The 63,867-nt window shown below is 43.8% G+C and overlaps 1 protein-coding gene across 8 annotated transcripts; it reads right to left on the minus strand.

Moving 5' to 3' along the window:
- Positions 1-9,855: 9,855 nt before the first annotated feature.
- CTNND1 (catenin delta 1) lies at positions 9,856-55,374 on the minus strand. 8 transcript variants are annotated; one of them, XM_075545676.1, is made up of 21 exons: positions 55,138-55,374; positions 35,539-35,584; positions 32,712-32,821; positions 31,107-31,396; positions 28,780-28,851; positions 27,649-27,801; positions 26,722-27,257; positions 23,147-23,610; positions 21,461-21,644; positions 20,635-20,752; positions 19,806-19,959; positions 19,426-19,443; positions 18,971-19,039; positions 17,961-18,088; positions 17,716-17,866; positions 16,262-16,454; positions 15,783-15,897; positions 14,729-14,816; positions 13,086-13,148; positions 12,762-12,865; positions 9,856-12,002 (listed from the first exon to the last, which is right to left on the minus strand). In XM_075545676.1, the coding sequence occupies exons 4-21, from the start codon at positions 31,299-31,301 to the stop codon at positions 11,991-11,993; spliced, it is 2,817 nt and encodes a 938-aa protein (XP_075401791.1). In that variant the 5' UTR covers positions 31,302-31,396; positions 32,712-32,821; positions 35,539-35,584; positions 55,138-55,374; the 3' UTR covers positions 9,856-11,990. The 8 variants fall into 8 exon arrangements, with proteins under 8 accessions (XP_075401791.1, XP_075401792.1, XP_075401795.1 ...); XM_075545677.1 differs by lacking the exon at positions 55,138-55,374 and adding an exon at positions 54,853-55,126; XM_075545680.1 differs by lacking the exon at positions 35,539-35,584 and having other exon boundaries at positions 9,856-11,999.
- Between the last annotated feature and the right edge of the window lie 8,493 nt (positions 55,375-63,867).

A 63,867-nucleotide genomic window follows, 5' to 3' on the forward strand; every position in this document is an offset into this window, starting at 1 on the left:
ATCAGCCAGCCTGCATATTTAATCATTAACTTTGCTTTTGTGGAAATTGCCTTATACCTTTTCTCACCCTCTAACCCTTTCCGGTACATTTCTACTTTGCTATATATTATGTCCCACTTGACAAAAATGAGATAAACCTTCAATGGCACAAAGAATGATGGTAAAGACAGGATAGGGCCCCACATTTCTGTCTGTTATATACAAGGTCATTATGAGTTGCAATCCACAGGACAATGTCCCAGTGCTGTCACTGAGATAGGAATTTAGCTTGTCCTAGTACCAGCCCCCTTCACCCATTTCTTGCCTTCTTTCCCCTCTACTTGTAAGTTATAAGCTCTAAGTCCATCCTTTAGTAGTTATTCTGTTATGCATATTACGGATCAAAAAACTTTGCAGTTAATCAGTAACTTGACTCTCCTCTTGACTATTGTCTAGTATTCTCGGCTGTACTTCCCTCCTACAAATCAGATCTTGTTTTATAGTTTTTTTTTTAACTTTAACCAACCCTATTTACCAATATCTTGGTTCAGTGTGCCTTCTGGCATCTTTGCTTTTCACCTGAGACCATGTGCCCTCGGACTCAAAGACATCCTGCAAAATACCATTTGTTGCTGTCGTCTGAAAATGCTTTCAGTTGGCCATTTCTTTCTTCTTTTTTTAAAAAAATCTTTTTATTGGGGGCTCGTACAACTCTTATCACAATCCATGTGTCAAGTGCATTTGTACATGTTGCCATCATCATTTTCAAAATATTTTCTTTCTACTTGAGCTCTTGGTATCAGCTCATTTCCCCCCTCCCCTTCCTCCCTCATGAACCTTTGATAATTTTTTTTTTCATGTCTTACACTGTCCGATGTCTCCTTTCATCCACTTTTCTGTTGTCCATCCCCCTGGGAAGGGGTTATATGTAGATCCTTGTGATCGGTTCCTTTCTCCCCCATACCTTTCCCTTACCTTCCTGGTTTTGCTACTCTCATTCTTGGTCCTGAGGAGTTTATCTGTCCTAGATTCCATGTTTCAAGCTCTTATCTGTACCCATGTACATGCTATGGTCTAGCTGGATTTGTAAGGTAGAATTGGGGTCATGATAGTGGGGGGGAGAGCAAGCATTAAAGAACTAGAGGAAAGTTGTATATTTCATAGGTGCTATACTGCACCCTGACTAGCTCCCTTGTGACCCTTCTGTAGGGGGATGTCCAATTGTCTACAGATGGGCTTTGGGTCTCCACTCCACATTCCCCTCATTCACATTAATATTTTTTGTTCTGGGCCTATGATGCCTGATAGACCTCATGATCACACAAGGCTGGTGAACCAATACCCTTGAGGAATCATTACTCCCATTACTGTTTCTGAAAGGTTATCTATCTTGGCTTTCATGCATCAAACACTCTTAATTATACAAATGAACATAAGCAAATCTAACATGATTAATGAGGTAAAACAAATAAAAACAATAACCACCAAGGGAGGAAATATTAAAGAACTAGAGGATTGTTATGTTTCATCAATGCTATACCACTTTCTAGATTTATCATTGCTTCTGTGTGGCCCTTCTATGAGGGACTGTCCAGTTTATCTTACAGGTGGGTTTTGGGTCTCCACTTTGTCCACGCTCCTTTGCATCAATTTATTTGATTTTGAACTTCTGATACCTCTTCCCTTCAACATCTCATGATCACACAGGCTGGTTGGTGTGCTTCTTCCATGTGGGCTGTTGCTTCCCTGTTAGATGGTCACTTGTTTAACTTCAAGACTTTTACACCCCAGTAGCTATACCTTTTAATAGCTGGGCACCATCAGCTTTCTTCACCACATCTGCTTATCCACCCATTTTGTCTTCAGCAATCATGTCGGGAAGGTGAGAACCACACAGTGCCACATTATCAGAACAAACCGTTTTTGTACTGAGGTAAGATTTAAGTAGAGGCCCAAAGTCCATCTGGTTCCTTGTATACCTCTTTGTATATTTACTTATCTATATTTATACCTATATCTATTTTTACTGTCTTCTTTCCTCCTGCCCCACTATCATGTTTATCCCTCTTTCACCTCTCAGTAATTCCTCTTGGATACATTTCAATTGATCAAACACAACCAGGAACTCTACACCCTCCTCAGCATCAATTTCAGAACCCTTGAAATTGCCCTGTCCCTATCTTTATTGGCTCACCGCTCACCTCCCCAACGCCCACCTCTTCCCATTCCCCACCCCTTCTAGACCACTGGTCCCTTTGCTGTCTCCCTGAAAGTGCTTGTCCTATCTTTATAAATTCCAAAAGAAAAATAAAGACCAAATAGTTCGAAGTCTTGTTATCCTAACCCAGAGTAGATGGGAATATCTCTGTTAAATAGTGAGCAGGACCTGTTATAATCTATCCGTCCGATCCCCTTTTCTTTCAGAATTCCATCCCGGACTCACTTACCTGACAGCATTTAGACTCTTTCATCCTTCTGCATCCGTGACTGAGAGACAAGCCTCCTGCAAGTCCCCCTTGCTCTTCCTGCAGCCAGAGATGGAGCGGTCTAGTGCCCACCCCCACCACTCCCCAGATCCCTTTTTTTCTGGTATCTCCTAGGGCTCCAAATAATGGACATTAGACCTTCTCACTCTACATCTCAACTTTCATGGTTTTCATCCTTTGTGTACTTGAAATCTACAAATTCACTAGTTCTGTCAACCGGTCAAATGTATTTAATCCATCAAGTTTTTCATTTCAAATGTTTTTATTCAAATAGGCCACCCACACCCTACCCCAAATCTGCTATTATTATTCAATCCTTATTTTCAAATTTTATTTCAATGTTTTAAATATATACATACTAGCCTGTAATAACAGTTTGTTCATTTTCACTCACAGTACATTATTTCTTTGCACATTTTCTCCTTTTTAATCCCCGGTGGCTCATTTGCCTTGGAAATTTACCAATAGGATTTTTGAATTCAGGGAAGACTTATATCTTCTCCCAAAACTCAACCAGAGATATGACAACTGAGTGCCAATTTAAATTGCCCACTTTTAAGATGTTAGGATCACACAGGTAAATTTGGGACAGAAATGCCCTAGGGAAAACTTTTTTTGTTTGTGAAAGAGCTTTATATAAAGAGGAATTGAACATTAAGAAAACATTCCAGCCCCGTCCACATCAAGTCCATAGGTTTGATAGTAGCCCGTATGTCTGATACCAATTTATAATGTCCTTTTCAGACTCAGGAAACACTGAATGTAGGAAAATCACAGGCCAGTGGGTGGGAAGTCTTGTGGGTCCAGTGGCGTAAACATCAGTGTGCTGGCTGGGTCTTCATGTGGCAACTCCAGCTCAGGGCACTAGCGCAGCTCCATGCATCTTGTCAGCTGCAATGTCTCCCAGGGAGTCAGCCTGCATCCTGCCTCCAGCGAGCTATTTATCTCCTTTGGACCTCTAAATGAGGTCATCAAGCGGCGACTTGATTGACAGACTCAACTCCTCGCCTTCACTCTTAACCCTATAACCCTGAGGGCGACGAAACGTTTAATTAAAACGTAGTATCTGGTACCGAAATTATAAAGCTTTTGGCGCCGACGAAGATGTCAAGGAAATCGGCGCACTTTACTAGTACAAATGCGTACCGCTAGTCACGACTTTTAGCGGCAAAATGCTTGAATAGGGGCACCCGTTTTGACCGATTGTGCGTTTGAGGTCAAGTGGTCGTTGGCGTTCAGTGCATTTTACGATAATTTTCAATCTAGTGACGTTTTAGTGTTGATATTTTTCGTATATGTTCATAAAATAGTTTTTATGTCAAAGGTGTACTACTCATAAAAAAACATATTCATTATATATTTCTGCTTTTTCTAAACGTAACGAATTCATTACGTTCGTCTTTTGAATCAACGGTGACAAGAATTACCACAGCATGGATTGTGATTTGTTTTATAGAAAACGGCAAACTTATTACCTAGGTGGAAGCGGTACAGACTCAGACAAGGGCTATGGATGACATTGGTAAGTAAAATGTGTTTATTAAAAATAATAATAGTACATTTAAAATGAAATGTGTATTTAAATTTTTTATTTTACAATATAAAATGTTAACTATATTGCTATTCAAACTATTTTGATAACAATACTTTTCCCACGATAGGAAGTGAATATATGCCCAATTATCCTGATTTGGATGAATTAGAAGACCTCGTAGTTAGTAATGATAATACTAATGAAGATGCGTTAGAAACCTCAGTTATTGAATAGTCAATTCCAATAACTACAAGTTCAAAGCCATCTACATCAAGAAATCGAAGACTTCCTCTTTGGCGGCACATTTCTGGAGACGGTACAGCTAGACCTGTGCCTGAATGGTTAGGACAAAAGAGACTCTTCTGGGGTAGTAAAACATCCTATTGAATATTTTAAACATTTTTTTCTCGAAGGATATCATTACTCATATTGTCGACCAATCAAATCGTTACATGATTCAGCAAAATCCCAATAAACCTCTTGCACTGAGCAGCCAGGAACTTGAGCAATTTTGGTGTACACTGTTCACTATGCCAATGGCGAATCTCTAAAATTCATGCTTATATTGGAAGAGCAAACTAAACTGTCCTATTGTATCGGAAGTGATAAGTAGAGATAGATGGGAAGATATTAAGTCCAAGATTCACTTCAATGATAATTCACAAATTCCCAAAGTCTGTAAGAGTTCAAAATGAGCATCGCCGAAGCTCTTCTTGAAGGAAAAAGTAATAGACCAACAAAAAGGGACAGACCTTGTGCTAGCTTTACTGACGTTGAGTTTGCTAACAGAAAGAGAAGAGGTCCTGCCACCAAAAGTATCCTTGGAAGAAATACCTGTTCGGTCTTCACCATTACCCTGAGGTCACAGAGAAAGATGCAAAAATGTAAATTGCAAGAGTGCACCAGTATTTTTCTGGAGCAAATGAAAAGTTCATCTTTGTATTACAATAGAAAAAACATGTTTTGTTCAATTTCACACTAAAATTATAAACAAATAAATTTTTATTATATTTTATGTTATGTTTGTTTTATTTAATAAAATAAGATGAAAAATAATATAGAAATGAAGGTGCACTTTTTATTCTTGTATTTTTTTTTTTTGTATTCTTGTATTTTAAATCCATGGACAAACATGTTGATTTGGTTACTTTTTTTAATTGCAAATTTTATATTTTTAATATATTTTGGTTATATATATTAATAACTATGAAAGAGTAACAAAAAAATTTCCTGAAATTAAAAATTCAGGCGTTATAGGGTTATTCCTCTCAAATTGACAGCAGATTATATAACTACCACAGTATTAATAATACTGGTTTATGTAACAGTTGTCCCTCCGAGACAGGATTTATAACGTCTTCTTTAGTGCCCCTTTGCTGAGGCGTGGATGAGCTGATTCTGACTCATAGCGACGCCATGTTGAACAGAATGAAACATCACCTGGTCCCGCACCGCTCTCACAATTGCTCTTTTGCTTGAGCTCATTGCTGCAGCCACTGTGTAAATCCATCTTGGTGAGGATCTTCCTTTTTTTTTTTTTACCACTAGAGCCAACTTGATTGCACTCTCGTTACATTTCCTTCCGTCTTCCACTAGTGGAGGGAAAGCCAATTTCCAACTCATGGGGGTCCTTTGTGTTAGAAATGTGATTTTGTTGTTGCGGTTGTTACATCAGCAGCCCTTTCTCCAGCTATACCTGAAAGCCTTGATTTGTCATCCTCTTGCTCAGCAGTGGAGCATATTAACTGTTTGCACCACCCAAGAATTAACTTGCACCAAGATTGAGACAACTCAATTTCTTTCTTTCCTAAATTCCTTGTACAGGGCAAATACTTCTTATTCATCCTTCAACCGAGAGCACATGTCGTTCTTTGTGAATTATTGCTTAATTTGGGTTTCATCTGCTAAAGAGTCCCTTCCTGGGTACCCACTGAAGTAAGTCTTTAGAAAACAGGAAGAAAGGCTGGCGTTGACAGTCATTTTCAAGGATCCCAGCTGCTCTTTCTTTTGGAGATCTGGGGATCCCTTCTTTCTGGGCATGCTCAGCAATGTGTATTACTCATTTTGCATACATATTTTATTCATCATCTTAGTTGTCTGGTTTCTTACTTAGACCTTCTTTTCTAAATTGCTTCCTCCTTCAGTAACATAAACTCGCTCGCCCCTTAATTCCCTATAATCTCGAGAATTGGGATTAGGTTTTTTTGTCAGCAACAAAAAAATCCTCAATTCAATAATGTAATCCTACACGGGTACAGTACTGATGGTTTAGCTCCGATTTCCTCTCCCAGGCACTTACACCTTTCAGAACACCCACCGTCTCTTAGACCCCTGGGCAGTTTGGCATTGTCTGGGCTCCACACATTATTCGAAAACCTGCAGCAGCCTTCTGCACTGGCAAGCTCTTGGTGAGACAACTTAGAGGAACTGTTGTTTCCTGGACCATATAAAGAACTTTGTACGCAGGCCGTGGCTGCTTGTTGCCCTGTCTCTTGGATCTAGGTCTTTGAGCCCTGGTCACGAAACCTGCACTCTGACCCAGACTGTGCTGTGCACCTGGAGATTTCTTGGAATCACTTCCTCCTGCTTTTTTTTTTAACAAGTTAACATTTTTTCAACTCTCCTGCTGTCACTATGCTCGTTTGAGAAGTTGTAGTTGACTTCTCTAGAATGTCATCTGGAAGCAGTTTTCTTTCCTGATTGCCCAACAGCGCCTGCACCCTGGCTCACACAGCGCAGGTCCCTGTAGGTTCTTAAAAGAGCATAATGGTCAAAGTAGACCTTTTAACTAAAAAAGTTTAGCACAGTAAGCTAAACTATGATGCCGTCTTAAGACTTCAGGAGGTTTTTGGTTTAAGGATTAATGATGAGCTCAGAGGCATAATTTCAAGGATTCATCTACCCTCTTTGGCTCCAGAAAATCTGAAGTCCATGCGAATTTGAAATGCTGGTCTGCATGTCCCCCCTTTTTGATCCAGATCCTGCTGTGGAATTTAGGTCCAATAATTAGGCACGTCGTGGAAAAGGAGGCAGTTGTTCGTGAAGGCAGTTCGCAACGCATTTCCCATCCTATTCCTGATCCTCCACTGGTGCTCTGGGTGCCTTGGATGGTACTGACAAGCTTTAGGATCCTAGGCACAATGACCCAGGAGGTAGAAAGGATCTCTACTCCCATAAAAACTCCACCTCGGAAATCAAGATGGGGAGTTTGACCCTGTTCTCTGGGGTCACAATGAGTCAAAATCAGCTTGATGGTGGGGAGTTTGAGAAGCAGCCCCAGCAGGTTCTGCCTTTTGAATTTATCCACACCAGAAAGTTGACCCGTCTGAATCATGCACATTGCACCTTTCCCTACCACTTGGATCCTAGTGGCAGAGCAGGTTGGAAAAATGCCCAGTCTAAAATTTGAAGGGGGGCAGGGAGGAACAAGGCTCACCCTGCCTTGTGGGTAGAGAAAAAAGCGACTATGGTAAAGCCAGGAAGCGGATGCCTGACACATCACCACAGACAGCCCCTTTCCCTTCCCGGCACAAAGGCTCTGTGACCAGACCGTCCATTAGCAGCACTAGGGCTGGCTGAGGGACGATGGCAACGCAGCAATCCTGGCTGTGTTTTCAATAAAAGTGGAAGAACACGTTCTTCTCAATAGTGAGGAAAGACCAAAGATGTACATGGGCAAAATAATGGAACACTAACTCAGATTAAAAACAGTAACAAAACACTAGTAACAGGTGTAAAGTACTTGACTCAATCCGTTTATGAACAGCTGGCCCTGGTCATTTCATACGGCACTAGAAAAATGCACAGAGCAAAATTACTTTCATTGGTGTTACTCCGACCTCGCTTTCTCCAACTCTTGCCCGGCCAGGTGTCTCCCCTAAATTCGGAGTTAGTCAGCTGAAGCACAATTTTAAATCATCAGAGGGTAAGGAAGTAAAGGTTCTAAGAAATCTTCTCGAGATATCTAGGTTCTGACCTTTTGTGCTTTCTTGAGGGAGGTTGTTTTAGAATGAAGGCCAGACTCTTTTGTTTGAGCCAGTGTTGCTCCTAGTGAGACAGCCCGACTTCAATGTCAACAACTCCAAATCTCTACGTTCTAGGAGTCCCCTGCGAATTGATTCCTCTCTGAATTCCCCCTCAACAAGGCTATCATACATTATAGCCAGGGGTCCACAAACTTTTTTAACAGGGGCCAGTTTACTGTCCCTCAGACCGGGGGGCCGGACTACAAAGAAAAACTATGAACAAATTCCTATGTACACTACACACATCTTATTTTGAACTGAAAAAACAAGCGGGGCAAACACACCCGGCGGGCCGGATAAATGTCCTCAGCAGGCCGCAGTTTGAAGACGCCTGCATCATACCCACATCCATTGTAAAATTGGTATTACTGCCAGTAGACTTGGAGACCATGTCCTGGGCTCTAGTTTCAACCTCGAAAGCCTAATTGGCTATCTCAGTGTCTGCTGGTACGGTCAGTGACCCATATGCACGCAAGTAATCTGTGTGCTTTCTCCGGATTGCAACACAAACTTGAGCAAAGTCCCAAGTCGTTCCAGTTTATGTAAGAGTGATCCAGAGGCTCCTAAAGCATCAGGGACTCAGTGTGGAGGGCCGTCACAGGGCAGCGTATCACACCTCATTTCTGGTATGGGCAGATCACAGATCTCAGGTACATAAGCTCCTCCATGGATTGCATTCTACGGGAGAGGTTCCATCTGTTTCACGATCTAAACGAACGCCCACAACAATGTATTACATAGAACAAAACTTAAAACACCTCACTGCCACTGTGTCAATTACAACTCAGAGTGACACTGTATTAGACACTCGGCAAACCAGGCAGAAGGGAAAAGCATATAGGTTGTGTGTAATTCCTTGCCAATGGATAATAGATGGTGGCAAAGAACTAAAGGCTATTAAAAGCCATCTTGAGAGAAACCTCTTTGGAAAACGAAGTCTACCAAGTTTTGGCTCGATGCTTACTCTTTCTGGTCTAAATGGTTGTCAGACACAAATCAAATCTTAAAGGGGACCCTACAATGCTAAAATGTACTGGCCTCACGAGTCGAGTGCTTGTCATCCCCAAGTCTTATTCAACAAAATGAGGCAGAACCATCATCAGGAAGAGCTATAGAATTTTAATCTAAAGATTCTGGTACACAGAAAGCACTTTACATAAATTCTCTTGAGTTTTTTTTTAATTATATAATAGGAAATATGGGCCCCAGAAAAGGAAGTTTGTTCCATAGGGCTTATTCCTTGGTCTCTGCAGTAAAAACAATCCCCGGCAATCCAACAAGTACTTGCTACCCGTCCACAGGGTATTTGGTAGGGCACAAGGAAGCTGTAGGCTTGTCCCTCGTCTTCTCATTGAAGGCTATGCATAGCTAGAGGAGCAACCTCATGGCCCAATCTACATTGGCCTTTTAATTCTACATTTTCATATTTATGGCGATGGCAGTTGGGGGATGGTAGCTTCTAATCTCCCACTCAAGGACTAAATATTGCAGTGGGCTTGTATTCAACATTAATTTTGCCAAATGTTGCTCCTTCCTTAGTCATTCTCCAGTGACTAAGCAAAGTCCTAATGCCCTGAATTTCACGTATCCACCTCTAAGATATACTCTCCCCCGCAGTCACATTTCGTTTTCAAGAATCTTAAGAATGTTTCACGTGTCGTTCATTTCCAGGAGAGTTGGGATTGAGCTCACTCTAAACCCATCCTGGCACAGACCCCTTCTTGTTTGCTCCGGAGAGGAAAGGGACATGGATACGTAGGGAAGTAACTAGAGACAAAAAGGACAGCAGAGAGAAGAGCTGAAAGCAAAGAAATGACACAGACCTCCCACATACACACTTTCAAAACTTTATTTATATAAAAATCCATTTGTTTTTAAAAGCATTAACAAGAGAGAGAAAAAGAAAAAAATATGGAGCAGAAGATATGCTCCTTAGTAGTGTTCGGTGGGAAGGTGGGATTTTTGGTTCTCTGGAATTGAATGTTTAGTGTTTCTATAAACAACAAAAAGGGGGGTGGGGGTTAAAAGTCCCCAAAAGCCCATGTCTGTTCTATTGCCCACGCCCCCACCGAGAAAAAGAGCACCAGGGAGAAGAGAAGAGGAGGATGAGAGAAATTAAGAGTGGACTCCGATCTGGATGGGGCAGTTAACCCTGTGCAGTGTGCTCTTGAGGTCACAGAGAGCAAAGGGCTCCGGCTCGCCAGAAGTGGTGGATGAGTGGGACCATATGGGAGGGGGAAAAGGGCAAATAGGAATTGTAATGCAGAGGGAATGGGGAGGGGGCTGTGCACATTTCTCCTACCCCTAGCCTCAATATATAAGGGAAGGGGGAAAGAGAAGGATAGAGATTTCCAGTTGATTGAACTTTTAGATTATGGATGAGAAGGCAAATAAGGAAAAAACCTTTTAAAAAATTAAAAATCAACCCACATAGCAGCTGATTCCTCTAGCCCAATCTGCTAGTACGCACTGCACTGCAGTGGGGAGAGTGTGCTGGGGCACTATAGTGGAGAAGACAACTTGCTCTAATCCCTTCAGAGAGGATGGGAAATGCTGGGCAACCGAGAAAGAAGAGTCCCCCCTCACTCCTCGCACCAGTCTCACTGTAAGGTTCGTCAGCATGGGATTATTATTGCAAAAGCCCAACCTTACAGCAGCTGCACAAAAGCTTGCTGTGGCTGAAGTAAGAGGCTATACCGATCCCCGATAGAGAGGCTCAAGTTCTCTAGGTCACCTCTCTCCTTTCTGCTGTTGAGGGCCAATAATGGGTAGGAGAGCCAACAAAATACAATTCGTAAAATCATGAAAAATGAGACTGCAGAGGCAAAGAAAGGCACATGGAAGGGAAGGAGGAGATGCACCCCAGGCCAAAGGCACAAAGAAGAGGCAAAGCCAGGGGTAATCTCCACCTTATCAGGGGCAAGGGGCAAGAAGTTATGTACATCAAGTCCTTTAGTTGGCCAACCCCAGGGAGGAAGCAGGAGAGGAAACAGGGCTATAAGACTGGGATTGGGAGAAATAGGGCAAGGAGGGGAAGCCAGCTTTGAAGCTTCCTGCCAGTTTCAGACTAATTGCTTCCTGTACATTCCAACTAGCTCCTCCTAGAGGTTCCTCTTCTCTCCAAAGTCATCGTTCTGCTCCCCCTTTCCCAAAACTTCTTGGCACATTCTCCTTCTTCAAAAGCCTCCTGCAAATGGCCAGGCTAGGTCAGCAGACATCACAGGATGGGAGAAGAGGGTTACTCATGGCCTCTGTAAGGGGCAGCCCAGGGTTGGCATGAGGCTTGAAGAAGAGACGGAGTCTGTTGATCTGTTATGGTCCCTGCCTCGGAGAGGAGGATAGAAAGGTTTCTTAATCTCAGTCCTTGGGCCCTCACTTGCTCAAGGGCCTTTGCCAGGTAGAACACGCTGATGTAGCCGGCCTGCTTTGCTTCAAAAATAGCCAAAAAAAAATTGGCTCCCCTTCTCCAAAAAAAATTAAACTCCCTTCTCCACCAGGGAAAAGGGGAAAAAAAAAAAAAAAGAAAAAGAATCCCAATCACCAGTTTATCAGGTTGCTGGACACTACATATATCCGCTGCTTCCAACGACTTCCAGTAAGGGTTTCCACTCTTCCCTTCCTCCCGCCACAAGAGGTCAAGAGTTCCGGGGAGAGCTGGCAAAAAGAGCTAGTCTGCAGCAGGTTCTCCAGAGAGGAGCGATTGAGGCATCCTATGTAAATCACTGCGTTAGGCTCTTTGAGAGAAACTGGTGGGAATTTGGAGTGAGGGGTCAATTACACGGCACTGGAGGAAACTGGGAGCTGACGAAGAGAAGGCAGCCCCTTAGGGCTATGAGGACAGGAGGCAGCCTGGCAGTTGGCACAACAGTCCAGCGAAGAAAGAGAAAAATCATCATCAGTCCATTTCACCACCAAAAAAATAAAAGTACATATATTATAAGCTCAGACGGAGCGGCGATAGTGGCGCTAAATCTTCTGCTGTAGGGAAAAAAGAGAGACTGTGTTAAGAGTTAAGATTATGAGAACTTCAACAACAAAAAATGGGCAGCTGAGCAAATCTGGAGGCAGGAAAAGAGCACGTAATGGAGAATCAGATCACCAGGTGTATATCCCAGCCTCTTAAGAAGTCTTAAGAAGGAACAATCAGAGAAGCAGAACCCGTGAGCCCCAGGTGGCCGAGACTAGCGTCTCCAGCCTGATCAGGTGAGCGTGATTGGCAAGCTGCTGGCATGAAGGGCCTCGTTCCTCAAGGATAATCTTGGGGGTGGCTGGAAGACATACCATGGGGGAGTAAGAAACTTGGACCCCCGCATCATCCATAACCAACTCATCCAATTCTTCGTCCAAAGACTCCTGCCCCTCGCCCTGCTGTGAACACATGCATTGTGTTAGCAGAAGGAAATAGGAGTGTCATGAGTGCGCCAGACCTAGAGGACCTCCCAACGTCTACAAAGAAAGACATTCACAACAAGGCAGCCATGGGGAGAGAGGTCAGTCTGAGAGCCGAGCAGTCTGCAGTAGCCTTATCAGCATCAGTAACAGGAGCACAGCCTTCCTCCCCCATCTGTCTCGTCAGTCATCTCAGGATGAGTCAAAGCCCCTACTTTTCCAGGAAAAAACCCTACCAAAAAACAATGTTGTCTTTCATTATGTCCTTTCCACCCCCAGTTTCACAGAGCATGCAGGCTTCGAAATAGACTTTGTCTTAGAAGTTAACAGTAGACGAAGGGAATTTACCATCAGGGGTGCTCCCTTTAAAGGCTCCATATCCCCTAGGTCCCCGGATCGATCCAGTGTTCTGTTGTGGTCCCCTCTCTCATTCAGCGTGGAATAGTTGTTATCTGCAGGGGAGACGGGGGTGGGGGAGGGGAAGAACCCATAGAAATATAATATCCATTTCTAGTACACAATAAATATCGAAGAGTTAAATGTAAATTAGGCATGCAGTAGTGAAAGTTTGACATTTGATTTAAAAAATCGAAGTTGGGAAAAAAAGGTGGGGGAGGGGAGAAAGATTCTGGTAGGAAGTTAAACAAAATAAGGCAGAAATTAATTTCCTACCCAATAATTTTGCGTTTGATCCCATGTTGCTCATTTGAATTTCTTCCCGATCAGGTTTTTTATCTATATGGAGTCAGAAAAATATGCAGGTCAATATTAACTCCTCAAAATCCTTACCCATTCCAAAAATTATCTTCTAATCCGTCTTACCGCCTTCTTCCTTGCCATTCAGTGTGAGCTTATAAAAAAATTTGTTTAAATCATTTCCTGTTGTGCATCTTTAAAGTTTGGCTTAAGAAAAGATGGCTGAATTTGCCAATCTGCTTCAGCATCCAATTCCTTGTGATTACATTGTTGTCGTTAAAGTGTATGAGGAAAATATGGCCTCACACATAAATACTAAAAAAGGAGAAGGGATTTTAATAGCCTCTTTAGATAACCCTGGCTCAGAACTATGCAGCTCTTCCCAATGTGGACACACACTTCATTATAGAATGAAAATCACACCTGCTATGTTATTGTAGAAAAACCTCAGAGTATCAGAAAGTCATCCAGTTCCAGTGTCAGGTTAAGAGGTTTCCCAAAATGATCATTTTAAGTTGAAAGCTCAATTTTATCATAAACAACCAATGTTGTTCACTAGTTTCCTCAGAGAGACGAGGTGTTTTTGAGAAAATGTTTGCCCAATAGCCCATGTCTGAATTACCCTAGTTCATTTGTCTGCCAGTCATTTTTAAAGTAAAGATGGTATTCCATTAAAAAATGGCTAGTCCAACCAGCAACTCAAACAATGGCCTGAGTGTGTCCCTAAAAGGCAGCTTATTTGTAGGCAGCATAAACATTTCATGAGCACTTCCTAATTTGTCAGAATATTTTTTAAAAATACGCATTAAAGGTTGGAGAATTAAGATGAGCAATTTTTACAGTTTCATCAAATACTTTCTTCTTTTTAAGGAATTTGGCTTCTTTCATTTTAAAAACTGAGGGTGCAGAAATGAAGACGACTACAATGACTAGCTTAGTTTGGTGTCTTGGCCTACATGTATGCCTTCAACACTTCTGCACCACCGGGTAACCTTCCACAGACTTGGCGTCCTCAGACCATACTGTCTTACAACCACTGATCTAGGCAAAAGCCACATGTATTAAAAGAATACAGAATAATATACACTTAACTGAAAGACACTTTACAAAAATAGGATTCTTATTTTTTCGGATGGGTGGAGTAGGGGTGGTGATGGTGTCTTCAATGTTTCCAAAAGGCTACAACCCAAGAGAACTACTTACAACTATATTTTTCTGAGTATTTGTATTGTCTAATGTTTAAACAGTAAACCATTTACTGTACTAACTGGTATACTTAAGGGGGGGAGGGTGTGGCCAAGACTATGATTTACTTTGAGTCATTTTAAGTTCACCAGCAAGACAGGATTAATAACCTACACTGTGTAGATGACACAGACAATCTTACTTGCTAAAAGCGAACAGAACTTAAAGCACTTGCAGATGAAGAGCAAAGACTACCTGACCGTTTCCTATGCGAGCGAGCACTCGGGCCTGCCAGTGTCTATGTCACAGCTCCCTGGATCAAGTCCTATCAAGTATGCCCCTCCCAAGAAAGACTCCCTCACCCAGAAAAAACATCCCATTTTGAGAGGGGCATGGGCAGCCCTAAGAAACAGTGTGCTCTCAGGACACCGTACCTGATTTTTGGTTCCGGTCAATGAGGGGAAGAGTGCTGTCGTCATAGGAATGGCTGCTCTGGCTCCGAGAAGCACTGTTGAGATTCACCTGGAGGAAAACGCAGCGGCTGAATCCATCCTCATCTTAGTCCCTAATGGGCACAAGCTTCAGGTTCTTCTTCCCAATTTAACTTTTACCGAAAGGCAACTCATTAAAGGTTGTGGGCTGATATTAGTGTTCGTGACCAGGTGGTACCAAGGCACCAAACACTTCCGCTGCCAGAAGACAACGTCTCAGAGAGGGATAAGCTCCCTCAAAGGGCTCTGGTACATCTAGGGAAAACTAAAAAGGCGTGCCCACCTTCACCACCCACCTCATCATCTCTACCCTAAGCATTTCGAGATCTGAAATGTATGGACAGCAAAAGAACTGGAAGCGCCACCCTTTTCCAGAAGTTAGCCAAATGACTTCACCAGTACTGAAAGGCATGGGACAGACGTCATCTCAGTGCAGTAAAAAAGCAGAAAAGAAAAACAAGCAAACAAGACATATTGCCCTGGGATCAGGAATATGAAAAGGCAAAAGATTTAGTCTTTCAGCTTTTAACACAGGGAATCCAAAATATATAAACCCCCAGGACCAAGAAGGGGAGCAGCAAAACTAGCAGGGGAAAAGCAGGGGAGGAAGTCAGGGGGAACTGATCACAATAATCGACATATGCCCCACCACCCCAGGGGTATGGACAGCAGAAACTCAAACGAAAGGAGACAGCCGTCGGTGTAAGACATGGGAAAAAAGAAAAAAAAAGAAGATGAAGAATTGATAAATTATCAAGGGGGGCATGGGGGAGGGAAGGGGGAGGGAAGGTGGAGGAAGGAGGGGGAAAAGGGAGGGAGGGGAAAAAATGAGGTGCTGATACCAAGGGCTCACGTAGAAAGAAAATGTTCTGAAAAAGATGATGACATCATACGTAGAGATGTGTCTGACATAACGTATGTATGTATGGATTGTAATAAGAGCTGTAAGAGCTCCCAATAAAATAAACAAAATTTTTAAAAAGATTTCGTCTTTTACCTGGAAGTCTGTTTTCTTCCACCCTTCCTTTTCCAGTGGTTTCCGTAGTTCTTTATATGCCCAGATGGTCTGCAGCACGAGGGCTGCTGCTCTAACCTCTTTTTCTGAGCGGGTCCTTTCGAGAGAGTAAAGCCAGATGGAATTTTTATATAAAACCAAGAGAGAAGTTCAGTATTGCACACCCTAACATAGCTCAACACAAAGATATAAATGTCAGAATGGGTCAGATCAAGTTCTCTCCAAATGCGGTCTTTTGTCTAAAACAGTGGCACAAAAACTGTTAGATGAAAGATAATTCATTACTGATTTGTAGATCACCACGACGACAGAAGATAGAGCAATACTTGTTGCTTTACATATACGTACATAAAGGGGGGGGGGACGAAGACTTGGAAAGCAAAAGGAACCCTTTCATACTCTTATTCTACCCCTCTCTCTCACATAATTCTTCCAGCTGTAATGTTAAGTTGTGAGCTCACCCTGATTTGTTGATCAACACCAGCTTCTCAATACCCTGTGTCTCCCGTAGCTTCTTGGCAGCTTCCAAGTTCTCAACAATCACTTCATTGATGGTGTTCAAAATAGAGACCACGGTATCTTCCGAGAAATTCCGGGAAGCGCTCTGCTGCCCTCCTGGCAGATTGTTTACCAAGTTAGGAATAGCATGTTTACCTAGAGTAGGAAGACGGAGAAAACACGTGCAGGGAGACGCAGCTGAGCCAGATTTTCAGACAGGTTTATGAAATTACACTGACTGTGTGAAAAAGCACATCATCGAGTAGACACCACTCCATTGGAATCAACATCTCATCTGATCTGATCTAAAGGGCCAAAGACCTGGAAAGCCGTGGATTTAGCCTTCTATGGTTTCTCCTCTTTTCTTATTCAGAATGAACTACGCATGTGTATGGTGAGTATCAAATACGCTACACTACGCGTTCAGACCCTCAACTGAAAACTGTGAATTGGTTCATTAGAGCAAAAGAAGGGGCATTGTGTATTAAACACCCACATACACAAAGGTGGGCTCTGCAACTATGTCACCTCTAGGCAAATTAACTTCCCTGCCCCTCAATGTCCCTGTTTTAAAAAAAGGGAGGGGGCTATGTAAGGTCTGAAATGAGAACAGAGTGTGCTTAACAGTGCTTCATAAAGTGCCAAGCCAAACCCACGGCCATCAAGTCAATTACAACTCACAACAATCTGATATCAGGTTGTCAAGACGTATGTCTTCCCAGGAGCACGGTGTCTCATCTTCTTCCGCGAGCCGAGTGGGCTTGACGCTGGCAGTCAGCAGTCTAGCACCTAACCCACAGCACGCCACAGGCACGCTCTTAATCAGCACTAGCAGTTGAACTAGAGCGGTTTTGAGTCGAACTATGGCAACCCCACGTGTCAAAGGAGACAGCTGCTCTCCGTACGGTCCCCAGAGGGTGGCTTTTCTTTTTTTTTAATTTTTTTTCAGTGGGTGGCTTTTCACAAACACACCATGACTTCCTTCTAAGGTGCCTCTGGGTAAATTCAAACCACCAACCTTCCTTCCAGTTAGGGGCTAAAGGTGTGAAGCATTTGTACTAAACAGGGACTACATTTAGTAATCAACTGCTATTATTAATCTATTTTGGAAGAGTCACTCCAAGAACCATTAGCCCACTCCAGTCATTGGTTTCATTAAGTCCCTACCGGCTGCATGGGATGTTAAGCATGTAGTGCAGTGGTTCTCAACCTTCCTCATGCGTGTGACCCCAGTTCCTCATGCGTGTAACTAACCCCCAACCATAATATTTTCGTTGCTACTTAATCACTGTAATTTTGCTACTGTTATGAATCGGGTGACCCCTGTGAGAGGGTTACTCGACACACACCCCCCAGGGTCACGACCCACGAGTTGAGAACCACTGCTGTAGTGGTTAGTAGCCACTCAACTCCTTACCAATTAATTCTTTGTTTCGAGCATCCACAGCCAGATTTCTCAGTGCTCCAGATGCAGCTTTCACTACCCGCTCATGTTCACTGGTCAGTAGATCGGCTATGGCAGAAAGAGCCTTCTCTTGACGCAGAGCAGAGCGGATGTATCGACCATACTAGAAGTAGCACAAGGAAAGAGGTGAAACAGATTACAAATGGCAGCAACCTAAGTTCTCCCACCTCCAAATCCAGTCTCTGAAAGGTACTCACTGTCCAGCGTCCAGCACACAAGTTCTGGATAGCTCCAGCAGAGGCTTCGAGAATGGCAGGAGTCTTGCTCTCCTTCAGGAGTGAGATGTATATCCGAACCACCTCTGGCTGAAACAAGAGCTCATAGCCTACGCAAGAAAGGACAAGAAGGCAGAGGATGCTAATTAGCACTGACAAAGCAGCTTCTGGGTAGTTGCAGAGCAGACTAGTACTCTGGGTGTATGGTCCAACTCGATTAACTCAACTCATTGCCGTCGACTCAATTTCTACTCACAGTGAACTGATAGGACAGAACAGCATGTAATTGCCCCTATCAATTTTCAAGACTGTGAATCTTTATCAGAGCAGAAAGCCTCATCTTCCTCCCACCAAGCGGCTGGTAGATTTGAGTTGCTGACCTTGCAGTTAAACCAACTCATAACCCACCATGCCACCAATATTCTTTCTTTCCATACCATTAGGCTTCCTAAAACTCTCCACTCAACAGCAAACTCGGTCGGCTTCAATGCCTTAAGAATGAGTAATTCATGGTAAAGTAACAAAATAGATATTAAGTCAGTATACAGAACATGATTCTTTCCTCCCTTGCCTCTCCTTCTCTCCCAGTTTGGTTTAGCTTGGCTTGATCATAGGCACTTGGAGGATTCAATTAGCTCATGTGTACCAATCAGTGCTAAAGAGTCCTCATCTCAAATGAATAGATAAGATTTCAGTGGCTTAGGGTACCCTAAATTCCTAGTCTACACTACCATTACGACCTTACCTTTATCGTGTTATCAGGTAACCTGAGAAGTCGCCCGTACAAACTTACAAATGCTAAGTTACTGCAATCATTTCTTGTAAGTCATAATAATATTTCTTAACACTTACACCGCTATTTCACATTACTAAGCGGAGAGAACAAGCAACCGTGAACAAATGGGCCACAATCTGTTCTTAGGCCACCAAACACTGTACCCATGATCGACGCTTAGGAAACCCATGGGGACCAGAAATAAACGAGAACTTACCTCGGGCAGGACTACTTCTTTTAGGGAAGTCCACAGTATCATTTGCTGGATCCTCTGTAGGCTTTTTCCCTTTAGAAATTAAAAAGAAGTAGGGGAGGGACAGAAAGTTCACGAGAAGTAAGATTCTGGCCTGGAATATTCTTCATTCAGAATCTCTGAATCAGAGAGGTATCGAAGGGGCAAAGTCAAGCCAGTGCTCCCAGCTCATCTCCACAGGGGGCTGAGAGCAACAAGGCAGCAGGCTAACCACCGCTGCGGCCACTGTCCTCAGTCTTGACCACAAGGACTGCTGCCCACACATAGCATGCCGTGGGCTCGCTAGCTCAGAAGGGCCTTCCTCTAGGGAACGCTCCTGCATGCATCACAGGGCGGGGTTAGGCAAGGACACACTAGGGAAGGCAAAACCAAAGCATGCAAATTAGAATTAGACAAGCGCCTTAAAAGACACCACTCACCTCTGGAGAACCACTCATCTTCCAGCGCGTCACCAAGGTGGAAAGCAGAGGAGAGATTGAAGGAAGGAAAATGCAGGAGAGAGACGTCAACAGGATCACGGGCAAAGAGGAAAGCACAGAGGGAAGTGGAAGAACATAGGAAACACAAAGGAGGAACGGGGGAAGAAGGCCCCAGATTAGTTGATTCTTGTCTTCCACTGACCCAATCACTGACACTGACACCACACCGCCACCACCTCAAATCAAGCACATGACACAGGGAAGCAGCGGCAGAGCAACCAAAAGACATCCTTGACCAGGCAGACAGCCTGGCAAGTATTTTGCACCTGAAGCTAAGAGTTCCTTGCTTTCCCCTCCCCACATTAAGGAGCACGACTCACCTTTGCCCTTCTTGGCCCCAAAGCAGCTGGCAGCATGTGGCCCAGTATTGTTGGCAATGGTTGGGGGTGCCTCCTGGTAACGCTCAGCCTGCGGGATCTCCCGGTGAACTTGGTATGATAAGTTACGAAGAAGGCAAACACAGTTCTCCACCAGCTAGGGGGCACAAGACAGAAGGCGCACTGAGAGAAGAGAATGTCTCCAGTCAAGCCCTCTCAGTACAGGTTTCCATGACGCATAGTTCAAAATACTGATCCTCAAAAGCCCGGGTCAAAGCTCACTCTCACGATGACTCTTCTTTACCCTGAGGTTTTTCAAAATCCTTGCAGCCTCCCTAAGAATCAACTCTCAACTTTTTGGCTTCTGCCACTGTTTGTTGTGTGACCCAAAGTTGAATAAAGACATCGTGACTTTTTCCAACTTAGAAAAATATACAACCTTATAAACACAGCTCAAATCAGATTCACTGCCGTCCAGTCGGTGCTGACTCGCAGCAGCCCTACAGGACGGGATGCTGCTGCCCTTTTCAGTTCCCGAGACTGCGACTTTAGCGGAGCAGAACGCCTCGTCTTTCTCCCTCAGCGCGGCTGGTGGTTCAAAGTGCTTGCTGACTTAGCCGCCCAGTGTGTACCTGCTTCCCCACCAAGGCTCCTAAGAGCACAGGTAAGCAGCTTTAAAATATATTAAGTGAAAGAACTTCGAAAGAAAATTGCTCTTTTAAGTCCCAACTAGTAGAGGCATCTAACAGTTTTTGAAAATCTGAGTTGACAGGTCTACATTCCAGGTGCCACATGATTGCTACACACGAAATTCACTCAGCCACGAACATACCTTGCTGTCTGAATCCTTCTGCCCAATCTCAGCCTGCACAATGAAAATGAGGGCATCAACTAAACCATCACATTCCCGAAGTTTCCTGCGAGCTTCACTCCTCTCTGAGCTGACATTCCTGAGGGGTAAGAGAGATGCCAAAAAGTAACACAAATTCAGAAATCTTCCTTTAAATTACCCTCAACATCTACAATTTACTTTTCTACTCACTATAGCAAAGCGCAAGTGCACCTACACAGGGCTGGTGCAGGTGACAGAGGGAAGTAAAGAGAGTCCCCCCTCAGGGCATCTATAACCCATGGACGCAGTCGCACAGAGAAGAGTAAATGAAGTATTTCAATAGCAGTGATTAAAGGCAATTAATTCAAGGGGGCTTCAAAAAGCTCCTTTTTTAAAACAATAATCTTTTAATTCCACTGTTGCAGAAAACTTTTTTGAAATCCCCTAGTACGCCCTGTAAAGAAGTATAAATGAAGAGCGGACAAGCACGTAGTATCCCAAAGAGGGAAAGAATGTATTGGAGCATGTCTGTCTTGCACACTGTCTCTGAAAGATTATGGATCAAACTGACCACAGCAAATCAAAAGAAGAGATGGAAACCCGGGGGGGGGGGGGGGGGGTGTTTGCACACAGGTGAGTTTTAGGCATTATAGAGAGGAGGAGGAACGCTTCACCCACCCCCTCAGGGGTCTGGACCTCTTTCACTGCCTTTACTGACGTGAAATGCAAGCAGGAGTGAAGGCTGAATGACAGGCTAGAGAAAAAAAATTTTTTTAATTATTGAATCAAAAATGTATTCTTCATCCTCTCAAAGCCCTCTTGTTACCTAAGGCAGCCAGCTGTGTTGGTGAGCACCGACTCCCACTCGATGTGACGAGGCTTACGATCCTCACTGGGTTCTCGCTCCCAGCCAGAATGTGGAATGATCACTTCATCTGTCAAGGCATGCAGCGCATGGTCCACAATCTCCATTTTGATTGAGTCATGGGATGAGAGATTCCACAGGGTTCCTGGCAAAGATAAGAGGTCGGAGAGTTCACCAGCATGCCAGAGAGCCATGCAAAGAATGCCAGAAAGAACCGCCTTACCCTTATTCTACAGGATTCGAACTTTTGCCACCAGGAGCAAGAAATATATTGGATATCATGGCTCAGTGCAAACATTAATTAAATTTCATAAAACAATATTTACTAAATAAACAATGCTTCCTGACCATTCTATACTACAGTGTTTCACAACCTCAAGTCAGTACAGGTTGGGTTGGCCAGTTATTTTTTTCGTGGCACAGTGGATTCCATGTTGGGCTACCTGCTAGGTCAGCAGTTCGAAACCACCAGCCACTGCTTGGGAGCATGATGAGGGTCTCTACTCCCATAGAGGTTTCCAGCTTCGGAAAACCACAGGGGCAATGCTAACTCGGTCCTATAGGCTTGCTCGGAGTAGGGATCAACTTCATGGCAGCAAGCAATGTGAGTACAGCAGTGTGGGTTAAGAATTGGGTTGTTAACCACAACGTTGGTGACTTCAACTCACCGGCTACTCCTGAGGAGAAAGACGTGGAGATTTGCTCCTGAAAGGACATCGTCTCAGAAACCCTATGGAGCTGTTCTCTCTGTGCCAGCATTACTAGGCATTGGAATCGACTCCATGGCGGCGGACTCTGGTCCTGTGCCATATGCAGCAATACCCTCTAGTCGTTAGAGGCCAGCAGCACTCATGGACAGTCAAATGTCTCCAGACATTGCAAATGTCCCCTGGGGTACAAAACTGCTGCTCCTGACCCTGCGCTCCTTATGGAGAACCACTGGCCAGCACTACTTCCTTTGAGGTTGTTTTTTTTCCTCTTAGAATGTTGGCTGTGATCCACAAATGAGTCATAACATACCATGTGGCAAACCACTGTTCTAAAGTAAGGACAGCAAGCTCAAATGTCTAATGTGTCAGGCAGGTAGATGTCAGAACAAAGGCAATGTTAGGAGGCATCCTCCTATGTGGCAGTCGTTGGTTAGTGATAAGAGGATGTGTCGGGGACCACTGTAAACTGAAGAGCGCAAGTCCCCAGAAGTTCCTATGAGGGTCAGAGTAGAACCGCTCCATAGGGTTTCTGAGAGGACGTCCTGACAGGAGATCACCACGTCTTTTTCCTCAGGAGTAGCCGGTGAGTTGAAATCACCAACCTTGTGGTTAGCAACCAAATCCTTAACCCACACTGCCGTACTCACATTGCTCGTTGCCAGGAAGTTGATCCCTACTCCGGGAAAGCCTATAGGACCGAGTAGAATTGCCCCTGCCCTAGAGGAAAACGGAGAAGCCAGAAAACTTGGATTTTAAACACTCACAACCAATTCTAAAAAATTCTTAAACCTTGTGTGAGCTCGACAAATCTGTCAGATGTGTTTTTCCCAAGGGCCACCGCCGTTCCCAAGCTCTGATTGAAAGTCAAAGAGCAGGAAACCTCTCTGTGGGTCACAGCACCCCCAACCTAGCAGTTTCCCTCCGGTCTGGAACTCACCAGTAATGACTTCAGTAAGGTCCATATCACGAGCCTTTCGGAGCAATCGCACCAGGGCAGGAACACCATCACAGTTTTTTATGGCGATCTTGTTGTCTTGGTCCCGTCCAAAAGAGATATTCTTGAGTGCTCCACAGGCTCCCAGGTGCACTTCTTTTTTGGGATGGTCTAACAACCCCACCAGCACTGGGATGCCCTTGAGCTTCCGCACATCGGTCTTCACCTTGTCATTACGGTAGCACAGGTGCTGCAGGTAGGCAGCTGCATTGGACTTGACAGCATCCAGGCGGAAACCCAACATGGCGATCACCTCCGGCAGCTCTGGCTGCCTCCAACTGGAAGGGGGGGCCCCTCCCTTGCGCAGGCTATCCAGGCTTGCCAAACTTCCGCGTTCATGCTGGGCCAAAGGAGCCCAATAGTACTGGTCTGGTGGCACCTCCTCGCCAATCATGTCTTCATAACTCCTGCAAGATTTGAGAACAAAAATAAAACAGCTGTTCTTGCTTCCCAGTAAGCATTCCCTGCACCCCTGTCTTTGAGGTAGACGTAGCCCCAGCTCCATTACACGGATCTGGTCTCCCTTTCACATGAGGGATGAGGCAGAAATAATGAAGGTCATTATTTTAAAGGCATGTGCATTTAGACTCAAGCCCTCATTCTTTTTCCATGGCAAATATCTGTTAGGAAAGGTACAAGCATTCAGAGGTTAATCAGAAAGAAGAGGCAAAGCCCGACTAGTCATACTTGAATGATACCTGCCAGCTATCGCCTTCTCTGGACGGAGATTCGAATTAATCTTCAGACAGCAGAGTTAACCAAAGTAACCAACTCAAAGTCTCAGAAGGAAGCACACAAAGCCTGAGAACTACAAGCCCTTAGCTAAACAGGAAATGAGGCATCGACACCAGGAAACAGCTGGAGGAGTAAGACCCTTAAGCACACTTGCTATTCAGGCTTCTCTCCACCCTAAATTTGGAAATTGTACACAGGCTGTAAGTGAAAACAGTAATGGGCTTCTTGCTACATCCTCTGCGGGCCCGGCTGTGAGGCCAGCACATTCATCTTTATCGCCCACCCGTCACCACCACTACTCGGTGGGCACAACGTCCATCCTCCAAAGTCCAAAGGCGCTCTTCCTCCAAGTCTGTCCAAATGAAGGGGGCTGACCAGGATCACACTTGCTCAACCCAAGTAACAGAAACACACACAAAGCAACTGAAGGTAAAAGAGTCAAACTGAATGAGCCCCAATAAAATGATTTTTTTAAAAAAGAGTCAAACTGGAGACTAACTCCCTCCTGTTTCAGTACAACCAACCACCACTAGAGGGGAGCCCATCACACTATTATTTATTCATAGCCACTAGGAAGGAAGAAACCCATTATGTGTGAGCTCACCTCACTTGCTCCCCGCTCGCTTGCTCGGGGCTCCCACAGGAGAAAGGGGAATCTATTGTATGGAACTCCCCAAATAAGCCGATTGTTTGCTTCACAAAACCACTCCCACTGCCACCAAAGCCTGCAAGGTTAGCCTGGGCAGCTGCCTCACAGGTAACAAACAGCAGCCACCCAAGTGATCCTGATGATGAAATCACTTTGCAAAAATCACCAAAATGACTTTAAAATATCATCACAACTAAATGAAAAAGTTAAAAAATATATATGAACAGGTTATACTGCCAAAATGTTTTAAGTAGGCTACTAAGCAGGGTAATATTCTATTTTAGAGAAAGAAGAAAGTGGAAGCATATTTATATACATTAAAAAACTGGAAGGATATACAAAAAAAATCTTACAAGTGGTTCTCTGCCAATGGCTGGTACTCTTCCTGGGATTTTCATATACTGTGTTAGATGTGTTTTACTGCTACTATTATATTAATAGCAGTTGCAAAAACAATGATCATAACCAAGATTACGGTCACTCAAGAGAATGTACCTGGTGTTTCCTTCTTTTACAGGCAATGGCTCAGGACATTCTTTCCTTTGTTTTTCAAACAGCGAGGCTGAGCCAGAAAGATTAAATGACTGGCTTAAGGCTACAGAGCTAGTGGGAGAGGCACAATTAGAACCAAGGTCAAGCAGTCCAGTTGCTTTTCCACTACCACCCTGCTTTACTGTTTCAGGCTGACCTTTACTCCTCTCCTAGGCCCGGAACAGGAAGCAACTAATGTTCTTGCTAGACAAGCAGGTTTCCAAGTCCAGGCCTACTCTGGAAGACACCCAAGGCCCCGGCCCCCAAACCCTCTCCTCTCCTTATGCCAAGACCCACAGCTACGCACAACCAAGAATGCCTTGGCCTCCCGCCCCACCCCACCCCACCCTGCACCCCCCCCCCACTCTGGGTTCAACCACTCTCGAGTCATGAGTAAGTCAGACGGACAGACTTGTACTACAGCCAACTCCCTCAGTGGCAGTTGCTATCTCCGCACAGCTCTGGGTTGCACCAGCTGAGGCCTGGTGTCCCTCCAGGAATAAAAGGTGAGTCACCAAAAGACATCTGAAAGGTGAGTGACTCAAGTTAGGTAATGGGGCCTGTGCCCATGCTAGCTCACTGTTAACTAAAGCTGGCTGGTGTCATAGGAAAATCAGCACCAAGGCATGTGCTTTAGGAGGTGATGACCCCATACAGCAAAATGCAACACAGCTGCTTCGGCGCCCTCACCACCAGACAACCATAATTCTCTTTGCCTGGGAACACTGTCTTTCGTTTACTCAAAAGCGGGGGCCAGCGATCTGCAAGCCAAACCCATTTTTTGTTTTTGTACAGCCCCAGAACTAAGGTTTTTTATATTTTTAAAAGTTACAAGCCCAAACAAACAGAACATATGAAAGAAATGATAGCTATATGGTCCGTAAGTCAGAGTTCTTCTCACTCTAAAGCATTCTCTTGGGCAAACCCTCTTCCAGTCCAAACATTAATCATCCACCATTTTTCCTATCCCCAGACACTTCCAGAAGACAAGTAGTAAAGTCAGTGTAGACAGTTGCTTAGTGAGCTTTCAGAGGATCACTGATGCACCACCCTCTAAGGTGCATCTAAGAATGCTACTTGAAGTTCACCTTATAACTAAATGTAATACCCTAAACACACTTTGTAGGGCCAAGGTTGGTTTTTAGCGTTGGAATTTAAACCACGTGGACTTTCATAGACTCCTTACTATCTATTCTGACCCCGAACACTGTAGCTCTCAGCTATGTTCTTAAGAGCAAATCAGAAGCTAGAGAAACCCCAGAACAACTTAAGTGTGTATTCCATAATACCGATCAGAAGGCTCACTTACTGTCCCCTATCACCAAAAGGGTGAGAAGCCAGAAATAAGCAAAAACCCTTGGCATGGACACAGGTCATATACCAATCACCATCACACCTGATATTCTGTAAGTCAAATATATGACTTTCATAATAAATTTTAAAAGGGCAATTTATGACAAGTCAATATTAAGTCAAGCCAGAAAAAGAACTGGGCAGACTTCTTAAAAAAAAAAAAAAGACAGTAATAAATGTCTCTGATCCCAAAAAGCTCTCTGAAGTAGAAGTACCCCCTCCTTCCCTGTCCTGCCATGTTCTTGCCTACCTGAGGCGTCGGCGAGGGTCGGACGGTGTCCCGGTCCGACGGGCAGTGCCATAGTCAGACATCATGCCATAATCCAGGTCTTCATAACCCATGCTGCGCTGGTCATCCTCGAGCCCATAAGGCTCTGGGTGAAAGCGATGCAGATCCACACTGCTCCCACCCCCTCGAACCTGGGGCTGGGGCCCATAGACATCTTGCCTACTAGGCGCCCGGTAGCCCTCCATGCTGGGCCTATAGCGTTCATCAATGCGGGTCACCCGAGACAGGCTGCCGTAGTTGTCACCGGCGCCTGGATAGCCGTCTTCATAGTGGCGGCCATATCCATCGGGAGGGTAGTGGAAGTTCCTGGGCAGGGTGGCAGTGCCTGCCTGCCCCACGTAGGGACCTGGCCCCCCATTGCCATTCTTGCGGAAGTCGCGGCCCAGAGTCTGGATGTAGTTGTTTGAAACTGAGGCGGCATCCACAGGCAGCCCATCTGGTCCCACAGGGACTGGCTGCACTGTTCGAGTTGTCACAGTCTTCACCACTTTCTTGACCTTCAAATAAAAAACAAGACAAAGAAAACACACTAATGAAGGAAGTGAGTGATCTGACCCAAAATTCTAAGACCACTCGAAGAATCTGACCCTTACCTCCAGCTCCCTTTCCCTGTTGGTGCCTGGAATGTGGTGCCTAGTTTTCTTTCCAACTTACAAGAGATCTCCAAAGCCCCACAGGAAAGCTACAGCAAACCTTGAAATACCTTCTCTCTCCCGACTCCTTCAGTTTGCCCCATTTCTCTTCTCTTCTCCATCTCCGGGATATCGTTTACTTTATGTCTTTCTCCAAGAGTGTCCTGCATCGGCCCTGATTAAGCGCTTAACCTCCTCTAATAGCGAGAGTGGGAGCCCTCTTAGGCCCGCCCGGACTTCCGTCGTCTTTGCTTACTGTGGTCTCAGTGCGGCGAGTGGTCCCATCATCCGAGGTCTCCACAGAGACAACAGACATGGCTCCCTCGGGGTCCTCCTCTGTGTACGTCTCCACTATCTGCCCAGGCTCCTGCATTCTGGGGATGGTACTGTACAGAAGGTGACTGTGGTCCTATGGGGGGAGAAAACAAAAGATTACCACTATAAAAGCACTATAGAAAGGGTCTTCAAAAAGTTCGTGGAAAGAGTACAATTGAAAGATAATGGAATCTTCCCAAACCCAAACTTTTTGAAGCCCCTAGTATATTAATGAGTGCTTTTCAATGAGAAGCACTTCTGGGGGCAGGGATTCCTCAGGCACTCCGCTACAGGTCCCAGGTAGCTCCATCTTTTGAACTTTACTGAAGGGCAGCAAAATAACGTCCCAATTCCGGTCATTAGCAAACCATAGCCACATCAACACCCAAGTAACAGAGGCAGCAGATGTAACTTCCCTGTTCTACAGGACGCTGATCTGTGCTGACTGCAGCCGCAGCTCCAGCGGAATGCCCCTTCAAATGAGTTAGCTACTCGATGAAAGAACTTTCCAAATAAACCAGGAAACCTCAATAAAAACAACTAACTTTGTTACTCTTCAGACACCACCTAGGGCTTGAGACCAGGCAGGCTTTAGGTAGACTCGTTTGCCAAAGAGAAGGCAAATCCTGACTAGAATAGAGGGGAATGCAGGAAATGAGGACTCAAACAGGAGAGGGGCACTGGGTGAGGAGGGGAGCCCTGGAGGGTGGAGCACAGAGGTTAGCATTTTAAACCACCAGATGCTCAGAGCGGGGAGTTGAGGCTTTCTAGTCCCCAGAAAGAAACCCACCAGGGCAGTTCTACCCTGGCCCACAGGACTGACTCAAAGACAGCGAGTTTGGTGTATGGTTTGGAGTGGGTGATTACGATCAGTCACTAGGGATCATTCCCAAACAGAGCTACACATATACTCTGGAGAACGTCTGATTTATTTTCCTAATCGAAAGAAACTCATGCTACTGGGTCATCCTGATGTGCCCTACGCTTTTATGGGACACTAATGTATCTCACTGACTAAGGAAGTTTTTAAAAAAAGAATGAAGTAACCCAAACCTTAGGCCAAAACAATTACCTGGGGTCCGTTGAGCTTCAGATCTGAAAATTTCTGTCTCTCAAGGTCAGCATCGCCCACAAACCGGCCGTTCTGAAACATAGCCCAAAAGAAGACAATTCATTTTGTGGCCTTCTTTTGCTTTATCAAACATAAATGATCTTTTTTTCCACACAGGAAAAGGGCTTTCAAGAAGATGTGTGGCCTGGAGCCCTTGGGTCAGTACTCAAAAAAGAACCACATCACTCCTTAGTCTTAGTACTTTCATCAAAATTGGAATCAGGCCTGGACCTCTGGCAGACTGGGTCTCTTCAAAGTAAGCTCCATTGAAGGCAGGCAGAGGGTCTTGTAGGGGAGGGGGTGTCCACTTGTTCACTGGTATATCCCCGGTGCTTTTGAACAATACCAGGTACTCAAAACTACTTGATGAGTAAATGTCAGAGATTCAGATAAATTTCCCAACATCTTTTTTGCAAAGCAGTAAAATATATGGAAAGTTGGAAGGATTAGGTTGGGGTTTTCCAAAAGCCGTCTTTATGCTACGCCATGCATCTTCATGTTCTATTACCACTGGAAACCCCCATTACAGGAAGCTTTTTAAAGAAAACAAGAGATATGAGTCTCCCAGTCCAAGTATTTAGATGACAGCCAGTGCCCTAAGTCCCTCTCAAGCATGCACACCCTCGACATAATCTTCGTCAAGTCCAAGTGCCACAGGCACTCTAAAATACCTGTGCATTTTCCCGTTTCAAGCAGCAAGAAATAACCTCATGACGTATCATGTAAAAATATATTTGCCTGCTCCTTTCTCAAAAAGAATGGAGTGAGATCCAGTCAGTCACCTTGGGAGACTCTCCACCCACCCCTATTACATAGGGAATGTTATGCTACAGGGAGAGGAAATTAAACATTACTTTCAGGAAGAAGGAAGGGTGTGGTATCAGTAACATGGCTGAGCAGAAGTTAAAAATAAAGAGCAAGTGAGAGACAGAGACCAGGCACTAAATCCTGAGTTCCCAACCCCCTCCTCAGCTTGCACCTCTCATCCCTAACCCTCTACTCTAATTCCTACAAATATCCCAGGAGCATTGTAATACATCAGCCCTCTTCAAATGCCCGACCATCCTCCCCATTGGAAATCTTTCCTCTTACTCACAATTACAAGGCTCTTCAGTATAAGGAAACTTCTCTTCTACTTTAAAATATAAGTAATTAAGTAATCAATGAAAAGGACTACCGGGGGCAAAAGCACTGTTCTGGAGCCCATACAGAGATCTCTTAAAAATGCAGCCTACCAGGCAATGTCTACTACACATGCGCACATGCATACACACACAGAGACAGTCAAAGATAGACAAAACCTCAGACAGATTACATCACAATGAAGCTGGATGAGAGACATAGGAAACACATGATACTTCTTGTTTCTTTTTCTTTTTTCTTCTTTATACTTCTCATTTCTACCACCAATTTTCCCAAGTCACATCCCAGAGTCAACTAACCTCAGAGACCACTGGCTCCTGTGGTTATTTGGGTGAAACAGCAGCATGATGCTCTCTCTCCAAATCTAACCAACAGAATTAACGACAGTGACCTTCCTCTTAGACAAGATTTACACAGCCAACCAAAACGAGCACACGAGGACAATATGGAAGAATATACCACCTATGGACCGTGCCCCAATTCTGAGCACAAACTGTTCCCTGAAGCAGAGTGAACTGGGATGCCTTGCTTCCTTAACCACAAAGCAGGCATTGATTCTCCTGAATTTTTAATACTAAGAAAAATCAAAGAAAACAGAAGTAACTTGAGCTCCAAACAACATAATCTACCATTACTAGAATTGCATCTCAATACAGAAACCCTACTCCAGCAAAACAGGAATTTAGATGGAAGCGTAAAGGTAAGTCCACCCAATTCCACACAGAGCCATATTCCCTATCTCTTGGTATTTATTACCCACCACAAAACCCAAACCAAATGCAGTGTCAATGAGTCAATTATGACTCACAGTGACCATACAGTCTCTGAGCCCATAAATCTTTATGAGTGCAGACAGCCTTGTCTTTCTCCTGAGGGGCGGCTGGTGGGGTTGAACGGCAAATAAAGTCAGCAGTACCTTCAGCACTCCTTTTATACTCCCCAAGAAGGTCCAACCCCTCTGGGGGCATTTCTACCCTGCCTAGAAGGTTGCTGTGAGTCACACTCAACTCGATGGCAGATTTAGTTTTTAGGAAGGGTCATCACGAAGCATGACCACTGGTTAGCTACCAAGGGTAGCCTCCCATGAAGGATCTCTGTGACCCTGCCAAAGTCCTACCTGCGGGTCTGATGGAAAGAGGGGTTACCTGATGCCGGCGGGTGAGGGTGCCGTTGGCCATGAGTGGGTTGGCATCTTGTGGTGAGACCCGGACGCGTTCCAGTTGCGCCGAGACGTGGCGCCGTTCCTCCTCCAGCGCCCGGGTCAGCTTCTCAAACTGGGCCTCTTGCTCCTTCACAGAGGCCAAGATGCTGGCGGTCGACTCCACCTCTGAGTCGTCCATGATGGTAAGGGGCGGAGCCGCCGCAAGGCAGGGTAAAAGGGAAGGTGGATCACAGAGGGAGGAGGAATGAGGGAGACAGGGCCCCTCACTTCACACTAATGGGAGAGGGTAAGAAAGAGGAGAGAAAAGGTCACAGGTCAGAGAAGACAGATGAATTATTAATCCCAGAGCCAAAGATGCCCACTCATGGTTCTGCTGCAGTGCAGAAAGCAAGCCACCACCAAGCCCGCGAGCCCATCACCAGTGTCTGCTTAAGCAGGATCTTTTCCCCATTACCCTCCTCAATATCCCACCAGAAATAATTACGGGAAAGCATAACTAGAGCTAAGTACCTACACTGTTGGGGATGAAGGGATGTGTGGCTAAGGGTTATAGTCATGACAGGAGATAAGCACTAGATTCTTTTTCCCTGAGAAATTTTGCTGGCACCAACTGCAATGAAAAGTACAAGTCCGTGGTGCAGACAAGCACTCACTGCCTTGCAGTGGCAAGTACTTCTAAAGATAAGGAAGCAGGACAGGGTTGGCCTACCTCCTCCCAAATCTGAATAATGGTGGTAAAATACACTAAATTAAAAAAAATACAATAAATTCATATGCTAGCTTGAAAGGCAAATAAGAACTGGAACTGTAAAGCCATTCCACCAATAAGTATGAAGACAAAATTAAGATTATGTTTCAATTTAAAAGTTCCAATATTTAATACATTTAAGAGGGTCTTTTCTACCTTTCAAAAACCATGCAACAATACTGAAAACAAATCATATGCTTTGACTATAACAATAAGACATGAGAAAACGCCCTTCTTTCTGGGCCCTTCATCTCTCTGGGTAGTAGGAAAAGGGAGCCTTAGGCGCAAAAACTCTTAAATTGTCCCCCAAAGTATTTAACAGGAACATCAAATCTTTTTCCGACCATAATTTGCCCTGGTGGCACTATGGGTTAAGCTTTGGCTGTTTAACCACAAGGCTAGTAGTTCAAATCCACCAACTGTCTCCAGGGAGGCGGATAAGGCTTTCTCTGTTCCCTTGAAGTCTTATGTCTCATAATCCTATTCGGTACAATAGAGCTGCTTGTTCTGAATCAAGGTCAACAGCCAAGTACCTGAAGTATTCACACGTGCTACTTCTATAATAAATGACAGTTACACAGAAATGAAGCATTCAGTGTATTGACATATAGGCAGCAAGTTGGCTAATAAATGAAGGGGCATCGGAGTCACACTGTCAGCCTTCACTGGGTTTCTCTCTTGTAGCCATGAGAACTACGGGCAGTTCTAAATAAACTGTGTTGACAGGCAGATTCTGGGATAAACCCTCTCCTATTCACCATGCCCTCCCATCAGTCACTAAAGAAAAAAGGCACTTAATATAGATTTTCTTATTCTCAATAAACATATTTCCATACACACCTGTTAAGAGATGGTCGCAATTGATTGGTTTAACAGAGACCAGCCCAGTCTAGATTCAAAAAGTCATAGGAGAAGCATCCCAGCCACCACAGCAAGGAGGAAGGAGAGAGCTGCAGAAATATTTGGAGGAAAAAATGAGAATGAGAGGAAAATAAAATATACCCAATGCATAAAAATAAAAGGAGCAAGGGGAGGAATTGAGAGGAAGACATTCTGAGATTGAAAGGGAGTGATTTAAACTACAACTTGGAATTGCTTAATGTGACAAATATCCTTTGGACTTTGCAGTTTCAACTACCTGGGACTTGAATACAATGTTCACAAAAGTCCAATTCTTCCATTCTGTCAGAATTCCTCCAGCACCAGGAGCAGAATTAATATGGATAAAAACCTACTTACTCCCGCTGTCCAGCAACCAAATGGTGGGGTGGGGAACTTGCTGTTGGAATGCCCTTCCCCCTCCTACCCACCCCTAAGGCAGAAACCTCAGAGCCTAGTCCCAGCATGCCCACAAAGACATTGAGAAACCAGTGCAATAGCAGCAGTGGGGAAGACATGTGGGGACTAGCCTAGGCTGAGCCTTCTGCTTCAGCTCCCTTTCCCACGCTCCCCAGAGCCCCACCAAGCACAAATGTGCTCTAGAGTGCACGCAGCATTTAGAAAGCAAGAGTACCCAGAAGAAACTGATGAGCAGGCGGCGCCCAATAAACTCCTGTGTGGAAAACACCTGCCTAATTCTACATCACTACAACTCTAACAGTGGACACAAGTCCTGAACCCAAGAATGGGGTGGTCTTCTGTAAGACGTCCAACCATGGCTTCCACAATCACTTCTCAACTCCTCTTCTTCCTTTCAGTCCAACACCCTTTGCACCTTCCTGATATTCCCACCCTGTAGTCTGACAGGCTCCTCAACACTCTTTATAATAAGCACCCTTTATAAATACTGTTGCTCCCCTTTCACTCCATTTCTTCATTGTAAGCACTGCCCCTATGCACAATGCAACCTCTATGTACAATGATCACAACAAGAGGACGCTAATCTAAGCTCTAGGGACTGCATTTCACTCTGGCAGCCTCCGTTCTATCCATGCTAGTAAAAGCCCACAGCGTCCTCACCGTGGGCCGTTCCAGGATCATCCTCTGCTGCAGAGAGAAACCAGCCACCTTTGCCGCACAACTTTCACTCCCATAAAGGGCCTAGAAGAGGGAGAAGAGAAACTACCCAGGTCGCGGGTCAGGAAGCAATATCTGGAAAGGCATTAGCTTCTCCCCACTTCACAGCTTTAGAGCCGACCATTTGCTTCTAAGGAGGAAAAGCTCACATTCCCAAGTCTAAACACATGGGGATTTAATCTGTTCTTTCTGAGGCGGCGTGGGTTAGAATAAAACTCAGAAGATTGGTCCCAGTCCTGGCTGTACCACTAGCCAACAGTGGTGAGAAGCCTCTGCTATGTTCTCACGTGCAAGATGCCAATACCACAAGCAGCCCGGCCTACAGCACTGTGAGGATCAGGTGAGATCACGTATGTTATACAAACGTGAGGTATTAAGTTGTTTCAAGAGTGAGTTTCTCTCTTCCAATTACATTACCTAATAATAGTAAGTAATGCCTCAGTGCAGAGCTATTTTGTGAACTCGTACAAGAAACTAACTGGATCAAGAGCATAGATGGGTCCTAAGGGGTGCATAAGCTGGCTGCCCTACTCCAGCTCTCTTTCCTAGGAGGTCTCACCTAAACCAGTGTTTCTGGGACACAGAGTGCTACCCTAGTGCCCAGTAGTGGTTTCAGCATCAAATCTCTGCTACAGTACTCCAATGCTTACTTGAGATCTTAGTAATCTGTTACCAAGAGAAAGGAACGGGGACACCAAACAATGACTGAATGCGTTACATTTGTTACTCTGGCAAGCCTGACAAAAACCCCATGGAAGTATGTTTTATTGTAAATAGGAAAGTAAATTTCCCGAGGTCTCGCAGCTACCAGCACATTTTGAATCGACACCCAGGTCTACGCCATTCCAAAGTTTATGCTCTTTCCTGTGGTTAGATCCAAACAACAGAAGCCCCTCTTCTTCTCTATAATCCCTGGCAGTTGTCTTCTCAACCATCACAGGATAAATGGAGAGCGGGTATACTTTTTCTTGAGGCTAAAGGGTTATTCATAACATCTAGATATTAGATATTCTATTTAGATGTAAGTAGAAGAATATTTGGGAAGACAAGAAAGTATAAGTGGAGGAATACCAAGAGTTAGGCAAGCTTCAGTGAATTATCTCACAACTCAAAGCCGACGATTCCTCTCCATGCAGCAAGTACCATAAAAAGATGACACTACAGACCAGTCTGTAAGCCATTGATTAACTGTCTTATGAGTCCGGGTCAACACCTTTCCAGGTTTGCAACTTAAAACTTTTAAAATGGCTTATAGGTGCTCTTAACCAAAAAGAGAACACACACACACACACACACACACACACACACACACACACAAAGGAATTTCCAACGTGAGAGGGGGACACATTCAATCAATCCTGCTTTAAAAAAAAAAAATCAATCCTGTTATTTCTCCACAACTAAAGTGTCTGAGAATAACTGAATTTATTCTTAACAAGCCATCGGTTCTGTGAGTGGACCCCACGTACTCTAGGAAGAGCTTTCCTGCTAGTACCCAGAACCTGCAAGAAGGGAACTCAGTCAAGCAATGACAGCAGGAAAAGCTCAGCCTCTTCTGTAAAAACGCCAGACCAAAAGAAGTTAAAAGCGAACCAATACCCAGGAACCGTTTTGACAATGCCTGCCAATTGACAGGGCAAATATCACTTACCAACAGCACAGTCCCCGGAAGGAAGATTTGTTCTACTGCAAACTGGCTGTAGAAACAGAATTTGGAATGATGATTCTTAACCTTGAGAATCTAGTTTCGGGCAGCATACTGAGTTCAAAGTCCAGCTTCACCTCTTACCAACGATATGACTTCGGCACTACTAATTTCTCTAAACCCCAGCCCTTTCCTCTGGAAAATGAGGGAAACAAAGATACATGGGGACTTTAAAAGGCTTGTGCACAAATTCCATTTATCTTTTATTTTTCCAAGAGCTTTCTGAAGCCCCCTTGTACATAGGATGGACAAATAAGGGTGATGGCTGAGTGACATGATGCAAATAATTAATATTACTGACCTGTGCATGTGTAGTGTTGAGATGGCAAATATTTTGCTACAACAAAAATCTTTTGGAAAGGTAGACTGAAGAACTGGGGGGAGGGGGATTTCCTACACCCCCACCCCGCAAAAAAAAGGCTAGTTATGAGACTTGATGAGACAATCATGTAAAGAGCTTAGGAATATGTCATGATTCAGAAGAAACTATTAACACTGTTATTACTATGAAGACTACTACAAATAGCTACCATAAAGGACTAGCATTCTAGTGCTGTGGTAGGGCTTTTGAATCAACCATCGTTGTGATCTCCCCTGTTCCCCCTTCTCCTAGTTCCAGAAGACCTGGAACTACAATAATTCCTCACACTCATGAAGAAAAAAACAAAATAAAATTCCGGTTTAGGAGTAAAAAATAAATAAATGTTCAAGTTTTGGCTCAGCCAAAAACTACGCAGCCAGACCTTGGAGAAATTCTAACCGTTGTATAATCTCCCAGCTCTACCACTTTTCAGGGTTCTTGTACGGCTTTCATGAGCTAAGAGCCATAAAGCTATACAGGCTAGGTGACTCAATCACTGCCCGACCTCCATGCAACTCAAGCAGGAATCTCCAAAGACAAGACCAGAGCCACACAGTGACAAGCCTCTGGAGAAAGAGATAACGATTCTTCTTGAAATGGAAAATTGTTGCTGTATGCTGTCGATTCCAACTCAAAGGAACCTCATGTGACTGAGAACTGCCTTGTGGATTTCCTTGGCCATAATTTTTTTCTTTTTTTCCCTAAGCTGGAATCTTTCCGGTAGCAGATCCTGCCCCCCGCCCCCCGTCTTTTTCCTACAGAAGCACTGCATGTATTTCAACTGACCCACACCTTCGCATTAGTAGTCTAGCGCTTAATCACTGTCCTACCGGTGTTCGTTGGAGAACTCCGAGAACCCACCATAGTCTTTGGATTCTTGGGAAGGAAAAATACCATCTTCTATAGCCAGCCTCCAAAGGCTCCTCCTCTCTTGATATTTGTTCATTATGAGACCCAGGCCAGTGTCAAATGTCTGCTCTCCCTCTAGGAGCAATGAGAAGCGGAGCTCCATTTCCACGTGACTCGAAGGCTCTCTTTAAGAAGATCCACAGCCTCCTAGGGATGAGCACCACACGAACCAAAAGCAGAGAGCACCTGGGACGCCGCACAACTAACTGCACCACACAACGTTCACAGCAGAAAGAGCAACCTAGAAAGGCTTCATCTCTGCTCCCAAACCCAAAGCAAGTGTTCCTGTCTAACCACACATTATATAAAAGAAAAAAAGTCATTGTTTTTAAATCAAAGAAACACATTTTGTCAATCATGTTTCTACAGTTTTCCAAAGACTGCTGATTTCGGAGGCCAGAGGCTAAGTCCCCAGCCTATGCTTGATGCGTCACTGTCTGAAGCTCAGTCAAGAATTACTCTAGCCCTCGGTCCTTCCCCAAGAAGGCGCACTTCCATGCCAATGCCCAAATCTCCTGCCCACTTTGCATCCCAACCACAAGAAACGCAGAGCCATCTCATCTCAACTGAGCACTTCTCAGAGTCACCAAAGAACTGTCCCTTCACCCTGTCCCCTATCTTCTGGAATTGGCCTTGACATACATGTTGGTGACCTCTGGCCTTCCCTGTGGATCTACTTCATGCTGGGTCCAGTGTCTGCAGTCAGAGCACCAAGGGAAACGTGGCTGAAGCGTCTTACAGGCAAGCAAGGAAGAACTGTCTCACTGTGTCCACCACACCACACTTCTCTCCGACGGGTGAATGGCGTCTCTGAACAAATCACCCTCCTTATGAAGAAATCAAGATGGGGTTTCAGAGAAACAGACTATAAATATATATTTTGAAGTGTTAATACTTATTTAAAAGACCAGAAAAAAAAAGGTAAAATAAAAATGAGCTGGCCATCTCTAAGGTCAACAGGGCTCCTTAAATGCACTTCAGTGTGATCGTACTGGCCCAATGTCACCTATCAAGAGTCAAAGCTGTTGTTTTTAACTGTGACTTACATGAACACCACCACCACCAAGACCGCCGAAATTCAAAAACCAGATGGCAACATTCTCTTGCTCTTTTCCTCTACCACGTATTCTGGGAACCCCCCAAACTAGAACACACTACATGGCTAGGATGTGCTGGCTTTGAAGCAAAGGAAGGGTGTGGCTCTCGGCTAGAGAGGGGGCCCAGGACTGAAAGGGTATGGAAAGAAACAAAACCTGCTTCTCGCTGGAGCGTGCATGACACACACACAGAACTGGTCTAACGAGTCCTTCGGATCTCTCAGGCCAGGCCGCCTCCTCACCTCCCCCATTACCCATGTGCCTCTCTCCAAGGCCCTCCAGTGGGACAGATAACGCTGAATTTCCTCTCAATACTGAGTCTGAGGCTCACTCACTGACTTACCTGGGTCCCTGCTGCAACCTTGCCAAAGGCGCCTCGCCCAGCCTTATAAGGAGAAAGCAGAGCTTTAGGGAGAGGCCGATAAGCCCAGATAAGAAGGCGGGGCAAGAAAACAGAGGGAGGTGTCAGACTAGAGGAAGGGGAGAGGCCAAATGCCTTTCTCCTTCCTGCAAAGAGGGAGAGCAAGAGGGAGGTCAGATACACAAAGAGAACAAATCTCATCAAAATGGAAAGGGACGTTTAAACTCCTGAGTCACAAAAGAGAATCACTAAAATGAACCTTATCACCTGGGCAGGAAAAGGGATGCTTTCCCCTAGAGTTTACTAGAGGCCGCCCAATTGTTTGAGCTCACTGTCCTTTTCACAGCAGCAGTTTCCCACCAGACGCCCTTACTTTCTTCTACCAATGGCCCCTCCTCTCTGCCCATCATTTGACAGTAACTCAGAAAAGCTGGAGCACACAAGCAAGTCCTGTTTATTCAGTCCCACTGCCGAAAAGCCCTGTAAAGACTGACACACCTCTTTCTATTAGGTTTAAAGAACACTTCCCTTTGAGACCAGTAATAGGGAAAGACAAAGCGTCTATGAAGAAATCAAGGAGAGGCAGCGCCAGTTTCAGCTATAAGACAGCTGAAGGAAAGTTCTCCCTCGCTGAAAAAGAAAATCAGACCAAAAGGGGAAACTGGGAATTCTTGTTTGTCCTGTGAGTTATCATACACAACCCTCTCACTGTCCTATGAAGTGACCTGGTCTGTTCTGGAGATAAAGAAACCTACGTTATAAGTATTCACTATCTTGCCCGAACAGTCATCTTGGTGGGAGGCGGGGAAGCGGCATCTGTCCATTCCAAATCCCTCTTCCTTCTTCTCATGCAGTGGAATACATGTGAAAGCTCCGTTTCCTGTGGTTAAAAGCCACTCGAACGCCAGTAGAGAAGTTGACCAGAAGTAAACTTTCTGGAGGGTGAGAAATGAGAAACGATGGAGACAGAACTGCCGGAGGCCCTCTGAGCTAAACCCTGATTTAGGCAGCAAATGAAAAGGAGCCAAGTCCAGAGCAACACAATTCGAAAGGAATTAGACCTTCACTTGAAAGAAAGACTGTGCCCAATTCTGAGGGAAAGGGGAGTTTATAATCTACCTCAATATCATTTTTTATAAGAAATAAGTACCCAGAAAGGGAGGGGGAGGTGTACAGGGAGTAAGGAACAAGAGAGGTAACTTAGCACAAATCACTAACTAACCTTTCACCACTCACAAGTCCACTTTAGAGATGTAGTCATATCCCATATTCTTTGGTCACCCCACCCCATGAGAGAAAATCTAATCACAAATATCTTGACTCTCATTTTCAATGTGCCACCGCACTAACTCCAAAGCAGAGAGCTGAGTTGGAGGGGGACAGAAAGAGCTAGAGGCAGGAGAGGTTGTGCTAGCCAGCAGCAGAACAGAGGGGAGGGATTGTTCTAGCGGTATGCTAGCAATCTGCCTCTAGGGCAGCTGTCCTCCTGGGCAGTCAAAGCAGGGTTTGTGTGTGTGCTCAGGGACTAGCCAGCTTGGCAAGAAGTTGAGGACTAGGCCACTCAATGCACAAAGTGCGAAGAGATGCCGGTTCCACAGCAGGAATGAAGGGCAAGGAAAACAAAAAACAAGAGGAAAGTGGGGAGGGGGCCCAAAAGAGAGCGTTACAGGTGCTATTTTCAGTCTAGACATTGGGGGAAAGTCCTGGGAACATTCCCTAATTAGAGAACTGCCAAACAATGGGCAGGCTTCTCCTGCTCCGTGTAAGTAACAGGGTGCCATTTGGAAGCCTTAGATCAGCCTGTTTAATTCTGACCCTTTGAGATCCCAAGAAATTATCTGCAGTATCTGCAGGGAATAAACATTATTTAGCATCTACCTCCTTCTAGAATTCCTTCCTTAATTAAATCTTGGAGACCCATAAATAAAATATGCAAACACAAAACGCAGTGAGTTCTCCAATGCTAAGAAGTCAAGGCCATTTATATAACTCAAGTGCTAAGATGCAAAAGGCCACAGTCAGAATTCACACTCCTTAATGGCTCAGAGGAGCAAGATGCCCCGAGACCCATTCGCCACACAAAGGCTGCTCTCTTCTCAGTAGAGCTCTGTAGCACAGCAGCTCTCCAGGGACAAAGAGATTTCACAGGAGAACCACAAAGACAAGGCCCCTCTCCGTTCCCCCACTCCCAGCTTTCTCACTTCCTGTCACAGTAGCACCAGACCAGTCTCCCAGAAACAAACAAATACAAAGTGCTGGATTCTGGGCTTCAGGCCAACCACATTCCAGGGCATCCTGTCTACCAATCACCAGCCAGAGCTCCCACTTTGCCCAGCTCAATTCCTTATCATGTTGGGAAAAACAGCCCTCCTCCCTGCCCCAAGCCAGCACTGCACAGGACAAAAGCTCAGACCTTTAAGAGTCAGCAAAAAGATACTGTGCGTGGATATAAGGGCTTGGAGGCTGAGGAAATTTTTAAGATTCCTACTTGGCAAGTTTCTTCAGTTTGGAGGAACTGTACTGGGGGTTTTAAAGCTACTGCTGCCGTTCCATTCAGTTCAGCTACATGTGACACACACCCAAGATTGCCCTTCCTCCTGACCGTCGGATCACTAACCTGGTTTCAGTGTTTCAGTCGAAGGAACCTTCTCACCTGGAGAAAACTACTTTCGGACCATCCTTTGTCACCTTCTCTATCATCCATTTCCAAGTTTTCAATACCTTTCCTCTCTTCCCCACAAGCAAAAGTTGACTCTAAGACAGGCCCCACAGAGAACAAACAAAGGCAGCTAACTCCACCCTGCCAAGAGGCACAGATAGGCTGGGGCTTATCTTGGAGCAAAGTTCCCTGCAGTCCCTAAAGAAGGAGAGAAGGACCACTGGGAATTGCACAGCGACCACGGCTGAGAGGAGACAACCACCCAAGCCTTTACTGCGCACTACACTAGTCCCAAAACCGGTGACGGGGGATCAGGGACTTTGGATTTGAAAATGGGTCAAAAAAAGAGCTTCCTGTCCTATCAAGGGTTGCCTCCAACCACGAGAGAATTTTTCAATTACCTTGTACAAGCCTACTAGACTTTAACCCTAAACCACAAAAATGAAAATGCAGACAGAGGTCCTGCTCTATTAACCAGAGGCTAAAATTCCAAAGGAGTACCACCTTTTGCCCAAAGGGCTCACCTGCCTTAAGCAGGAAAGCAGAGTACAAGGCTCAGCGCAGAGCTTTCCAACACGAGGCCTTTAAGGCAACCAACTGTTTGGTTTTTTTCCCATGATCCTCCTCTCTCTTCCAGGGAATCCTGGGGGCATAGTGGCTACAAGCTCGGCTGACAACCCAAAGGGCCAGTGGTTCAAACTCCGCAGCTACTCAAGGGAAGAAAAAGGCGGCAGTCTGTTTCTGGGAAGAATGACAGCCCTGGACACCACACCACAAGGGCAGTCAGTTCTCGTCTACAGTGTCGCTGTGAGCTGGAATTCAACTTGATGGCAATGCTTTGGGGTTTGGTTTTCTTTCCGCAGACTCTTTACCCTTTTCTCCTTGGACTAAGCTTAACTGACCAGAAGTACTCTGGGCTGAACCCTGATCTACGCAATAAAATGAAAGGGAGCTAAGTAAGTCTAAAGCGGCACAACTTGAAATCAGTCCCTATCTGGATCCTGTAAAACCAGATCAGCCTCCTCAACTCTCTGCTTCTCTCAATAAATGGAAACTTTTATCACCTGTGAGTACTGTGTTTCTCATCTAAATGAGACCCAGGTCAACATTTACCCTAGACCAGGGATCAGCAAGCTGCAGCTCTTGAGCCTTATTTGGCACTTTCAGATCATACATGTAGCTCTGAAGTAAAATTGAAAAAAATTTTAAAGGATATTATTCAGATAATGGTGATTTCCTTTATTTGCAAAAATATAAATAAGGCTCTCAAATAATTTTTAAATTGTTTGGGGGAATAGGATTGACTCTTCTGTCTCAAAAGTTTGCTGACCCCTGCCCTCTAGCAAAGATGAAAACAAGCTCCAAGGGGGCAGTGGGCTGCTAACCACGTTGGCAGTTCAAACCCAACAGGCACTCCCACGGGGGACAGATTACGCTGTCTGCTCCCATAAAGATTTACAGCCTTGGAAACAGAACAGTTCTACTCTGACCTTGGATTAGATGACCATGAGTCAGAATTGACTCCATGGCAGAATAAGTTGAAAGATGAGAGAAGCTTATCTAAGGACAAGGAAGTTAGGCTAATGTAAACAGACCCACCATAATAAAATAATGAGAATGTTGACCCAATGTGAAATGCACAACCAATGTCATTTTAATACAAGACAAAAACAAAAAACTCACTGCCACTGCGTTGACGCTGACTCATAGTGACCCTTCTCAGGGGTTCTCAAACTACGGCCCGAGGGCCACATGCGGCCCCGCCGAGGACATTTATCTGACCCGGTGGTTGTTTTTGCCCTATTTTGTTTTTTACTTCAAAATAAAGATATGTGCAGTTTGCATAGGAATTTGTTCAGTTGTTTTTTTTTAAACTGTAGTCCGGACCTCCAATGGGTCTGAGGGGCAGGAAACTGACCCCCTGTTTAAAAAGTTTGAGGACCCCTGGCCTAGGTAAACCTGCCCTGTGGGTTTCTGAGACTGTCAACCTGTACGGGCAAAGACAGTCTCATCTTTCTCCCACAGAGCCACTGCTGGTTTCGAACTGTTGACCTTTCGATTAGCCACGCAATGCATAACAGCTGTACACCACTAGGGCTCCTTCATTTTATGTATAGAAATTACTAAATGAAAAAAATTATTAAATGGACTACCTAATTTGCATGTACATTTTCTGAAAAAAGGAATAATTCAAAACTTAATTACAACGTTGGTGGTCTTCTCCAAATCCTGCCTCATTTATAGATCAGGTCAAACAAATCAGAATCAATTCAATACGACAATGTACGCAAAGCAGTTTGCAGGAAAGTTTTCAGACACTTAAGGCACACCCAACAGAGAAGTGGACACGCCCATATCAATGCTGCTGCTCCAAAAAGATGCTTGGCAGGTTCCCTGACTCAAATGGAACAGGTGAGAGGCAAAGGGGGTGCTGACTCAGAAATATAGTCACCCTGGGGTGGGTGGGAAGGAGGGAGGAGACCGTATAGCCAACAGACTACCATTCAGCATGACTTCACCAGATGTCCTGGTTCTAATTGTATCTCTGGTTGTTTGCAGACATATTTAGAAAACCTAACCAAAGGAATAATGAATGGGTAAGGAGAAAGTCACCGGAGGGGCCAAGACTTAAACTGAATGCTCAATGGTTGCAAAAAGAAGACTGCTTTGCTATCCAACTTCCCACACCCTTCTCTTTCCAAAACAGGCCCATCATTTAAAGAATTGGAGGGAGGGGAGACAAAGAAAAGAATGTGATTGGGAAAGGTTTAGCTACATTCCAACTAGACAACAGCCCACATAGTGTTAAGAGGACCCAGAAATCCAATCTCTCCACACGAGTGTTGCGGAGACCCAGCTAACACACATCCAATTCCTCCCCCTACTCTCTACCCCTACCCCCACCCCCAACACTCTGAAAAGAAGTGTAATTGAGATGGCTTGATGAAGGCACCAGCTGTTTCCACTACTCCCCCTCCCCCAACCCTAGAGACCACAGTTCAAACTCACATCAAACACATAATACAATTGACTGGTCAGTAGGAAGGAGAAGCCTGGATTAAAATAGCAGGAAGAGTGCCAACTGGCCCTACTAAGAAGGAGTGTTTTCTTGGCTCAATTTAAAAATAAGAAACTTTTGTTATCCCCTCCCCCTTGCCCAATAATGCTCTCCTTTCCCTACCTACCCCCACCCCCTCCAGTGTCAAAAGTTTCTTCTCTACAACTCCTTGATCTATTTTCAAATGTCACGGAATATAGCGGAGGTATGTGTAAAGTTGTGTGTAAGAGAAGTCTAAGACATTAGAAGACTTCCGGTACTGTGCACTGCAACCGCAATTTAAAACCCAATTCCGGGCTCCCACAGGGCAAGGTGACAAGAGCCTACAGGGCATGGATCCTCCACAGGGACAGGGACACACACACACACACACACACACACACACACACACACACGATGAAGAGTTAACCAATATCCCAGGCCATGGGCAGCCAATTAAAGAGTATTAACTTCACCACCCCATCACCATCGCCAGTCCATCCATATTCCAAGTTGGCTGGAGTTAGCCAAGGAGGAAGGGAAGGGAAGCCAGCACTTCCTTTTCAGACAGGAAGTGACATTAGCCCTTCCTGCCGCATTTTAAACAAATTGTCCAGCGGAGTTTCAATGCTAACATCCTCTCCTGAATTTGTTCCACAAATTCAAAATGGAGAGGGGAAGTGGCGATATGGTCTAAAAGTTTCCCTCTCCCTAACAAGCAAGTCCTCCAGACCAATGCTGTTTGTTGGCAAAAGCCCCAGATCAGTTTATGATAATCTGTTCATTCCAAAGCAATATATACTACCACGAACTATTCTTTACTTTTCATACTAACTAAAATATTCACCCACCTGAGAAATCATAAATCTTTCAAGCAACACAAACCTTCAGTTTTGTGGCTTTCAAATCTGAATGACTGATCAGAATCTGCTTTAATACATGTATGCATATGAAGGGGTTCAAAAAGCTCACAGAAAAATGAAACTAAAAGCTAATGGGATTTTTCCCGTTAACATTTTCAGGTCCCAGTATATGGGGTGGTGTATAGTCCCCTAAATCGACCTCCTTGTTCCCCACACACCAATTTCTGGGTAGGAAGCCTAGAAATTCAAGTTTTTAAAAAGCTCTCTAAGTGATTCTAATAGCCTGTTAGAAACCACTGTACTAGCCTATCCCTGACATCCTTCTGACCACCACATTCCTCTTGGAAAGGGGACACTGGTTATAAAACGCATTATTTGGGCATGCCTTACTGCTTACCAGAGAGCCTAGATCATTTTCAGCCTGGAGTAGAGGTTCTTTGAAAGCATGGAATTAAATATAAGGATAGCTGGAGTTACACAGTCCTAAATCCTGTATTATAGCAGCTCTGGTGGCACAGCAGGCTGTGTGTTGGGCTACTCACCACAAGGTCTGCAGTTCAAACCCACCAGTCACTCCAAAGGAGAAAGCTTGCTCCCTGTAAAGACTTCCAGCTGCAGCCCACAGGAGCAGTTCGTTCTCCTGGATCCCACAGGGTCACTATAGGTTGGACTTGGCGTGATAGGTGAGTGAGTAAATCCTACACTGTGGAATGAGAAGCTCTGGAAATTATTCAGACTGCTGGGAAGAAAGAACTGTCACTCATCAGCACCACCACCTCTGGAGTCCTGATTTGCTACATTGGGAGATATTCCTATTTTGAAGATTGAACCAGATTACTACTAAAAACGTCTTTAATTTTGCTCTAAGGAACAAAAGAGTTACATCAAATTTTCAAGTATTGGTTCCATGTTATAATTAGTTGCCATACAATTCACCCCAATTCATGGTGCCCTTGATGTATACTAGAATGATCCTATGTGCTATCATCCAGAGCTCTAATCTATCACTGAAGACCTTGGATAATATAACCCTGTTGGTAATATACATAACTAGTATAACTAGATTCAAGTGTTAGTGCTGACACTTATCCAAGGAAGTCACGTTAACTTCTGGCTTGCAGAAAAGACAGTGAGTAGCAAAACATCTTTGGAAAAACCATAAAGAGAACTATTTCCACAAGGAAGCATGTGTCACAGATGATTTAGGCAAAGGAGAATGACATTAAGACATATTCTAGACAACCATAAACATTTCAGCCTCATTTATTCATGTTGAAGTAATACACATCAACCACTTACTTTTCAATTTTAAACTTCCAAATGTTAGGTAATCTGTGGTTGCCTGAAATACATTTCCTATACCAGATGATATCGTTACCTAACCAAAGGAGGAAGGGGGGCAGGGGGATATTTCCTGACTGAGGTTATTTCACAAAGATAAAACAGGTAGTTCCCCCAACTTAGAGCATTTGAATTATATGAACCAGTTGGGGCTGATTTGCTCTTTTTGTACATCTTGTCATTAGTAATATGTACTATCTACAGTGTTGCGGGCTGCATAATTTGCTAATGTTCTCATTCTCATACCAACCCCCAAAGATAAGTAAAGACTTATAAGTACACCAAAAATAAAGGTAATAATGATGAAAACTAAATGAAAATTGAAGCATTCTATTTATGTCAGAACAGACTTAAGACAGAATCATTAGAACAGAACCTTGTCAGAAATCAGGGACTACCTGTATTAAATAACAGCAGGACAACTAGAGAGGTTTAATTAAAGGGCAGAATAGAGAGTAACCAGGTCAAGTTCCAGGGCTAACCCTCCACAAGAAGCGAGTGAGGCAGCAAGCCTCCTTCACGGAGAGGCAGACTAGCTAAACCAGAAATCTTGAGAGAGAGAAAGAAAGCAAGAGTGGGTGATCTCAGAACACAGGTACTCATGGTAGTCCAACATGTTTCCTTTCCCATATGGGATTGTCATGGAACATCAATCACTAGTTGGTACATCTTCCTCAACTCCATCCAAGGCACCAAGTATTTAGTATATAATAAACCCTACTACCTAAATACATCTAGGAAAAACTCAGTTATCAGTAAATATGAATCTGGTGACCTAAAAAGAGGTCCACAGTCACCAGCAGCGCCGATGAAGAAAGACGGTGCCTGTCTGCTTCTGTGAAGATTTTCAAGCCTTGAAAACCCCATGGGGAAGTCCTGCTCTGCCCTACAGGGTCCTATGAGTTGGAACTGACTTGTACAGCACTGGGGAATTTTGGTCTGTTAGACTATTACTCCTCCTACTCAAAGAAATTTTACCATGTAGATTAGAAAGTGGAGAAATGTATTTCTCTAGGGAAGAAAAATTTGTCGCTGATCTCATTCCCCAAACACATACAGCTTATTCTAAGTAGTCACTCTACTATTATCAAGTCCCAAGCACGAGTCACCAACCTATGCAAAGCGTGCTAACATGCAAATTATTTGCTGACTATACTCATGTGGAAGTTCTGCAATGGGAGAAAGATGGAGGCTTGGTGACAGCTGTTGTCCCTGGGCCTGATGTGAGGGGATTTTTCTTTGTACTGTATAGTGCACAAGTCCCTATAATATCTATCCAACACACACACACACACACACCCTCTATTTCTCTGGCTTTCTTTACTCACTGCTAAGAACCAACCTCAGGGGTTTTGCACTTTCCACTTTTCATAACCACTTTGCTCCATTCCCTCTATTTTTATTTTAGTTTCACTCAAACATACATTATAAGTGAGATTTTTCCCTGAACACACACAACACAGCCATCAATCACTTCTGCTCTTCCACCCCACTTATTTGGTTTTGTTTTTTCTTAGTAGCATTAACACACCTGACACAGTACAGAAGTATTTACTTGCTTACTACTTGTGTCTTCCAACTAGAACGTAAGATCCGTGAAGACAGTATTAGTTCTATCTTGTTGCTTGTTATATTTTAGAGCTTTCGAATATTTTGAACAAAAATGTTTTACTATTTTTCCAATGAAGAGAGTTAAATTTTAGAAAATGCATCAAAATTTTTTTTCCTTTCTCCCTGTACACTTTTTTTTCTCTAATGGGGATTTCAGACCGATTAATTAGGATCGACTGTAGCTCTGGCGAGCTTGGGTGGCATAGTGGCTATGTGTTGGGCTGCTAACCACAAGGTATCGAGTCATTTTGAGTTGGCAGCAACTCGATGGCACTGAATTTGATTTGGGTTTTTGTTCTGTTTTGTTTTAGTATCGCCCTGCTGGTCAGATAAGCATTGAACTGATAACTACCAGGTCTGGGGTTCAAATCCACCAGTTGTTCAACAGGAGACAGATGAGGCTATCTGCTCCCATAAAGATTTACAGCCTCAGAAACCCCACAGAAGGTCACGAGGAGTAGAAATTGACTCTATAGCAGTGGGCTTGGTATTTTAGTGGATAGTGACGCAAGAGTTAAGTGCCAAGCCCTAGAAGGTAAGCAGTTCAAACCCACCATCAGCTCCAACTTCCATAAAGACTTCTATAGTCTTGGAAACCCTATGGAGCAGCTCTCTGTCCTCCAGAGTTGCTCTGAGCTGGCATCAACTCAACGGCACTGTGGTTTGGTAGCTCTATCTGCCGATTTGGCTGACCTTCAGCAGGGTAGACAGATAGTCAAGGGGCCAACTTTTCCCTGGTTTACAAAATAGTCAATGGAAAGCTGAACAGTGGGGAGATTAAAGAACTTCCCCTGGTCCAAAGAAGCAGTAGAAAGAAATCAGATTGGCACCTCTTTCTCTTTTAAAATAAACTACTCTATTTTAAAAGTGTACCGAATATACACCAGCTAGCTACTTTATTTCAATGAGATTCACTTCACTTGTAATGAACCGGGAACTGCAGGTGCTTTGATAAAAGTACTGAAAGGCTGACCCAGTTTCTTCAACAATGTCCTATGTCCTCAACTATCAGAATATATTTGGGTTTCTTAACATATGAGTTCACTAAAACAAAAAACTTTCCATACCACAAAGAGTCTTCCCAAAGAAAGGCTGCATTCCAATGTAGAATGACACAAGAGATGAACATACAAAAGCTAATTTATTCTGGGGAAAGTAAACTTATTTTGCTCTAGTGTCACCTAAACCAAAAATGAGTACTTACCGTACATACTCAAGTATAAGCCGACCTGCATATCAGCCGAGGCACCTAATTTTACCACAAAAACTGCATTTACAAAGTGCTGGAAAACTTAGCTTATACACGAGTACATATGGTAATTCCTAAGTGCAGACGAGATCTGAAAATCAGATCTGAGTGAGTCTATATGTGGACTACCATGTAGAGCCTGCTATGTGGTAGGAGGCTAGGAAATAGCAAAGAAAATTCATTTCATGGGTTATTTAGTATGAGAGGGATGCAAGAAGGGAGACCGGGAGGCAACGGACATGTTCTTGGCAAGGCAGCATCTAACACATGTTTAGATACCACAGGTCTTGCTTTGGTTTTCCAACACCCTTTCATAAGCACCCTCTTCACAAAGAACATTCAAATATTTAAATTTTCTCTATGTCCCAATTTTACAGATGTCGACAAATAAGAATTGCAAATAGAAAATGTTTTCGAACACTCACTGACTGAATCAGAAACACACTGACTCATAGCAACCCAATAGGGCAGAGCAGAACTGTCCCTAGGGGTTTCCAAGACTGTCTTCAAGGGAGTAGAAAACCTTGTCTTGCTCCCTTGGAGCGGCTTGTGGTTTCAAACTGCTGACCTTACAGTTAGCAGCTTAACTCTTATTTCAAGAAAAGTGACAGTAAAACCTGCCTTCATTTTGATCTAATTGTTTCCTCTACAACCATTCATAAGCAATGCATGGTTAGCCTGTAAATGCCTGGTTGAACAGGCAGACTTCAAGGTGAAGAGCCTGGTCCAAAAAAACCCAAAAAAACTCAAACTCAATGCTACCAAGTCAAGTCTGACTCAGAGACTCTGCGGTAAAGAACCTGGTCCAACGTCAAGGCTAGTAAATCAATACAAATTGTTTTGGTACAGATATTAAAGCAAATTTACCCTTCAAATGTTTGAGTTGTTTATTATAATCCTTTTTTCCTTAAAGTATCAAAATCTCAAGACTACAAAATAGTCAAGCCTTGACACTTGTTTCTATTCTCCCCACTCACATCTCATTTTATTAAAAATTATCTATTTCCATACGACCCTTGTTCTGAGCAACCCTGACCCCGTACCTCCTCAAAGTTGCCTAGACGAAAGACATTTTTTCCCAGTCCAAAATAAAAAGCATCGTAGATGTCCAAACCAAAAGCCAAACTCCCTGCTACTGAGTCTATTTCAATTCAGCCCAAGAACACGATTTATTCTGTAATATAAGGGTCTATAGCAACCCCATTGAGCAGGGTAGAACTGCCTCCGTGAGTCCTTATGAGTTGCTATGGACTTGATGACATTTCAGGTTCCAAAAGAATTATTAATACAATTGAGTCAAGATACCTAAATTCAGTTAAAGCACCATTCAAATAACAAACATTTATAAGGTACTAGTTAGTATGAGCTGATCAATGTTCAACGAATTGAACACACATTAAATCATTTAATCTGGCTCCTGCAGCTACTGCTTTTTCTAACACGTTATTTGTTTAATTCTCACAAAGTCCCCGTTCCATCAGCATATTGATTAATTTAAATTTGTTAAGAGTAATAATAAATCTGGAACGGGAAAATGTTACCAACTGGTGTCTAGGTGGATGAAAAATACTCATTCAGGAGTGACTGTGCTTTCTTTGCAATCTCCCTATAACTTTGAATTTTTCAAAACAAAAAGTTAAAAATTGTTCTTACCACCATATAATGGAGATGTTTTGTGAAACTGATGACCAAGTTCCCTATTGCTGGTCAGCAAAGGGGGCTTTAAGATAAGAGACTGCTTTTGGTATTACCAATGTCCCACTATACTTGACACCTAAATTGTTCATACCATTCCCCCCATCACACTGAAAGGCTCACTGGAAGAGAGGGGACACCATGCCTGCCCAAGAACTATTCTATTTTTATTAATATATTCTATATTCACTAAACTGTGGGCCCTATTGTCAATAATGAACTGGAGGGCAGGGGACCTACTTCCAAAAGGTACATTATAAAATCTAACTAAATGTCCCATTGATCTAACCTGAACACTTGTCATATCTTCTCATCTCCCTGCCAGGCATTTTATCAATGCTCTACTGCAAATCTTGGAGGCATCTCCAAGCATTTAAGTAGCGCAATCTCCCTTTCAGCTTCATGCGATATGTAACCCCTCTGGTTAGTAACAGATCACAAAAGAATATTCGTCTCCTGATTATCTTTTGTTCATTCTTTTAGACAAATTTCTCAATACTATCACACTAAACTACCCATAGAAAGTATTGGGGAAAAATTTTCTTTTTAATTTTTAAAAAGAAAGTATTGGGTTCCTAAACTTGTCATACATTTCATTAACAAAATCTTTTGAACTCGGGCAATGAATGTACCAATATGCTTTACACAATTGATGTATGTATGAACTGTGATAAGAGTTGTATGCGACCCTAATAAAACGATTAAAAAAATATATTTTGAACTTTCATGGCTGGATCTACGACAAAAAAATATACAATAACAAAACATTCTCGGGAGCTTCAATAGGTTCGTGGAAATTCTATTATCTTTCCGTTTTTCCACGCTCCCTTTGAAGCCCCCTCATATTTTCTTTCAAACATAGACTTCAAAACTATTCTTTTGATGTTCATCTCAAACTTTTCATGTTCTTATTAACAAGTGTAAGAAACACACCTTCCAACACAATACTGAAAGCAACACATCCTGTGACCACTTCTTGTCCCTAGAGCTGCTTCCATCTGAGGCTTTCACTGGCTGCCTGACACAGTGAAGTATGCCGACAGCTTCCTTACTTGAACATGAACTGACTGGGACCCTGGCGTTTACACATTCTTTGGATTGCTGCCCCAGAAAGGAAACAGGATTAAGGAATACTGAAATTATCATTTCAATTATTTCCAGAAGCTGTGCTGAAAAACAAACGGAGATGTGTTAAAAGAGAGGTTTTAAAAAGAGATGACCAGTTTGTTCATCTACGCTGCTCTGCTTCCCACTCTCAACTCTCCGCTGGTGTCACGTACAACACTCTCTCACTGCTTCTCATCAAGTGCCTTACTGAACCAGGGCTTTGTAAGCACCTCATTGGGAGCACCAGACACTGAAAGAGGTGCTAAAGGGATCCAGAGATAAGACAGTACCTACACTCATGCAGCTCACACTCTAGTGAAAGTCAAAACAAAGATCATTGTAACAGTGTGACACACACACTATTTGAACTACATGCTAAAAGGCTCTCCTAGCCAAGCTGGCAAAACCATTCCGAAACACATGCCTGGAAATTCTCTGAAAAGAGAAATTCCACTGATAATCAAAGTTTGGGGCACTTCCGGAAAGTTAATGAAATTAGGCCAGTAACAGTATGCGTATGGAAAGATTCTGTTCTTAAAACTGGAACACTATCCATTTGGGCTTATCTTGCACCTAGGGGCCTTAAGAAAAACAAATCGTTTACATACATTACTCCAACTTGGGTGACAAGCCCTCTAAATAAGAACTGGCAAGGGCTCATTTTGGTTCTGGCTGTTTTTTCCAGACTCTCTGGAGATGGCAGTGTATTAGTAGTTAAGTCCATGGACTTCGTGGAGATGTTCAGAAAATGTCTAGTTTCTCAGAGGCGCAATTTTCTTTTTAAAAAACAAAAGACTGTTGTGGGAAATTAAGTAAATAGTAACAAGTAAAATGTTATCAGTTAAAAAAAATTAAAAGGATGGGTGAGTTAGTAGCAGGTGATCATCCGTTACCAAACAGAACAGCCAAAAACAGAGGGCATCATTTTGTTATTCCAATTGATCGTGATCTATGCTTATCTTTAGCCATCTAGTCTCACTATGCCTGTATCTCATAAACCTGAGACCCGAGGTGTTTTTTGTTTGGGTTTTAAATCTCCAATAGTCCTAATTTTTATACTAGCTGAGAGATCATGTTCTAACCCCTCTCTACCTATCCCCAGCTGGGATGCTAAGAAAGGCACTAAAGTTCTAATCTTCCAGACTGGACCCATCCAACCTGGAACACACCCAACAAAGAAACCAATGGTCTATGGGAGCCAGAATTGGAAAGGAAAATCTGCATAATTCAGATGTATTCAACTTCATCTTCACCTCCAAACTAACATGCCAATTAAAATAAAAGCAATTTTAAAGTAAAAGCCGTACTTAACCCCAGCCCCACTGTATTCTCTGAAAGAATGAATTGGTGGGGAGGTAAAAGAAACCTTCCATCTTAGCACCCAAAGGCTCCATCCCATGCACGTCAGAACAAAGCCTTCAGTTCGTGGAGGAGGTCCTGGGCGCTCGTGAGGTAGGATGCTCACTGCAGCACACAACGCCCAGGATTGAAAGCCAGACCCAATCACCACCACTCAGTCATCCAGAACCTCTCTGGAAACTGCCTTTGTACTCCACTCCTTCCGATTCCCTTATCCCTCCCCCTAAAGGTGGAGTGGGAAACCGATGCTCCAGCAGCAACATGACCAGCCCTTCAAAGATCCACCAGGAAACCTCCCGAGGCATGGGTCAGGGCAAAGAGAACATTTGAAAGAAAATTTAGAAAATACAAAAATAATAACTCCAGCCCAAAGATTGTCCACAGTGTCCCCTTCGAACTACACTTGCTATAATTATGAGTTCGAGGCATTAAACAGTTAAGATAGCCCTTGCAGAGATTATATTAACAAGAGGAACAAAGTTCTGCTTCCTCGGAAACCACATCTTACAAGGACGAAATCATCTTTCAATTTCAAGAAATAGCCTCATTCTATTAAAAAGAAATTCAAGGAAGTGTTCCAGTCTAAAAAGAACTGGGGAGCAGAGTCGGGAATGATTACAGATATGTGCCAGCTTCAAGCTAATGAGCAGTTTACACAGTAAGGCCCATCTTGGTCCAATCAAAGCAGTATCTATTCCAGCTATACTTTTCAGATTGATTCATATTTTCAAAGCGAGGTAGAGAACAGCGCCCACCCCACCCTTTCTCAACAGCTGATGAGTTTGGGCAATAAAACTCTCTAGAATGAGCATTTTTTCCAAGAATGTATTTGCAGAACCAGATCTTAGGGTGAGTGTTAGACATGAAAGCACAGTCTGATTTCATGGTAAATTAACCAAACAAAAAACGCACCTCAAAGAAACAACTTTCCTTTTGGTTTAAAAATAGAAATTCTCTTTGTGCTTTCTCAGCTGCATTTTACACACTAAAGTATACACGAGTGGCTTCTCTTAACCTAACCTTAATTCTTTCTTTAATCGGCCGCCTTTTCACTGAGCACAAAGCTGGAAATGTTTTCAGGTGTGTTACGACTCTACTCAGGTAAAGTGAAAGGCATATGAATTTCCTTGTCCCTAGAAGCATTTTGACCACACAACTCCTTTACAAACCTTTGGCATCAAAGGTAGCTGTAGGAGGAAGGCGGGGCAGGCAATTCTACTAACATGGATCCATTTGTTTTCTTTTATAAGGCAAAACAGGGAGGCTGCTTCTAGCAGGAGTGATGCCCCCACCCACCGCACCTGGAAAAGTAGAAGGATCCACCCAGCAGGCTGAAAACGATCCGTTCAAACTCTCAGGGGTGGGGGCAGAAAACACCGTTTACACTACAGAGCTCCCTGAAACTTTCCAATTGGCACCAAATCGAGGATAAATAAGTTTGGAGACATGAAGGACCATCTGTATAACTAGCTCCCGACCCGGACAAATTCCTTTCCCAACCCACACGCAACATGCCAACAAACCAACTTCGGGTTTGGGCTCTGGACCCAGGGGAGTGGGGAGGGAAAAAAAATCAAAGAACACACCAAAATGTAAATATACAGAACTTACCCCTCTGGATCTAGAGGCTCCTTCTATTACAGAAACCTAGAAGTTCCTTTCTAGGTCTTGTATATTTTACCTTTTTAAAAAAATGTAACAAAAATCCCAAAATCCCCCAAAGCACTGAAAGTAGAAAGAAAAAGCATAAAAATCGCATAAAAGTCACCCGTCAGCACAGCCGACTCACTCTCGTTTTTAAATTCCCTCTGGTTACCGTAAGACAAAAATTCGACTGGTTAATCCTCCTATGCCCGTCTGTAACACATTTTCGGTTGTTTTTTTAAAGGCACACACCTCAAATGTGGAGTTCTAAAAACCAGTCCTCTAAGAAAGAAATCCAAGGTTTCACCAATGTGCCGAGAAAGACAAATCCAGCAAGGCAGAAGATTTTTCGCCACCTCTTCCTCCTTTCAGGATCTTTCAGGATCTTTCCAGCTCTTCTTTCTCTCGCTCCCTCTCGCTCGCTCTCCCCCTTTTTTTTTTTTTTTTTCTCTCAGATCCAACACCTAAAATGGAAGTTGCACCCAGCCAAAGGCAAGGAAGCCTGGGTGGTGACAAACTGATCTGGCAGCCCTACCCCCTCGCTTTCCTAAGTGATGTCAGCCCCTGAGAGCTTCCAATAGGAGACAGGCATAAATCAGGGAGCTGAGCTTATCCAATAGGAAACTTTATTATAGGAAATTAAAAAAAAGAGAGAGGAGGAGAGAAAGAGACAGGGGGAAGCTTTATATATATATTTATATTTAAAGTGGAGGCTGCACTGTCTCCCAGGAATTGCTGCAGAGGTGGGAGGGAGGGTGGGGAGGTAGTGGGCGTGGGGGGGGGGGGTGTTAAGGGCTTCTAAGAATGACCCGCCTAAGCCAAGTTCTCTTTGATGGGGAGGAGATGAGGGAGTTCTTGCTCCCTCTCCCTTCCTTTCCAAGTGGAGAAACAGAAAAGAGTGGGTTTTATTTGCCTCCTTGTGTATCATTTGCTGCTTTCTACCCACAGGCGTTTTCCCAAAGGAAAACAGGAAGGGAAGGGAGAGAAAATCCTACAAGACTACTATGTGTGCATGGGATGAGAAGGGATAGATGTGAAGTCAATTTCACTCGTTTGGTTTAATTGCATTCAAGATGATTAGGGTGGCAGGAGGTGGCTTGGGCTTGTAACAGTGGTAGGTCTCTATAATTGCAAACTGGAGCTACTGGACTAATGTCCGATATCTCTATCTCCCATTTGGCCCCAAATCAAAAGAACTTGGTTTGAGGGGAAAGCTTCGTGAAATCTAATAAGCAAGCAATAGATTTACAGGAGATACAGCAGGTAAATCTCATGTGAACAAAATTCTATTGCAGTGTGAACACCAAGCTGTCTTTTCACACCTGACCTGAATACAGGATTTACAAGGGCATTCTTTTTCTGAGTTCAGATATCGCCTTTAATATATTCTTGAACTGTTAAAGAGCATGAAGGACAGGAGCTTGATGAAAATTCATATTTGGGGATCATTCACTGGTTCATGATGTACTGAAGATTTCCTTTTTTTCCCTCCTTACTGAAGAAGCCAAAGCTGTCCTGTAGACGGTAACCAAATGAATCTTCTTCCTGAAGCCTCAATAATCTAGAAGAGCAGTGATAGGCACAGGCTCTACAGGCAGGGTGCCTGTGTCCTCAGACATGTTATTGAATCTGAGCCCCCGTTTTCTTGACTATAAATGGGGCTAACAACTGCCTCTCTCACCGAATTGCGGTGAGAATGAAAATCCCTCAAACTCGCTACGAATGAGTTACTATTACTCTACCCCAAAACTTTCAATGACCTGCCACTGCCTAATAACATAGCAACCAAAGATTGACAGTCTATCAAATAAGAAGCATTTTTCACTCACTGTCTTGGGCCTCTAAGAAGCCACAGTGGAGATAGTATTACCCCTACCTTATAAAGGAAGAAATCAAGACTCAGAGAAGCTAAGGAACCTACTTGCCTAGGCTCATCTCAGTAAGAAAAGAGCCCTCTATCAATCTGACATCATTCTCAAGAGAGATGCCAAGTTCCTCAACAGTTTGCAAGGTACCATTTATTCAATGTATTAAAGTAGCACAATTAGCTACCAAATGAACCGTGGGGTGTAATAGGTTAAGTATCAGGCTGTTAACCACAAGGTCAGTGGTTCAAACCCACCAGCTGCTCCGTGGGAGAAAGATGAGGCAGACAGCGTCCATAAAAATTTATAGCCTCAGAAACCCTTGGGACAGTTGTACTCAATGTTATAGGTTTGCTATGAGTCCAATTAACTTATCAGCAGTAGGTAGGTATTAACTGTAATCTGATTTATCCTTATCTATCTAAACAGGAATTCCACTCCCCCTCAGCATGAATATGCCCTTCTAATAAATGTGATACAGTGATTAACCACCCTCTCATATTTTGTTTTGAGTTTCATAGACCCTCTGTCAAAACCTACTGTCATCGAATCACCCCAACTCACAGTAACCTGTAGTGGCTTAAAAGGACTCTTCTCAGAATGGTTGGAACAAGCATCATAGCACTTGTTTGATGGGCTTCAAACAAAAATTAATGGGAAATGAGTTCAGTTGTAGAGTGAAATTTCTTAACACAGTTCTTTTACTCAAGTCTCAGAAACGCTCACCAAATGATTGAGTACGACTATGGAAACAGGGTGTGAGTAGCACTCACTAATAGAGGGGCTTGATCAGTCTTAATTACCACCCCCTTGGCTATAATGATGGCCATTTTTAAAGCAGAAACAGAGAAAAGAGAAGCCTCAAGCACTTTGAAAGAACATGCTCAGGAGCTGCCAAGCCCAGCTATAGATTATGGCATGGAGACTCAGAGGAGCTGCACGGAGACTCTGGGGTACCTTCTCCCTATGTGACTCCAGACTCTGGAACTGTGAGGCAGAGGGACAAGTGGCCTGCAGCAAAGCCAAGGGACCACGTGGCTGAGAGGCTGAGAAAAGGAGAGAGACAAGGCTGCTGACTGAGGAGACGAATGACTATATTCTTACTATTTGCTGATCCTGCCTTATAGAAATCCCCTTGATTGTGAATCCTGTCTGAGCTCTCTGTGGCCACTGCAATGAGTCATTGAAGCTAGTATAGATGTAGAGTGGTGTGGGGTGACTGTTGGTGTCAGGATAGGTAAAGGAGGATGGGCCATTAAGGCTGGTCTGACCCCTGCTGCATATCAATAGGTAGACCAGGGGAGGTTAGATATAGGTCTTCACTGTTGCTTATTGCAAGCACAGTATTACAAAGACATCAACAACATTAATAATAATCTAAGAGTTGTCACCCATCACTTTTTCACATCTTCTACCGCTACACTCCATTTATTTATAGGTCCTCTATTTAAAATATTAAAATTTAAAAAAACACTGTCATAGAGTCAATTTCAACTTATAGAACAGAAATTCCCTTTGGGATGTCTAAGATTTTAAATCTTTAGGGGTGCAGACAGTCTCATTTTTCTCCTTTGGGGTGACTGATGGGTTCCAATCTTTGACCTTGCAGTTAGCAGCTCAATACATAATCCATTATTCCCCCAGGGCTATAAAAACCAAACCAAGCTCACTGCCATCAAGTCGATTCCAACTCACGGTGACCCCATACAGGGTTTTCACGACTTTAAATCTTTACAGACACAAGACAGCCTCATTGTTCTCCCTCCTAGAGGTGGTGGATTTGAACCCCCAACCTTGCAACTAGCAGTCCAATGTTTATCCCACACTGCCACTGGGTTCCTTAAAAACCAAAGATGAAAATCAAAGGAAACAATCAGAACATGTTTGTTTATTTATTGGTTTCTAGACTACACCCATATTCTCGTATATTCTAGGATTTTCTTGGGATCAATTTGCTTAGCTTTATTTCTTTCATATCACTGTTCTTACACATATTTTGCCTTTTTTATCCTTTGAGTATCCTTCTATTTTCTTGTTTCCCTCCCACACATCCAAAAATATGTCCATAAAGGCATGGGTAGCATAGTTTTTGTTCATGGTATATGAACCCAGGGCTTGAGTTTAGATCTCATATTTAGCACTAGCTGAAGGAAGTGTCTTAGCATACCAGTTGTGTCATCCTGAAATGACAAGTCATTTCATATTAATGTATTTGTAGTTAACATTCAAAATGAAATAATATACAAATCAAAAGGAATAACCCAGTGGCATAAAAAAGGATGAAACTTAATAATGATCTGAAATAGCTGTGTTCACATAAGGCAACACAAGCATTAATATTCGCAAACTGAGGGAAAAAGCATTTGTTTCACTCACTTAAAAAGAAAATTTCAATCTGGAGGAGAAAACAATGGGACTGACAGTTCCGGGGGGACATGGGAGAGGAGGAGGTGGGAGGAAAGGTAGTGGTGTTAACAAAGCCAGGGACAAGGGAACAACAAGTGATCCAAATCAGTGGTGAGGAGGGTGTAGAAGGTCTGGTAGGGTATGATCAAGGGTAATGTAACCAAGAGGAATTACTGAAACCCAAATGAAGGCTGAGCATGATAGTGGGACAAGAGGAAAGTCAAAGGAAAGAGAGGTAAGAGCTGGGAGGCAAAGCGCATTTATAGAGGTCTAAATAAAGGCATGTACATATGCAAATATATTTATATATGATGGGGAAATAGATCTATGTGCATATATTTATAGGTTTAGTATTAAGGTAGCAGAAGGACATTGGGCCTTCACTCAAGTACTCCCTCAATGAAAGAATACTTTCTTCTATTAAATTGGCATTCTATGATGCTCACCTTCCCGACACAACCACTGAAGACAAAGCAGGTGAATAAGCAAATGTGGTGAAGAAAGCTGATGGTGCACGGCTATCAAAAGATATAGCATCTGGTCTTAAAGACTTAAAGGTAAATAAGCAGCCATCTAGCTCAGAAGCAACAAAGCCCACATGGAGGAAGCACACCAGCCTGTGTGATCACGTGGTGTCGAAGGGATCAGGTATCAGACATCAGAAAAAAAAGTCTTACCATAGTGAATGAGGTGGGGAGTGGAGTGGAGACCCAAAGCCCATTTGTAGGCCACTGGAGATCCCCTTGCAGAGGGGTCTTGGGGAGGAGACAAGGCAGTCAGGGTGCGATGTAGCAACGATGACACATAGAACTTTCCTCTAGTTCCTAAATGCTTCCTCCCCTGCCTCCCCCCCACTATCATGATCTGAATTCTACCTTGTAAGTCTGGCTAGACCAGAGGATCTACACTGGTACAGATAGGAACTGGAAACGCAGGGAACCCAGGGCGGATGATCCCTTCAGGACTAGTGGCATAAGTGGTGATACTGGGAGGATAGAGGGAGAGTGTTAGAAAGGGGGAACCAATTACAAGGATCTACATGTGATCCTCTCCCTGGGGGATGGACAACAGAAAAGTGGGTCAAGGGAGACATTGGACAGGGAAAGATATGACAAAATAATAATTTATAAATTATCAAGGGTTGATGGGGGGGGATGAGGAGCTGATACCACGGGCTTAAGTGGAGAGCAAATATTTTGAGAATGATGAGGGCAATGAATGTACAAATGTGCTTTACACAATTGATGTATGTATGGATTGTAATAAGTTGTATGAGCCCCTGATAAACGATTTAAATAAAGATGTAAGACAGTTACAACAGCCAGTCCTAATAGCCTAACAATGAGAAAGACTAAAAAAAAGAAAAGACAATTTTAAAACACTCGTTCCACTTTGCTTATTTGGAGAGTGAGTTTGTGGGTGACTGTGAGTCAGGTACTCTTCTACATGTCAGACCAAGGAAGTAAGGCAGTTCCCTGCTCCCCAAAAGCTCGCATGCTAGAAAGAATGTAGGGGTTAATAAAGTCAGATGGAGCACGGTGCAGAGACTTAAAACAGCTTGAGGAGAAACGATTAGGAATGAGAATGATGAAAGTGATTCAGGAGCTTACTCTAGGTTGGACGGCAGGACAAACTCTGAAAGGGTAACATTTAGGTCGAATCTGAATGATAAGTGAAAGACAAAGCCCTACAGTGTGGGGCTGAAACTTACTGGGCCAGACTGACTAAGCTGGAAATGGAGGGAGGAACAGGTGGAATCAGAATATAAAAGAGCCCTGGTGGCACTATTGGGTAAGCTTTGGACTGCTAACCACAAGGTCCGTAGTTAAAACCCACCAGTAGCCGCTTGGGAGAAAAATGAGACTATCCTACTCCTATACATATTTAAAGTCACAGAAACCAGAAATAGAGTCACTATGAGTCAGATCAACTTGATGGCAGTGTTTGTTTTGGGTTTTTTTGAGGGGTGTCAGAGACAATAAGTAGTAGAGTTGAGCTACTAGACTCAAGGTCTGTGGTTCAAACCCTCTAGCTGCTCTGTATGAAAAAGATGAGGCTGTCTGCTCTCATAAAGATCTTCAGCTTCAGAAACCCTACGAGGCAGTTCTACTCTATTCTATAGAGTCACTGTGAGCTGTAGCGTAGGGATGGCAGTGGATGGGGTGGGTAGGGTTTAGATAGGTCCAGATTAAAGAAAATCAGTTTTCCTGGGTGTTGGAGAACCTTGGAGGATTTAAACCAAAGATGACAGACAGGATCTAAGTCACATTTTGAAAAGATCTGGCTGCTTATATAATAAATGAGTTAACAAGGCATGGACTAAGGTGGTAGTAGTAAAAATGGAGAGAAGACCATGCATCCAGGAACTGTTTCGGAGACACAGGGTCGTTTTTTGTTTGTGAAATTTCTTTCTTTCAGTTTTGGTGTTTTACTTTGCTTCACTGTGTTTTTAAATGTACGTCATACCCTACATTCATACATTCCGTGTTTGGTTTTACTACCCTCAAAAATTTAACTTCCCCACTGACCACCATCACCACAGCCACACCTAAAAAAATAAGATATCATACATCAGTCACCATTTAGGGAAGAACAGAGAAAAGTTTTGGTTTTAAATTTTAAAAGAAAGGAACTTATTATAAGAATCTACGTATATAGTCTCCTTCCTGGGGGATGGACAGCAGAGAAAAGGGTAGAGGGAGATGTCGGACAGTGTAACATATGACAAAATAATAACAATTTATGAGTTATGAAGGGTTCATGAGTTAGGGGAGTGGGTAGGGAGGGGGAAAACGAGCAGCTGATATTAAGGGCTCAAGTGGAAGGTAAATGTTTTGAGAATGAAGATGGCAACAAATGTACATAAGTACCTGACACAATGGATGTGTATGTATGGATAGTGATAAGAATTGTTCAAGCACCCAATAAAATGATTTTTTGAAAGAAAGAAAATGGTATCATGCCAAGTGCTACACTATACTGAATCCCCTTCTAAAACAGACCCACGAGCATGAATGGTTAAGCCCTAGACTGTTAGCCAAAAGGTTGGCAGTTCAAACCCACCCAAGACCAACCTGGCAATCAACTTCTAAAACAGATCTAACCTTTCAATCTCAAGGAATGGAGATGAAAACACAAAAACAAAAACCCTCAACTCAGGAAAAAAAAAACAACGCAGTGGCTACCCATACAAAGGAACACAAATCTTTCTTTTCTATCGTATCATCCAAAGTTTATCCTTTACAAAGCCCTGGGGAGAATGGTTGGTCATTCATCATTCCGCTTAGAAATGCTACCAACACAAAAACGCACTGCCATCAAGTCAATTCTGACTCGGTGAACAAATAGGACAGAGTAGAACTGCCCCTTTGAATTTCCAAGGCTGTAAATCTTTACTAAAGCAGGCATCTTCATTGCTCTTCTGCGCAGCAGCTGGTGGGTTTGAACCTCTGACCTTGTAGCTCGCACTCAGCCCAGTGTTTACCCCACAGCACCACCAGGGCTCCACTCGCTGCCATTGAGTCGATACCGACTTGCAGTGACCCTATGAACTGCCCCTATTGTTTCCAAGACTTAACTCTGCGAGTAGAAAGCCTGGTCTTTCTCCCGCAGAGTGGCTTCAAACTGCTGGCCTTGCAGTTAGCAGCCCGACGTGTAACCGCTATGCCACCAGGGCTCCACTACCAACACAAAATTGGGCTACAGTGAAGGCGCAACCACCACCCCTCCAAACATAAATAAGGATTTAAATACAATAAAAACGGATGCTGCCCCACTTCTTGACAATGCATTCCATCCCAGCGACAATTTATTCCTGAAAGGCTGTAACATTTATCTTGCCTTTACTCCTTCCATGGAATCGCCCACCCTGGGACTTCCCCTGCCTCCCGAGTCTTGCTTCCTTAGGAACAGATGCCAGAGACAAGAAATGGCTTGTTCTTGCTTTCAGCAGTTTGGGGGGATTTTTTTCTTTTTGGTTTTGTTTTTGCTTTCTGCCCCCCTCCCTCTCGGCGCTGCTGACAACATCGAGAAATCTGGCCGCCTTCTGCTAAGTTTTATGTCCTTTCACGAATTACTTCCTCTTCAGAATCTGACAACTGCAACAGCAAATCTTCCACTCCTTTTTGGGGGTCTCGTTTTAAGAGGGGGGCAGTTTAAAAAAAAATAAAGACATGAAAAAATAAGGATTTATAAATTTTCAGGGGGTTGGGAGGGAGGGAGAGTAGGGAAGGGGTGGGGTGGGGGGCAGGAAATGAGGATCTGATACCAAGGGCTCAAGTAGAAAGAAGATGTTTTGAAAATGATGAAGGCAACAAATGTACAAATGTGTTTGACACAATGGATGCACGCATGTATTGTGATAAGAGCTGTATGAGCCCCCAATGATATGATTTTTTTTAGAGGGGGGGAAGGGCGGGTGGAGCAGGTCAAGTCCTCAAATTAGGTAAACAGGTACTCGACTTGGCCATGTCCTCATCCCGCTTATTTTACCTTTCACCCGAATCCTTTTTGAAAAGGGGCTAGAGCTCACTATCCACCCAGACTGGAGCGCGTTGTACCACCTACCTCTGGCCTTTCGGTCCCTGTGCAGTCAGTCTCCCCGTTCTTCCGCATCTTATTTTTATCTCCTTCCAGGCAGCGTCAATAATAACCGCTACGTTGGGAGTCACCACCTTGTCTCCCGTGACTCATTTTGTGAGGGTTGGACAAC

Source organism: Tenrec ecaudatus, chromosome 4 (genome assembly GCF_050624435.1).
Source record: "Tenrec ecaudatus isolate mTenEca1 chromosome 4, mTenEca1.hap1, whole genome shotgun sequence".
Taxonomy (NCBI): Eukaryota; Metazoa; Chordata; class Mammalia; order Afrosoricida; family Tenrecidae; genus Tenrec; species Tenrec ecaudatus.

Coding starts and splice junctions, on each gene's coding strand:
- CTNND1 (XM_075545679.1), bottom strand. CDS start 31,301: ATGGACGACTCAGAGGTGGAGTCGACCGCCAGCATCTTGGCCTCTGTG. Junction 27,802..28,779: donor TGAAGCTCAACGGACCCCAG/GTAATTGTTTTG, acceptor CTCCCCCCATAG/GACCACAGTCACCTTCTGTA. Junction 12,866..13,085: donor ATCAAACGCAAAATTATTGG/GTAGGAAATTAA, acceptor TCTCCCCTGCAG/ATAACAACTATTCCACGCTG.